This window comes from Pelecanus crispus, chromosome 3 (assembly GCF_030463565.1).
Source record: "Pelecanus crispus isolate bPelCri1 chromosome 3, bPelCri1.pri, whole genome shotgun sequence".
Taxonomy (NCBI): domain Eukaryota; kingdom Metazoa; phylum Chordata; class Aves; order Pelecaniformes; family Pelecanidae; genus Pelecanus; species Pelecanus crispus.
In genome coordinates this window covers 120,224,840-120,296,928 of record NC_134645.1, presented here as the reverse complement: position 1 = coordinate 120,296,928, position 72,089 = coordinate 120,224,840, and positions in this window count along the sequence as shown.

Below are 72,089 nucleotides of genomic sequence, written 5' to 3'. Positions count from 1 at the left end.
TTCCTGATACAAGCCAGGATGCTGTTGGTCTTCTTGGCCACCTGGGCACACTGCTGGCTCATGTTCAGCCGGCTGTCTACCAACACCCCCAGGTCCTTTTCAGCCAGGCAGCTTTCCAGCCACTCTTCCCCAAGCCTGTAGCGCTGCATATGGCCCTCAGGTAATTCCTGTCTCGGGGATGCTCTGAATTACTCCAACCTATAATGGGGCCCTAGAAGTCAAAAAGTTCAAACTAATATTGTCAAGCACAGGGACATCGCAAGCCTTCTCTCTTCAGCAGTACAGCCATGCTTGTGACACATAGCCTGTCCCAGTACTGACTGCTGTGTGGGAATCCCTAACTGGGAATGAAATGGTTTTCCTTTCTGCCTTTGTTGTTGAAGCAGTGTGTGGGTGTAACAGACAGAAAAGTCTCACCCTAGGACTTGTGTGGGTCTTCTGTGGATTAATGTTGTATCAGCACAGAGTGCAAAAAATTAAATTAGTTGGTTTGGGGGCAGAAATCCTGTTTTCACTTCTTTGTTGAATGATTATATCAGGCTCCTATTGTATGAATTTAGAAACAGCTAGGTGGAAGATTGCCTGGGGCCAGAAGGAGATTTGCATTTCTTTTGCCACTGGACTTCACACAACCACTGTCAGCACAAAGCTAAGCAAGACAACATCATCCCTTACACCTCCTGTCATTCACAGAGCATCATAGATTCTGCTGAAATCAACCAGAGACCACATATGGGCGTTTTTATTCCAGAGAACATTACAGTAAAATATGTATTTCTTTGCAAAATTGCTATGTTTCATAAGAAACATACTATGTTTTAGAAAAAAAGATTAATTTTGTTGATTTTTAAAAATTATTTAAATGGTAAAATTGAATTATTTTAGGATATTTTCATTCTGTTTGGTTTTGTATTTATTTTTTAGATATTAAAACGTTACTTTTACAAGTTGTAGATTTTACAAACATTGATATTCATTTTAAAACACAAAGAGAAATCACATGGAATCATGTAACAAAACCCAAAATGTTATAAACTTACTAAAATAAAAAATATTTCCTTTTCCATGTCATATGGGAAGACTCAGTTAAGACTATAGGTTTCTTATCCAAAACGTTGTCTTTTCAGAGAATAGAAATTTGTATTCTCTTGATTCAACACTAAATACACTAAATAGAGGTTTTCATGACACCTAATTTAGCTTATTAATTCAATTTTCTTGTTTCAAATATATTTAGAAAATTCAAACTCTTACCACCTCCCTAAAGCATTTATTTTACCCTGTGCCCTTCCTACTGAGCAATAAATGTACCATTCAATTTCCTTCATCCAGTCCATCATCCTCACTATTTCTTCATTGCCTTCTCACTAGTATTATTCCTGGGTACCACTGACACAACATGAAATGATGTTCAAATAATAAAAAAGGCTGAATTATGAAGATCTGAAATGTAATCTAGTATTTTTAAATGTTTAATAATTTTTTTTTCTCGTTTTCTATCAGAACTTTCATCAAAGCTAAGGCCATTGGGCAAGAATAAATGTAGTTTAAATCACCTTTTTTCCAAAATTAATTGTGTTTTAATGATAACTTTCCTCTCTTCTCTAACCTAATATAAACTTTGTTGATTTTTCAAGGCTACGTGAACTTGAAATGAATATTCAAACAACAGAAGGAGTTCAAAAGAGAGAATCCCTCCTACGAAGCAATAAAATAAACAGATGCTGACCATTTTTTAACATCTGTCTTTTCTATGGCTGCCTCATTGGATGTTGAGATGCTTTGTGGATTCTGAGAAGAGCTGTCAGGTAGAGGACAGTTTTATTTGCAACAACTTTCAAGGTCAAAACTTTTGTATAGTTCTACATTAGAACTAACCCAAAATTGTAGATGCATATTTGTGAAGCAAAAGTGTGTTTCAATACGAGTTTCCATAATGAAGAGCTCAGATTTCCAGCCTTTTGGGTTTTATGACTTGGCACTGGTGGTACATTGATGTTGCTGTGTTGAACACAGATAAGGAGCTCATTTTAATTTCTGATATTTGGGGTAATATTTAAGCATTCATTCTTTGATTGTCAAGAGACAGTATTCTTCTTTTAAACTGTACGATATTTAATGTCCATTTAAATTACATTATCCTTTGGCATTCACCTAACTTCCAACTAAGTATTACATTCGGGAGAGAGGAACCTAGAATGAGAGATAGCACATTTTATATCTCCCAGACAAAGTCTATGATTCTTATTCATGTTGTCAGGTCTAATGTAATTGCCCTCTTTTCAAGGCTTATTACTATTATTCCTCTACTGCTGACTTTGACTTTCTGTCATATACAATACAATCTTTGGCTTTACAAAAGAAAACAAAAATCCATTCACTGGAAAGACTGATATTTACATTTTGGGAAACTGCAGACATTTACAATGCATTCATTTTTATTAGCTTCTTATTGATCTGAGTGTTCAGCAGAAACTTTGCCAAAGAGGAGAAACCTAACACAAGGCTCTTAGTTTCATGCAATCCAAATTTCCTTTCAGTCCTTTTCATTGCCATCCAACCTCAGGTAATGTGCCCTGAATTTCTAATGGTCAACTGACATAAGCCTGAGTGCTTGTGAAGACTTCCAGATGACTGTTGAGATGTATGTTGTTGTGTGTTGATACATTAAGAAGCTCTCCAGATTTTGACTGTATAGGAAATCAAGAGATCAAATTCATTGCCACTGACATTAGACAGTTTAAAGATGTGCCTACAGTGGCATTTTGACATATTGACAATAGGTGTCTCACCCTCAGTAAAAGAGAAAGAGGTACTACCAGAGTCTGGTGCAAATTTAAATATCCTGATACACATTTAGCTATTTTCACTCTCTGTACAGAGAACCTTAAGCATCTAGGCTCCTAAACTAATCTTTGGTTAAGTCTAAAATGGGGGTAACAGTAGATTGTTCCTAAAGCTTTCTGAGATTTAGTGACTCAGTGCAGCTTCACACACTGGGCAAGAAACTGAACTTCCTGACAGGAAGAATGAGTCTCAAGTAAGCCTGAAGTCACTTCCATCTCAGTCTTCAGCAATGCTTTTATCCTTTTAGAAACTTGTCACTGACTTCAGAATTGTCCTCTCTTCATGTATCTTACTAGACATGGGAGATCTGGGTTCTGGCTGGAGAAGTGTCGCCTGTGGAATTAAAACCTGGTTTAACTACTAGGTTATTCTACTATTGTACCAGCATTTTGGAATCTAACCAATGATGCTGGCATTTGTTCCTTGCACTACATGCACGACTACCAGAACAGGTCCCTCCAGGGGCACAGGTTGAATGTGGATTTCTCTCCTCCAAACTCTAGTCTATACCGGAATATAGGCAGTATTCTTCTCTCTCTAGTCAACATATGTACATAGTATATCATTTTAGGTACACAGACAATTTTAAGAGTGATAAAACAGGGATCCAAAACATGTAGACAGTTATGAAGAGAGAAGACCAACAGCAGAGGTCTGGCCTTGGATTCAAAGACTCTTTGTACTAAAATATATAGTCTCTCTTGTCAACATTGTCCTCTTACAACATGGATATTTATCCTGCCAACCCTTGGATTAACCTTAAGTCTTGTAGAACAAAATGTTTTGACCTCAGGCTCATTCTCTTAGGTTACATTTTGTCCTGCAGAAATTCTTCAGTCTGCCTGCTTTGTTCACCCTTTTAACCACATGCAGTGTTAGTCTTGTTGTCTGGTTTGTCTCTTCCTCCTCTCCATGGTTGCCCCTGCTCCTCTGTAGCCTTTTTCTCAGGAGAGCTTACAGCTGAATATTGGATCAATGAAGCTTACCTACAGCCAATGATCAGTGTTAGAAATTACTTGTGAATCTACTCATGTCAGCTTCCTCCTCTTTTGATACTTGCTATTACTGCTATTATGATTACTTCTTGTTGTTATGTTGGTTTTAATTTAGTATTTTTTCCTAAAAAGTCTGTAATAGTGCAATAGAGAAGACAATATGCTAACTGTAGGCAAGAGTAAAAAAACAAATCTGCCTCTCTGAAGTCAGTTAACATAGCAACATGAGGACAGCTATGCTTGGTCAGACTGAGACCACCTAGCCCAGCAATTGAAGCCTGAAAAAATGTGCAAGAACAGAGCAAATATCTAGTGGTTCCTCAGAGTGTATGTTTCGCTCTCCACTAGTTTGCATCTCACAGACTTCTTCAGGCAGAGGTGATGTTTTCGTAGTTTTAAGCGTTGGGAGTTTGTAGAGGTACTGCAATCAGAGTTCTGTGAAATCAACTGACCAAAACGTCATTGCAAAACATACAGATTTAACACTGTTAAGTAATTAATGATTTTATTGTTTTAAAGTTTTACTTCTGCTTTACTATTTACCTGAAAACCCAGAAGAACTCAAAGAATTTTTTAAATTTTTTTCAATTTTTCTTTCAATAATTCACTTTGGGATTCAAAATAATTTTCCAATTGAACATTACTTTTTTTTTCTTGGGAAGATTTCTTTATACTTAAAAGCATATTAAAGTGGCACAAAATTTTAAAAAATCCATTACAAGTCAAATGACGTGTTATTTAACTCTGAGTTTGGATTTTTTTTTGCAGTTATTCTCAAGTCTTGGATCAAGACCCTTCAGTAAATAATGAACAACTATTTGCAAAAGGTCTTTTCACACTGAAAAATGATTTGTCAATCTAATAACTTTTCTTTATTTTACACCATGTTTGCATGACTAATTTTAACATGCATCCCACCCGTAATAAGCACCTACATTATGTTGTGGATAACCTTACTGGTTTTAGCATTCACCAAACATAGCAGCTTTTTCCTCTGCTTGGATAAGTTTGGATTATGGATTTCAAGGGGAAAGCAATATTTTCCTCAATCTTAAGAAGCAAAATTTTCCTTGTGGTAACAGTTCTGGATAGAAATGGTTTCTCCCTTCTTCTAGTGTCTTTGTTCAGAGAATGTGGTAGGAAATAACAATTCAATTTTGTCATTTCCAACTCTGTTGCATCTTTCATTATGTACCAATGAGCCCAAATCCCTGTAATTCACCTCGATCACTGCACTGTTCTGAACTTCTCAATCACTCCATTTTTTTCTCCACAACCTAGTTCCCTGCCCTTTTCTTCTTCTTTTTAAATTGCTTCTTTTGTGCATTCATTTCTATCATGTTTTTCCTTCCCAGGTGCTGCACTTTTGCTTTTTTTCTCTCTCCCCTCTAGGCAGTGCCATTCAATTTCAGGGAGGCCAAATATAATTTTCAAAGAACCTTAGTTGCTTTAGAAATTGGCAGTCTTGTACAATCCACTTAAACATTTAAGGGAAGACACAAGGGTGTGACAAGAAAGGGAACAAGGCAAGGATAAAGACACCTTGTATGGTATCCACCAACTTGGCTGTAGCTTTGGGCTTTTGAAATGACATGTTTGTGTTTGATTTGTTTGGCAATATCTGTTTGTTTGATCTGTCAAGGAAATAGTAGAACAATATTTATGTGCTAGTAATTACAGTATTCTCCTTCCCTACCCTCTCCAGTAGCATAACTATAGTTTATAGTCTGTCAGTATTTCCATTACGAAGTCCATTTTTCAGAGGTCAATAACTCAGCCATTTAAGAATGCATCAGCTCAAAACCTGATATACAAGTTGTCAAAGACTCTTAGTTCACTTTTTATCCCCATGATGGGAGATATTTGTGGGGTTTTTTTTTTTGTAATTTATGAGATTTTTTTTTTCATTTTTGAACTAAAACTTGGCTTTGCCTCTGAAACTGAAATGTTGCAGATAAATTGTCACTAATATGGGCTAAAACTTTCAAGATTTTTTTAAAGTAGAACTAAACAGCCAAAATATCCAGATGAAAAGCACAGTTACCAAGCAGTCAGTGCAGACAGTTTTTATCCTATTTTAGACTGCAGAGTATGTTAGCCTTAGCTGCTGTCCCACTGGTAAATAGCATGCTATGAATTTTCTAAGAAGAGCATGTTATGCACAAAACAAGGAAAATGAAAGGGCTTCCCTTCTCAACTTAGGGCATTTGGTGTGATTCCATCCAAGTGCTGGACTTGTGCCTGTCTGTGCCACTGGAAATTTAATTCCGTGCAGTAAACACAAGTGAAGATGCTTCTGTCAAATTTTCATCCACAGCAACTCTTTTCAATTGCATTAGGGACCCACGAAGGCGTGAACTCAAGTGGAAACATCACTGATGCTTAAGCTGTCTTACTGCAGTGAGGGTGTACTTCATGATATAAGGATTTATTTCTACCATATCTGGAGTGACAAATGGAGCTAGCAGTGTGGTCACTGGTTTTAGTCACTTTTCCTATGGGATGGTTAAGGACTCTCTGAAAGTTGGACTCCCTTGAATAAGTACACATTTTTATGCCAAAGTATTTTCAAGCACAAGGTGGGGACAAGGGGATATAGCACAGAAGCAGTGAAAGATGTTTTGGTTTCTGTCATAGTTTAACCCCAGCCAGCAACTCAGCACCACGCAGCCGCTCGCTCACTCCCCCTGCCCTGGTGGGATGGGGGAGAGAATTGCAAGAGTAAGAGTGAGAAAAATGCCTGCCTTAAGATAAGAACAGTTTAATAATTGAAATAAAATAAATTAAAATAGTAGTAGTAATAATAACAATATCATAATAATAGTAATAGTAATATACAAAGCAAGTGGTGCACAATGCAATTGCTCACAATCTGCCAACTGATACCAAGCCAGTCCCCGAGCAGCAATCGCTGCTCCCCAGCTAATTTCCCCCAGCTTATAGACTGAGCATGAGGTCATATGGTATGGAATAGCCCTTTGGTCAGTTTGCATCAACTCTTCTGGCTGTGCCCCCTCCCACTTTCTTGTGCACCTGGCAGAGCATGGGAAGCTGAAAAGTCCTTGACTAGCATAAGCAGTACTTAGCAACAACTAAAACATCAGTGTGTTATCAACATTCTTCTCCTACTAAATCCAAGACACAGCACTATGCCAGCTACTAGGAAGAAAATGAACTCTATCCCAGCCAAAATCAGACAGTTTCTCTGTGCTGACAAATAAAAAATTGAATGCAAACATACAGGCTTCTGTTTCCAAGAAGCAATAGCATTGGCTGTAGTGTTATGACAAGGGGAAGAGGAGGGGTGACTCTTCCAGTCTTCCAAGCAAGGACAAAGTCTTTGATCCACTTGAAGGGCCCAGATGGAGTCCCTTTTCCCACTAACCCACACCACAGTGTGACAGTGAAAGACAAACAGGCACAGACAAGGAGAAAACTGACTGAATATATTATTGTGTTCTGTCACAAAATTGTCCTCAGCAATTTAATGCATATGTATACTGTATTTCTTATTATAAAGATGATATTAAACAATAATAAACTATGTAGTACAATGAAACCATTAAACAGAAGGTGCTTATTTTGCATTCACTATTGCTTCCAGAAGAATAAACTGAAAAAGCAACTCCTGGAAGAAAAAGAAAACTGAAGGAAAAGCAACTCCTTGATAAATGAATAATCAGAACAGCAAGAAGTGCAAATAAACAGTGACTGCATTTGTTCTCACTAACTGCTAAGAAAAAGCTCATGTTTAATTCATAACCAGTATACAGAAGTCACATCTATTCTTCTTTACCAAAAATTAGAATAGTTATACAAACAATGCAAGGCACTGTATTTTTTTCCCAACTGATTTTAACTATTTTACTTAGCCATGAAGTTGCACATGCACCGAAACACAGTCAGCTAGAGGAAGGCCAACAAGCATCAGAAATAGCGTGCATCTGCTTTCCTGAGCCAACCTGAACACTTTCTATTCTGCCCTTTCTCATTGCAGTAATGTGCTGCTATAAAAGAGCTATAGGACTTCAGGCAGCTGGCTACCTTCCTCAAAGCCCATCTGCGTATTTTGGCATAGAATATATTAACACACTATCAGCCAGCCTCACCCTTTGAGATATGCTGTAACTCACAGAAGAGATGGAGGTATTGCAGTGTATGTGAGCTATATGTGATATTGTGCAACACACAATGATGCATTACAGTTTACCAAACCTTTGAAACCCCCATAGCAAAAGTAGACTATCACTGCCAGATGTGATTTAGCCTTCATACGGTTTAATTTGAAAAACACTGTATAAATGTGTATTCATATTTACTCATGGTTCTCATAAAATTCAACTATAAATAATCTCTTAGAAAAAAAAAAGACTCAACATAAATGGCTTCAATTTTTTCAGCACTTTGTTGGATAAATGCTTTACCTTTTTTACCACAGAGTCGTCAAAGGAAAATGTTAGTAAAACCAATAAAACATTTATTTTTACTAAATGCTAATGGGAAAATATCCTAATTATCTCAAGTACTATTGCATTTCACATAAAACCTATAGATTGTATCACAGAATGCAAACTGCCATAGTTCAGTTGGAAAATCCCAGTGACATGTCAGAGTAAATTTTCAAACCAGAAAATATTCCTTTTGTACTTTGACGGAGTTAATTCGTGTCAAAGCATTGTGGGCAGGAAGTTCCACTCTGAATAGGGTTTTATTAGTCTTTATAGTTCATATTCATGCTGTGCAGAATATATAATTGTGGAAAGTATGAGCATCCTCTGAAACTGCTAACCAAAACTATTTTCCACTTAGAATAAATTAATCTCAGCATTAGTATCTGAAAATGTATGTATCTAATCTAGGGAGTTGTTTAGCCTTTTCCTGTACCCAGTGGACAGAAATAGAAATCCCAGTGTTCTTCATTTTAGCTGCATAATACCCTTCCTTTACGAAAGAGTGTATTTTTCTCAAGTGGTAACTGACTTCTCAACTAACCAGAGAGCTTAGACTAGGTGCTTAACTGTAAGACGGGTAAAGGTGAAATTAATCACAAGTGTCTAATTAGCTTGGTTTGTATTAACTTCATTCTTCTCATCACTACCTGGAAAAAACTTGAGCAAACCTGTTCCCCACATTAGTTCCACAACACAGACTAGTAGCTAATGTATTACTACTTCATCACTTTCATGCCACCGTCATCACTCATGCAGATTAATAGCTATATCCTTATAGTTCAAAGCTTGTTGTACATGTCCAATGGCATTATCTCCCATGTATCCCACATCTTAGACTTACTTTGCCTGTGCAAATGATCAATTTGCTTGATGTGGCCAGGAAGCAGTATGTTACTCTACACGTGCAAATGAACACAACTTTGAATATAATGAGTCTAACATGTCCAGGATACACTGGACTCACTGAATACACATGATTTGCACATGCACAGTCCAGGTCATATGTGCTGCTTTTGGCTGGGATAGAGATAATTTTCTTCATACTGGCTAGTATGGGGCTATATTTTGGATTTGTGCTCGAAACAATGTTGATAATACAGAGATGTTTTCGTTATTGCTGAGCAGTGCTTGCACAGAGTCAAGGCCTTTTCTGCTTCTCACACCACCTCACCAGTGAGTAGGCTGGGGGTGCACAAGAACCTGGGAGAGAACACAGCCAGGACAGCTGTGTCCCCTCCCAGTTGTGTGACCCCAACTGACCAAAGGGATATTCCATACCATATGACATCATGCTCAGCATATAAAGCTGGGGGAAGAAGAAGGAAGGGGGGGCACAATTGGAGTGATGGCATTTGTCTTCCCAAGTAACCGTTACGTGTGGTGGAGCCCCACTTTCCTGGAGATGGCTGAACACCTGCTTGCCGATGGGAAGTAGTGAATGAATTCCTTGTTTTGTTTTGTTTGTGTGCATGGCTTTTGCTTTACGTATTACACTGCCTGTATCTCAGCCCATGAGTTTTGTTACTTTTACTCTTTTGATTCTCTCCCCCATCCCATCCTGGGGGAGTGAGCGGCTGGGTGGTGTTTAGCTGCCTGTCAGGTTAAACCCTGACATCATATGACATTTCCAGGTATCCAGCCCAGACTGTCAGAAAGTAATCTAAGAGGTTCTAGTACCAAGATGATACAGCAGTGGATTTTATACCTCTAACAGTGGTATTAACCAGAAGAAAGGAGAGGGCTGGCAGTTCCATTCATGTACAGGTTCATTACCTATATTGTCTTGCTCAAAAAGAATTGGCTTAAAACCAGTTTAGGGTGTATTGATTAATGCTGCTACTCAAATATGGGGCAAATTTTCAAAAACAGGCTTGAATAATATTTATTTCAACACAAACAGCCCTGTGTGACACAAAATTAAATAATTCATAAAAAACAAGGTTCATCAAGCTGAAGGCTATGTCTCTGAGCATGGCTAAAGATGCTTACAAAATCACATGAAAAACAGAGCAATCAGACGGTGAAACTTCACCAATATGCCTTCCCACCTTCCAGCAAGTCGTGCTGAGTGATCTCATCAGTCAGAGGCAGTACCCTTATCTTTAAATGGACATTTCATGGTCAAATCATGACACAGCAGATGTCATAGAGGGTTGCTTTCTGCACACAGTATTCCTCTAGAGTGTTTGTTTCCACACTTTGCAAAATATGTAAGTAGCAGTAAATGAGAGACAGTTTGATAGTGAAAACTCTACCTGGGGAGAGAACGCAAGAGCACATCTTGACTTCAGGGAGCATTTTCTGATTTATGGTGTGTAAAACATTGCCCCTGGGAGAATGAGAACATCCATTTCTGTAAATTCACATAAAACTTAGTGATGCCATCCTAAGTTACAATAGTTTCAAACTTCCCCAGACAGAGGAAGGTTTGTATGAACAAGGGTTCTGACCTTTGGGCTATTGGGAAAAAGAAAGAGGGTTATTCCAGATTTTTGAGCAGAGGAGAGATGAAGGAGTGTGTTTTAGTAGCTGAGCAATACCTAACACTAAGATTAAAGCTTACAAAACAGTAGAAACTTCTTGTATAAATCTGTCAGTCCGTTTTCAGCTTGTAATGCATTGTGTCTGCAGTTTCAGCAGTCAAGATCTGCTTTATGCATCAGCCAAGGAAAAGCTTTAGAGTGTTTTTGTGGTTAGATTCCAAATACAAATTCTTGCTCTTATACTGACGTGCAAAGTCCTGGTCAAGATTCTGAACCCATTGTACTCAAATCTATAAAAACACACATCAAGACCTTTCCTGCGCCAAGGACGTTACGAAACTCTTTGCTGTTGAGACATAGGTTGTATTTCAAGGCTACTATAAGCAACAACATTCTTTCAAATTAACTGGTTTATGTCTGACTCTATTCTGTGCTGTGCAGAAATTGTCCTCCTACCTTGGGGGCTGGCTGTTCCTTTGAAAACATAGCGGATGCAATAGAAAGCACATCTGCATTTTCTAAAATGGTCAATAATTGCAGTCCACTGCTGCTGGGAATGGTAAGTAACTTGCGCCCAGTATTGAAATATGGGTGCCTGCAATATAAATTGAAGTGAGGTAGCAGGACAAAGTCCAAAGGAGAGCCACTGCCTTCCACGATCATTGCTGCTTCTTCAGATCCTTCCTGAAAGCTCCTTTTTTATCCTCAACCCTATTAAAAATTGTTTGCATGGTGTGTGGTGACTGCCACTTCTCATGCTATACGTCATGATCTTATCGTTGCCTTTTGTCCTAACAGTGGTTTCCTAGATCTCTCAAGGCTCAAGCTGCCAACTCTGTGATGAGGGCAGTCCTTTTGTTATGAGCTTGTACAGCACCCTAGCACAGCAGGGTCCTGATTCCTGTTCTGGCTCAACAAAGTTACTGACACAATACTAAAACCTTTCACGCTGGTCCAGATGGACTTGGAAGGATGCAGAGCAAGCCTGGTCACACAGAGCAAACAACTTAAAGCTGTGGTTTTGTCCCTCACTTCTTTCACATGCATGTCAGCTGCACATTCAAATTCTGTGCCAAGGTCTCCCTAAGCCTATAAGATTGCCTTACTTCTTCTGCATATAACTGAGCGGCAGGCCCTGAGAAATGTTCATGTCCTCCTTTTGCACATCTACCTCATACATTAACAGAGTTATCCCAGAAGGTATTCATATTACATAAATTTCTATGGCAGCACTTACCACGTCAAACTTTATTGACACGTGCAAAAAGGCCTATGACTTCAATTTATGTGTAAGGCTCTTCTACTTGTGCTTACTTTGTAAAGATATAAATGACAATGTGATAAGCAGGAGAAGATCAGTGCTTTAAAGGTGCAGGGCAAAAGGAGTCTTACTGGAGAATCAGCAACACTGCATTTCACTGAATGGATTAATATATATAATAAATGTATATTTATTTCTATACTAAAATAAGTTGTCATATCCAGTTTTTACATACCTTTCAGTGTAACAGAATTCTTGCACAGATTTCTCCAACACTCATGATGATGATACTGATTCCCATTTTGCAGAAGGTCAGGTTTAAATGTTAAATGGTTGTCCTTCAGAAAAAAAACACAAAACCAATCAGTAGTTTTCCTTGAACGACCTGGAGGAAAGAAGCTTTTGTAGTAATAATTATGTATGTCTTTATATTTGCATAATGTTTTGTAACTGTACAATACTTAGCACATTAAGAAAACATGCACTAAATAATAATAATAATAATACAGGAGCTGGAAAAATCAATGTGAACCAAAGCTCAATTAAACAAATAAACTTTCATTAAAAATCTTACTTCTAAAAAAGTACATAGAGATGGGATCAAAGCTGAAAATGAAACCACTTCAATTTCATTTCAAATAGACTTGCTAATGAAGTGCACATACTTCAAATGATTACTACATGTTGTGCAAAGTTACGTAAAAATCATCTAGTGCAAACACTTGTGTTTGATACTTGCATCTTATTTTCCTGGAATAATCATCCAGCTTTATGGCCTTTCACATATTGTATTTTTGTCTTTCTGTCACTGAGATTTGGCTAGACTAGAATAATTACTCTTCAGGTATCATTTCTTGTTTTCAAAATGCACTAATCAGTGTTTGTGAGTCACAAGAAGCTACAAAATCTACATTTTGCAAATTAGTTATGAATAATAGAATAGAAGATCAGGAACTCTACAGTTTTCAGTTTTGTGTTCCTTCATTTGATGTCATTAATAACAGTAGTAGTCTTTCCCTTAATGATTATGATGGTCTTTTGTACTAAGAACCATCTTCTCTGTTCTTATGCCTCTGATCTCCCTGATGAGGCAATGAATTTTTTTCTTTTTTTTTAATTTTTTGTGGCTTACTGTACTGATCATGCCATCATTGTCTTCTTTCTAAACCTTTTATTCTTCATTTAAAATTCTGATATTTTGTATTCAAACTCAAACCACTACCGCTGTTTATTTTTCTGAACTTCCCTCCCCAGGGTACTTATCCACTCCTCACTGTCAAAAACCAATATCCACTGAAGTCAATGAAAAAAGAACAAAATCTGCAGATTTCCAAGACCTGTCTTACCTTACAGAGTAAAGTACCTTATTGATGTTGAACACATAAATGATAGTCAGAGTGTGCTTTTAGCCATGTGGGAATCAATGGCAACTTTCAATAGTCTCCAGTTCATTTAGGATTTCAGAAACAGTATTTGTCTCTCTTTGTCTAATATAGTTGCTGCATTTCAAACACCTGAGGACATTGGAAGACATGTTTCCCACCTCATTATATAGACAAAATACCTGGCTTTGCTCAAGGTCAGATCAGAGTTGTATTGCCAAAAATATTTGACTGAAGATAGAGTCTGCAGGTTTGCTACACAGTCCCAATCAGGGACAGGGATCTCTGGATGGAAAGAGGAGCTGTCCTCAAACCTATCCACAGGCAATATGGTTTGTAAGCAGAGGAGACAGCAATGCCAAGGAGCAAGAGGACTGGAGATGATTTTTAACAGTTACTATCTAATTATGACTAATTATGGCATCCATTTTTTACTAAAGCAGACCAAACCACTTCAAATGTAGCTCTGGTCGATAAGGTATTCTATGGTATTTACCAGCTGAGAACATTATACTTCTTTCAGGAAAAAAAAAAATGTATAGATGTCTATATTTGTTTAATATGTAATTGTAAAACATCCCAGTCTTGACTACAGGCTGTGGTTGCTACTGCAGCAGAGATATCCCACTCTAATCATAATCACTATGCCACTGGCAGCAGATGAATGCAGAACTACAAGCTTCAGTTCCTTGTTGATTACCAGACTTTCAGTTCATTGCTTCCTCTTCTAGAAAACACTGAGATGCACAACCAGAATATTATTATTCTGCAGTGAATAAGCAGATTTATTATGCAGAGCATGAATGTACTTTAGATTTTTGCTACTGCTCAGCAAACATCTTGTAGGGCTCTACAACTGGATATTAGAGAAAATGTTAAGTCAGCTCTTAGGAAACAGACTGGAGAGTATTTACAGACTTACAGAGTTTGGTTTACCAAGTGCTTTGCAACTGTTAATAACAAATATGTTATGAAGACCATTCAAAAATTGCCAGTTGCCTTAAAGTAGTACCTTTGCTGTACTCAGATCCAATTTTTCAACATAACATTTTTGGTAACTTGTCTTCCCCCACATACCCAGAAATATGAACCTTTGAGAGAAATACTCATGCCTTAGGTAACTTTATCTACAGAAGAACATGGTAGATATACCCTAGCCAGAATAACTGAGAATAATAAAAAGCATTCAGCAGCACAGGATGTTACAGGGGACCCTGAGTATTGACCCAGGTTTCTAAGCTATCTTAAAACTCACATCACTTCATTTTTATTGCAATTATTAGCAGTGCTCACCGCAGAAAAACTAGTTCAGATATGTTTATGCTAGGTACAGCCACAGCACTGACTGCAGTACAAACCCATCCCGAGCACTATATTATAAAATCTACCTGTAGAGCTTTGTACCTGCCATGACAGCTGGTTCTGCTCATTGCAGTGGGCAACTCTGGACTGCAATGTTGTTAGTATCTGCAAACATATTCTATTTAATCACACATAAAGGGTAAATAGGGAACTCTTACTGATGCCAAGATAACCATATCTTCTTCTAGTAAATAAGAAACAGCCACAGTCTGTTCTTCCTTATTTTCCAGCCGTACTGTTAAATAATTATGTGATCCTATCCAACAAGATGGATCAGTCTGGAGGGGAAGATACAGCTGATCGAATTAACAAGAAACCAGCTCACAGCTCAAATGTGACCTTTGTTGAGATTGTATGACCCCAAAAAAGCTGTTGTCACAACAAAGTATGTTTGATGTGAGTGCATCAAGTGTTTGGTCCAGAAGTAACCTCAGCTTGCACAGAAACTATTTCTTTATCCCCTTCCCCTCCCTCCCTGAAATATGTTTATTGGACCTGCCTTTTAATTTCTTTTAGCACAGTTTACTGTCAGTCACTACAGAGTCTGCAGTCATTTTGGAGGTATCTTCTTAAATGTTTTATACAATGCTGCATTTGAATAGCATTCAAATTTGTTCAATTATGTACATTAGGAGGCGTATTTGCCTTTCTTGTCTTTAAAATTCCAAGAATGTTGCCAAAACATGTCACTTTGAAGCTTTGTAATATAACCTTCCTAAGTGACTGCATTTGAAAAATATGTATAAGATTGATGTTGATGATTTATTCCTGACTCTGAGCCAGCCATAGCCATGAGGATGCTTTAATGTCAATCATCCTCTGCTTCCCTTGACCTTTAGGCACAGCGTCCACGTGAGCTGGGAGTTCTCTGTTCTTTCCTTAATGGGGCTGCCTAGCAGCAAATCTGCTTATCCACAGCTGCACTGCCAATGCACAAGGACGAACCCTGATTGTTCTCCTGCCCCATTGCTGACATTCTCTTTTGCAGGTAAGAAACAAACCAGAAACTATAAATTGCTTGTTAAATTACAAAAAAAAATCATTAAATGCATAAAAGCACACGTAGTTAAATAAATTATAGCTTGGAATCAATTTGTGCGAGAGCAAAATGGCAAATTAAGGATTGCAGAGTATTTGGAACCACTTACAGAACAATTACTGTGCTCTAGTACCACTGAACAAAGGAAATTATTTTATATTTCCTGTAAGAATTCTCAGCCACTGCACTGCAGGAACAACTTTGAGTATTGCTAACACATAACAGCCCCTAATGCTTCCACAAATGAAATCCTGTAAAAGGCTACTATCATTAATCATTAGTTGTAAAATGCTATCAAGCAATTTAACCTACAGAACCAGCCCATTGTAGCAACCACAGTATAGTTCAATCTCTGTAATAATGCATATTCAATTATCTAGCTCATCTTCTTCTGTCTTTATTATAATTGATAGTCACAAACTGCTTAACTGCAGCTCTCCATAAAAAAAAAAAAAAAAAAAGAAGAAAATTAAAAGATTGGCATGTGATCATTCCTACCCATAGGGCATATAAAAAGGTCAATATGTAATCTATATTTTTCAAATCAACTTTGGTTTCGAAACTGTTCTTAATGCACTGCAACAGAACAAGTCTGTATCCTTCAGTCCCTACCAAATGTGGCAGACACACGGATGTCCACAAAGATGTTGGTAGTATTACATTAAACAGTAACAGAGCATGGGTGCAGGCACCAGAGCTAGCTGCCAACACCACCACATTGTTGGGGTGGCCTCAGTGCCCCTCTGGCCAGGACCACCTGTTCTTCCCCAAGCAATGCTTGGGAATGGATCAGGGTTAGCACAAGCCAGGAAAAAATCCCCATAGACAGTTTGCATTCAACAGCCCTGTTTCATAGCCTAAATGTGCCCAGACCATTCCACAAAGCTACTCCTAATACTGTTTGGTGTACTGGTCAGTACAGATGTAGCTGCAATGCATCCATACAAAGCTTGTGCATTCAGGAGCAAGGTCAGTGCTTTAAAAAGCATGAGCCTAACTTAGAAATGTGAAGATATGGGTTAGCATGGTCCTGACTTCTTCATATGCTTCAGATTTTATAACAGTAATTAGCCAATCTGGAGGTAAGCCTGAGACTTCCACTTCTGGACAACACTACTTCCAGATAACTTCTTGAAGTATCAAATCACTACCAATGTGCTTCTAACCTGACAGAAAAACAAAACACCAAACCAACATGAATTTGACTAGTATGGTTTCATGGATCTTTCTTTCTAAATTCCCAACAACATAGAATGAGAGCATTTTATCTGGACATAGGAATATAAGAATGTAAAATACAGAGGACAACACTGAAGATATGTCCAACTGAGAATCCTTGTACATCAGCATTTTAGGGATGCCTGGAGAGAGAATATAGAATGAGTGTATTTTTTCCATCAGCTTACCTTTCAGCTTCTAGCAACCACCAGTTTAGGGATTTCCTGAGTTGGAGATGACACACAGATTGTTGTCTGATGAATTTCTGCTCTATGAGTTTGTTCAAAGCTTTTCTATAATCCATTATACTTCCAACTTCCATAAAATCCCATGGCTATCCCAGACAATTCAATCCTGCCTTATGTGAAAAGTGTGTAAGGGATGAATGACTATGTTACAAATAAGGATTGGGAAAGAAATAATACATTAATTCAAAACCTTTTCAGCATTTCATGAACACTTGTCAGTGCTGTGGCATTTTAAAAATAAACAGATGACCAAAACTTTCTAACTTTATAGCTTGATTTTTACAGCTTTTAGACCCCTTTATGCTCTGAATACTTAGGGTTAAGGATATAATAGTATTTGTCTTTTTTTTCACCTTTACCATATACCTATAACAACATCAGTATTTTCAACATGTCAGGAAAATATATTAACTATACTGACAACATTAATGTTATCATCTTGTTCCATTTGTTGATGTAAACTTTTGATGGCACTCTCATGAAGAATTTCCCTTTGGGGGATGTGCTGTATGTATTTGATTTATTTTTTATGGTATGTTTTCCAATATTGAAAGAGATGTGATTTCTTTTTTATAATCCAGCAGAACACAACAATGGATTCATGATATGTTTGTTGATCAGTTATGCAAAGAGCGAATTTTATCTTTGGATAATTTGCTAATTTGTAAGCTATTTTCCTTTCTCATATTTTTGATGTAGTGGCATTTTACTGAAAGAAATAGATTGTAAAAGAAAAAAAAAAAAAAAAACAAGCCCAACAAGTGTAGTCGAAATAGAAAACAGAATTATTTTTCTGTTGACCTAATACAGTGAAAAAGGTTACATTGGGAAAATCAACTCTCAGAACAGTCTGACATCACAAGGATGTCCCTGGAGACTAAAGGTTGCAAAATGTGCTTTCTAAAATGTTGCAGGGAAGTTTGCTAGATTTTGGCTGGTGAATTTTCCTCTCAATGTCCAGGTTAGATAGAGCTTAACAGAGACCTCTCCAGAAGTTATGCACTTCAGAAAGAGGATACGTATTTCCTGGACTGTTATTCCTAATGATAATGAAGTGCCAGTGCTTGATGGAAAACTGAATATGGATATCAGGAAAAGTGACCTGCCCTGAAAAGGTAGTTTCACCACTCAGTTTATCCTTTCCAGGCACTCAGATCAATTTAGTTTGATAAATTTTAGTTTGATAGGGGGAAAGCAAGACAAGGTGTGGCAGAAAGTATTCTAAGAGACATGTCTATGGCAGGTGAGATGAGTTACCTTCTGAATGTGTACATCTTTACTGAAGATAAAGAAAATATAGCTGACTGGAGAAATAGACTTTGTAAATAAAATTGTCAAGAGATTACCTTTGGCTCTGAAGCAACCTGATGTGGATGGTTTACATTGATATCACTAAACTCTCTTACCTTCTCAACAGGTTGGCTGAACTGACTAACCCCCAGACCATCCTAACCCCCAGACCGTGCTGGAGGATTAGCCATGGACGAGGCACTGAGCAGCCTACTTTGACCAGTGAATTAGACCAGACAACCTCCAGAGGCACCTTCCAATCTGAATCATTCTATGAGCCTATGATTGTCTGGGAGACTACTAGGTGACATGGACCCCAGACCTGCCAGTGCCCATAGTAATAGTTTAATACAAGGGATTGCATTGCATCAACCTCAGGCTCTTTGTGTGGTGTAGATCTACCTACAAACTACATATAGAACAGGGGAACAAAAAAGTTAAAAAATGAAAAACTGATCCTTTCTTGGTTATATTTTCTGTTTCAGTAAATTAATATTTTCTGATCAAATCTATTGTCCTGAAATTTCTGAACATCCCTAGCAATAGAGCAATTTCCTTATTCTTTGGTATTGTGACAATTTCCCTGACAAATGGGGAAGCTGTGACTCAGGCTTCTGAGGTATAATTGGCAAAAGATATATTATTAATAAAAAAGTCTATAATCATTGATGTACTCCTGCAAGTTCAAATTAATATTGCAGTGCTAATATTGCAGTGCTGTGACTCATACTACATTATGTTGTATAGCTAGGGCTTGCAGTATGCCATCTTAAAACAAACCAAAAAACAACTATAAAAATAGGTGGAAAAAAAATCAAAAATGTATCATACATCCAATTTTGTGAGTCTGAAGGTACAGAGGCTTGTTCTTGATCTCATCCAAGACAGCTTGAAGTTCAAAGTTGAGCCAAATATCACTGCAGGAGTAACTGTCTTCACAATTATTGTAGACACAGATAGAGCTTATGACTGACAGTTTGCTAGGAAGTGCAATAAACATACATTGCTTTCTACAGAAGTTGTGTATGAAAACAAGTCATGGTTCTGCTCCAGTTAAAAGCATTTTTTTCCCCTGAAGTTATAAGTGTAACTTCAACACATGTGGCCATATCCAGAACACCCAGCATGCTTAAGCTTTGATAGCAGTACATCCCTGGCAGGGTGAATATGCAAGAGCCATAGCAAGGCTCTCAGGATTTCAGATGGCTTTTTGCAGCACACAGAAGCTGTGGTTCTTCATATGTGAACTGATTAATCGAGGGCTGTATATATGAACGCAGTCACACAGCTGACACCAGTCTAGACATCTCCATTATTTTTTGTAGTATAATGATATAACCCAAAATGAAGCTCCTCAGCACACCAAGCTTAGGGTGGAACTCAGACTTTTGTAACAAATGGAAAGCAATGCAGTAATGAGGTGTATAGGGTTTATCTGAGATTGACATCAGTACAGAAAGATATTATGGGAAACGTGGGTTCTAAGGCAGAGTTTGAGAGGGGTATGGGATTTGTTCAGAGAAAAAGAAGAAAATGTAAAGATGATCATAGGCTATCTTGCTAGTTTGAATTATTTATAAAATACTGTGTTCCTAGGTAGGCGCCACAATTGTTATCTGCTGGCTACTGTTATAGATAACTTCAAATTTTTAAGTAACTTATTAACATGAGACTGAGTAAGTTTTATTCTTAAAGCATTCCTGAACTTTGGGGATATTTTTTATCAAACCTTTATTGAAAAAGATAGAGCCACCAAGATGGTCAGGGGCCCAAGCATTTTGCGTGTAAGGGGAGGCTGAGGGAATTGGGTTTATTCAATGTAGAGTAGACATGGCTTTGGGAGACGTAACAGCAGATTATCAGCAACTTTGAGGGGGTTATGGAGCCAGACTGTTTACAGTGGTCTATGGCAAGAGATCAAGAGACAACTTCTCATGCGTTGAACCAGGAGAGGTTCAGACTGGATATAAGGAAAAAAAAATTTCCCACAAGGACAGTCAAGCATCAGTACTAAAAAGATTGTGCATCTTTAGAGGTTTTCAAGACCCAGCTGCATAAATACCTGAAGAATTTAGTCTGGTCTGATCCTGCTTTGAGCAGGAGGTTGGACTAGAGACCTACTGAGGTCCCCGACAACCTGAATTATCCTATGTTCCTATGACCTTGAACATCAATTTCCAGAAAAGTGTATTATAAGCCAAAAAAAATTTAAGAAGGTATTGTAATATTCTTGGCATTCTTAAGTTCAAAAATGTACAATATTTGAAAAACTAAATTTCTAAATGCATTTCCACCAGAAAGACATTGCATTCTTTTTTTTCCCAAGAAATATCTTAGCAGTTGAAATTATCTTCCTGCTGAGAACATCCTGAAAACTCCACAGCACATCACTTTATTAGAGAGAGTGTGGATATGCTTTCCATTTCTTAGCACTTGACTGCGTCACACCATAAGAAAATCCTTAATTCTCCAATGCGGAAGGGATTTTTAAAGAGAAGACATTCAGTGAAATGAGCTGACAGTGATTTCACTAATTAGATCTGAAAAGAATCTCATTGAGAATGCAAAAATATCTTAAAAAATCCAATCCTGCAGCTGGGGTCGCTGTGGGTGTTGATGGGCTTTTTTTGGTTTGTTTTAAATGAGTGTTCTTTTATGAAGCATTAAAACAAGAGCTTTGACCAGGTTTAGGATAGAAACATTCCTCTTGAATTACTTAATCTTTAGTTTATAGAAGGCTGGAGAGAACTTCTAGGTTCTGCTGCACAAACAGAGCAAATGAACCAGCAACTGTTTTATTTTCTCTACATAACAACACAGATAGGAAAACACTCTTTGACAGAAGAAAGCAAAAAATACACACTGGGGTGGGGAAAAGGATGATTAGGGTCCAAGCATAATAAATCCTCAAGGCAAATGGATGTCCTTACTAGAAAAAATAATGGAACAGCAACTCAGGTAAATGATAGATGAATTGCAAAATGTAAGTTCTAAATGAAAAGAAATCTGAGGCATAAGGAAAAAAAAAAGCATTAAATATTTTTAATTATACCATTGTGAGACAGAAGTAGAAACACTGTGTGTAATAACCATGTAGCTTGTACCTGGGTTTATTGGCTTTGTGTGGCAAGGTTTTGGTCGCAGGGGGGCTACAGGGGTGACTTCTGTGAGAAGCTGCTAGAACCTTCCCTGATGTCCAATAGAGCCAACACCAGAACAGTTCCAAGACAGACCCACCGCTGGCCAAGGCCGAGCCCATCAGTGACAGTGGTAGCATCTCTGGGATAACATAGTTAAGAGTTGTTGCAGGGGAAGAACAAGGGGACACAAGCTGCAGCTGGAGTGAGGAGTGAGAATATGTGAGAGAAACGACTCTGCAGACACAAAGGTCGGTGAAGAAGGAGGGGCAGGAGGTGCTCCAGGCACCGCAGCAGAGATTCCCCTGCAGCCCCTGGTGAACACCATGGTGAAGCAGGCTGTGCCTCTGCAGCCCGTGGAGGCCCATGGTGGAGCAGATATCCATCTGCAGCCCATGGAGAACCCCACGCCAGAGCAGGTGGATGTGCCTGTAAGGAGGCTGTGACCCCGTGGGAAGCCCAGGCTGGAGCAGGCTCCTGGCAGGACCTGTGGCCCCGTGGAGAGAGAGGAGCCCAGGCTGGAGCAGGTTTGCGGGCAGGAGTTGTGACCCCGTGGGGGACCCATGCTGGAGCAGTCTGCTCCTGAAGGACTGCACCCCATGGAAGGGACCCACGCTGGAGCAGTTTGTGAAGAACTGCAGCCTGTGGGAAGGACCCATGTTGGAGAAGTTCATGGAGGACTGTCTCCCCTGGGAGGGACCCTATGCTGGAGCAGGGGAAGAGTGTGAGGAGTCCTCCCCCTGAGGAGGAAGGAGCAGCAGAGACAACGTGTGATGAACTGACCGCAACCCCCATTCCCCATACCCCTGTGTTGCTCGAGGGGAAGAGGTAGAGAGAGAAAAACCAGGTTCTCTGTAGTATTTAAGATGTGAGCACGTAAAGTGTTTCTACAGTGGTATAAGTTGCTGTTTTCTTCTCTATTCCTTTTCTAAAATAACTACTAATCTGTTTGCTGTGTTGAATCTTAATGAGCATTAAGCTGATGTTTTCACAAAATTGTTATAAACTTACATCTTGTCTGTTAGTGCCAATATTCAGCTTAGAGACCAACATTGTGCATGTTAAAAAAAAAATCCTTAACTTTTTACAGGTGAATAACTTTTCCATTGAACTTGCCCCCACTTTGCGTCTCTTACAATGGCTGCTCAACAGCGGTGATTGTAAAGAAGCAGAGCAATTTCTTTATGCCAGGTTTCATCTCAGGATGTATTGCTAAGTTATATTCCTCAGACATGTACAAGTAATATGCAAGCAAAGTCAGAGAACAGGTTAACAGAGAAGTGCTAAAACATATTTTTAACAGCCACAAGGTTTGAAAGTCAGATGATAGACTTCAGAAGGTTGCAAGGTAGTAAAATCAAAACCTTGCTTAAATCTGCTATCATCAGGGAGTACTGCAGAATGGAAAGTGCTGTGATTATCCTTAAGAACAGTATTGGCAATAATCCAGAATTACAAACTAGTAAGTTTTACTTCAGCATTGGGCAACTTGAAGGGGAAATGGAAGTTGTGTTTGAGAGTACATAGATGAACATATGATGCTGACAACCTTCCATTGCTTTCCATAAAGGAAACCCACACCTCTCTAAACTATTTGAATTTTTCAAGCAAGCCAGCAAAACTGAATTAAAAGGAAGCCAGATGATAGGAATTATAAGCTTTTAAAGCTTTTATAATATATAAACTCACTATTCCTGGCATTAGGAAATTGCCCGGTATTTTACCAGAATTAATAAAAGGTCAAAAATTTAGAAACAGTTACATGAGAGGGAATAAAAACCAGATCTGTGTTGGCTTTTGCTCTTACCTAACTTAGCACATAAAGCTAAGACTTTAATTTAGTCACCTGCAGTCCCTCTCTAGTCAACAGAAAGAAATATGTACATTCAGATAATGAGTTACCATATCCTAAACCAAACCTCTGACAGGTCAGAAGAATTGCTCTCTGGAAGTAAATGTCTCTCATTATTGATGGTAGATGGAGTTCAAAGGACCTATTTAGATCAGTTAACTAAATTTTACGTAATCAAAGGAAGCGAGATGAATCCCTCTCTGTATTGATTCAGAGAAACCACTGTGTAGTACCACTAACATTGTACTATATTTGCATTACACTAGCCTCAAATATTGGATACAGTTAATGATCTTCTTTTTGTGTTAAACCTACAAAACCCACAAAAAACTATCTTGTCTGAGAGGTACAATTACTAAATGAAACATTTTTATTTCTTCAGCTGGAGATTTGATTACTGGATCCACATGACTAGCATCTCTGACTATCAGGGCATCCTTTCTGGGATAGACTGTCCTTAGCCTTGTATGACAGAAAGGAAATCAGGTGGAAAAAATATCCATCCTGAGCTATGTGACCTTTGGGGAACTTCAGGGCTTTACGCAATCACCATATTCTCTGCCTCGATGAGTTATATGCTCACCTGTGCTTCTGTGTCAGGGATGTTTCTCTCCAGTTGCTGATTCAGTTTATAAATTATATAACTAAATCAATGGTTCCCATTACTTGTAATGTGAGCTATTGACTTTTCCTTTACCTCAGATGATTCAAGTGAAGGGATTCCCATAGGGACATTGTAGAAGAGGGGAAAAAAAAAAAAAAAAAAAAGTAGAAAAAACAGCAAAACAGATATGAAACCAAGCAGGGTGAAAAGAAAGTGTCTTACAGCTTTTCCAGACCAGAGATAATGCATATTGTACACTAAAAAATTTTGGGGAACAATAACATACTTTGGTGTTATGAAATGATATTTGTGTCATGAAATTATATGTTTTTACTGATCACACAGTACTGGAAGTAACAGAGGATGAAATGTAAAGTGATGTGTTTCTGGCATTTTTATGATCTGTCATTCATGACATAGAAGTCTCAGAAAATCATCATCAATGCTTATCACCAAGCTGTCTTTTGTATTGTTTGTGAAGACCTTCTGGATGTGCTCTTTTCACATCATACCTTTTACAAGAACGAATTTTATGTGGAGCCCATACATTTAGTCTGAATATATTTGTGTTCTCTTCTTATTATTTAAAAGTCACTACTAAAGACCCCTCTTAAAATCAAAGATTTATTGATTTTTGTCTAAGCAGAATGCAGAAGCACCACTAATCTGAGACCAGCAAAGTGCCAAATGTCAAAAAAGAACATGAAGAGATGACCACATAGCTGCCTACATGCACAGGTGTGCACATTGCCAGATTCGCTGCTCTGTGCCATGGGGAACATGAAAGGACCAGCTTATCGCTCTTTGCAGGGCCAGCTTCAAATTCCTGCTCTGAAGGAGGTAAAGCAGGCACTTCAGCTCACACAATCTGCATCCACCTCTCCCAGGGCAGAATAAAGACTGTGAATTTGGGGGACTGTTCTTGAAGGGTTATTTAGTGTCAACTACATAAGCAGACCCTGGAGACTAGATACCATTCTCTCCTTCACTAATGCACAGCTTACTGTGAGCTGCAGTCATCTTTCTTCTTGTTTTTTCTCCCTCTAGGTCTGTGAAATTTGTAGAGTTATGCAGCTTCTGGAGAGAAGAGTATCCCCTCCCCATCCTATCCTAGCCTGAGGCCATTCCAAATTTCACAATGTACCTAACTCAATCTGTCAATAGTATCAAAGTCTAGAAGACAAGAAACATTTCAGATTCAATCTTCATCTGTTTCCGACTGGCTGCTTTCATTGTCCCTCTCCTTACTGGATATTTGGGCACTTAGAGCTGCCCCAAGCTCCCTGGTCAACACACAGAAAACTCAGTTTGGTGAACTGCTTGCTGAGAGTTTGTTACCTAAAAGCTGGTTACTTGGCAAGATACAATTTACTTTCTTTTTGGTTTGGGTATTTATACATTTGAAAACAGGCAGCTATAAACCATCTTTAGGTAGATATTCATAGAATCATAGAATCATAGAATCATCTAGGTTGGAAAAGACCTTTAAGATCATCCAGTCCAACCATTAACCTACACTACCAAGCCCACTCTAGACTAATCAAGGGTAGACCAGACTAAACCATATCCCGAAGTGCCACATCTACCCGTTTTTTAAACACCTCCAGGGATGGTGACTCCACCACCTCTCTGGGCAGCCTCTTCCAATGCCTGACCACCCTTTCCGTAAAGAAATTTTTCCTAATTTCCAGTCTAAACCTCCCCTGGCGCAGCTTAAGCCCATTTCCTCTTGTCCTATCGCTAGCTACTTGGGAGAAGAGACCAACACCCACCTCACTACAACCTCCTTTCAGGTAGTTGTAGAGAGCGATAAGGTCTCCCCTCAGCCTCCTCTTCTCCAGGCTAAACAACCCCAGTTCCCTCAGCCGCTCCTCATAAGACTTGTTCTCCAGACCCTTCACCAGCTTCGTTGCCCGCCTCTGAACACGCTCCAGCACCTCAATGTCTTTCTTGTATTGAGGGGCCCAAAACTGGACACAGTATTCCAGGTGCGGCCTCACCAGCGCCGAGTACAGGGGGACAATCACCTCCCTGCTCCTGCTGGCCACAGCATTCCTGATACAAGCCAGGATGCTGTTGGCCTTCTTGGCCACCTGGGCACACTGCTGGCTCATGTTCAGCCGGCTATCTACTAACACCCCCAGGTCCTTTTCGGCCAGGCAGCTTTCCAGCCACTCCTCCCCAAGCCTGTAGCGTTGCATGGGGTTGTTGTGACCGAAGTGCAGGACCCGGCACTTGGCCTTGTTGAACCTCATCCAGTTGGCCACGGCCCATCGATCCAGTCTGTCCAGGTCCCTCTGCACGGCCATCCTACCCTCAAGCAGATCGACACTCCCACCCAATTTGGTGTCGTCTGCAAACTTACTGAGGGTGCACTCGATCCCCTCATCCAGATCATTGATAAAGATATTGAACAAGACTGGCCCTAAAACAGAGCCCTGGGGAACACCGCTCGTGACCGGCCGCCAACTGGACTTAACACCATTTATCACTACTCTCTGGGCTCGGCCACCCAACCAGTTCTTTACCCAGCGAAGAAGTAGTCAATAGTTCACACTGACAGGGTTATTAATGTGCTTCAAATAGTCTTTCACTAATATTGATAGGAGAATAGAAGAGTCCCTCTAGCGCCTTTTGGCAGCAAGCCAGATGGCAATGACTTGCTTAGAGTTGTAAATTTCTTAAACAAATGTTCCAAAAAAACCCAATTGTTGCTTACCAGCAAACAAGGCTCTGTTACTACACGGTGTTTAGAGTTTAAAAATAAAACTGTATAAAATCTATGTAATGCATATTGTAATTTAGTTAGCAGGTGTTTTTCACTGGGTAATTTTAAATGGAATTATCCATAAGTAGATGCATTTCTAGTGCTTTCCAGTGAAGACTGGATTTTGATCTAAGCTGATTATGTTTTTTCATCATTAGCCTGGAACAAATCAAAAAATCTTTACTGATAAGGTCTGTGAGATAAAGAGAGTTGTAAATAATACAAAAGACAGAATTACCATTTCATAGTCCATTTTCAAAAGAGCCAAGTATAAGGTCATATATGAAGGCACTTATAACTTAGACTTTGCCAGCAGCATGGATTTATTTCTCTTGGTAAGGCCTGGGTGAGCTTTAACCAATTGCCAATGATGGGATCAAAAGAGCTAATAGAGTCTTGCAAGTCTAAGCAGGAAAATATGAAGTGGAAGTAGCTAGTATTGCATCCCTCTGTTTCAGCTCAGACACAGCTATGATTGAAGTACTTGCTTTACATCTTATATCTGCAATTCAAGCAGGAAGTTGATAAATTTGAGAAGGTTCACAAAAGAGTCATTCATATACATGATTAATGAGAAATTTAGCATCATTGACATGTAAAAGTTCCAAGAGAGGAATCAGAAATATCATTATGTAGGAGTCACCCTTCCAGAAAGTACCTAGTGAAACCTGATGAAGGTGCTTGGCTGAAGCTGGGTAAATTCAGGCATAATATTTTAGTGGTGAGGCTATTTAACCAAGTTAGTAGGAGACACAGAGGACTTATTTTACTGAAAATTAAGATAAAACTGGATGTGGTTTTCTAGATATGTTCCATTTCAATCACAGCTCTTTGATTTTTAAACAGGTATGCAGACTGTGAGAGGTGATGATCAACGTATTTCCCCTATGTGTCTAAAATCTATGAACAATCCTGCTCTCACTTTCTGGAGTGGGGAGAGGAATCTTCTCAAAAAGAAAGAAAAAAATAAGGTAGAGACAATGGCAGAGGAGTAAAATATTTTTTAAAACTCTTTCTGTTCCATACACATAGTTTATGTATTTCCTTGCAGAAATCATCAGACAGGTTCTTTTAGAGGCTCACTTCATTTCAAGCTGAATCGTGTTCTGCATACTGAAGCTATTTGATCCCAAGCCTCCCACATCCATAGAGAGCATCTGAGCTGCTGAACCACTGTACCTCTGTCAGTGTGACCTTCCCTTCCCAGTAGTACAGATACTGCTGGGTTGGGAAGGAACGTTTACACAGCCCCAGGGTTAAATGGTGCCTTATGAGCTGATAGCCTAGCAAAGTACTTAACAAAAGCAGAAAAGCAGAGACTACTGGAGAAAAATCCCGGAAGAATTAATACCCTATGCTGACACTTCACATAAATTAGGAAATGGGAAAGCTTGGCTGAACCTCTGCTTCAGCTGTCCACAGCAATGATTTTAAGTCAAGATTTCCAGCTACCAGGAGGACACTAGCAAGTACCAGCAGGCTGGACATGTTGTTTTTGTGGGCTGCATTTGCTCTGAGGATACATATGGTATCAGACCAAGAGAGTTATGGAACTGCTGCTCTGAGGCTTTCACTTGAACAGAAATTCCCATGAGCTACATGTCTGTAAAGAAAAGTTGAGTTTTCTAGCACCCAGCTGGTAGAAAGAGGCATTTCTTGGCTATCTCAGCTATCTTTTGGCAAAGTCCTATGCCTAATTGCTAGAAGTAGGTGTTTTTGACAATTGCCCCCAAATGCCTAAATGCTGATTTAAACATGAGAGCTATTGGTTTCTACATCCAAGGATGCCGATATGTTATACCAAAGAGCATGATGCACACTTCTTGGCAGAATCCTTTTCCACCAGGGAATCTCTTCCCTTCTTTGGAAGCTAAGGAGCTATGGTATGACCTTTTTAGGTTTGAACTTAATTTCCCTTCAAGATGGACATCGGCCTTGATAAGTTGCCTAAGTAAAACTTATTTTCATCTTTCACTTTCCTTACTGAAATGAGCAACTTGCTTTCAGAAAGTCACCTGCTCCTTGGCACCTATCTCAAATACAAATGAGTAAACCAGAGCTGACATTCCTCTTGCTTTGAACAGTGTATGCCATGGATTTTTACTTTGATTGAAATTTCTGAGTAACAAAGCCTTAAAGCTCAAACCAAGCTCACCAAAACTTATCAGACATCTGTGCATTTCTACATACAAGGTGCTTATTTTACCGTTATTCCTCATAATCAGTAACAAGCAGAATATCAGAAAAATCAGAGGTAAAAAGAATGCATTTCTGGTTGGCATGATTGCACCCAATAACTAACAACTTCACCCAAATTAGTTTACTGCTTCCTCTTTTTAATGCTGGAGCTTCTTTTGTCTCTGCCCTTCATGTTCATTTTGATTGCTGTCTGGAACATTTGCAACATTCAGGATTGGTTTCTGATTATGGCAATTTGATTTTCCCTATGCTTGGCTAATTGCATCTCTCATTTCTCACAGATCATTATGAGAACAGATGACAACAGAAATCAGTTCCTTCAGAAAAAATATTTTTGCAGTCCCAGGACTCCAACCTCATGAAAATCTTCAGCAAATTGTTGCATCCTTTTTTCAGAACAATTAAATAAAAATACATTTATTTAATTGTAAATTCTGTCTAAAAGGGAAATTTTCAAGAACACCCTACTGACTTAGGAACACGTCCCACTAAAAGCATATGTGATTGTGGAGAGATGTACAAACACCCTAAAATTGAAGCAATTGCTGTTCTGAAGAGGAAAGCTCTTGTGAATCCAGTATTTACTTAGAGTGCTCCTTTCTACAGTCCCCTAAATCCAAGGCCATAATTTTGGTCTCTTCAAATCACCATGAACTAACATCGCCAACAGAGGCTACCTGGCCACCTCATTGGCCTCTCACTGCATCAGTACAACTATTTTCATGGCCTCATGGTAAACCAAACTGGGTAAGTGATCCAGACTAAATGTTGCTCACTTGTTTGGGCTGGGTGGGTTTTTTTGGTTAGTTGGGGGCTTTAATTTTTTTCCCAAGGTCACCTCTTCACAGCAGTGCTCTTGTACAACTTGAGTGACAGAGAAACTATAAAAACTCTTGGTATAAAAACAAAGTTTCTAAACTGGTGGATAACAAATACAACCTTGATAACACAGCTCTAATTCCATAACAACCAGAACTGTCTTGCTGAGCCTATAGCAAATCACTTAAACTATAGCAGAGTGTGGTCTTAACTTTTTGTCTGATTTAGTGTGGATCAGATTTTCTCTGGTAATACCTTCTCTTGAATCTCACTAAGTGGGCATGCACTGGGTCTAAATATCATCTCCTATACTTAAATGGAGACCAAATGCAAAAGAGCATGTATCTTTTGTCATCTACCATGGGCCCAATCGTGTAGAGTTATTAGCTGTGGTAATACCACTAAAAGATGTTGTATTTTCTGTGTGACTGTGAACTCACACCAACTGGAGATATTCAACACTTCTTAAAGGTGATATTCAGAAAATAGTTTTTCCATATCTCTTCTCATACTTACATAGCTTCTTTCCTTCCATAAGACTATCTACATAGTCTTCAATTAGCTATTTCCAAATACAGATAAAAGAAATATAATTGAAAAAGGAGCTAAATATCATACAGGCAGTTATATAGAAAAATGTCTAGCATGTGGAAAATTTGTCGAGGATAGGGATAGAGTGAATCTTGTATGTCTGTGCTACCCCAAAACCATTAACCTGGCATTTAGGACTCCCCTCCAGTCAATCAGGCACACTATTAAAGACCATTTGGGTCTGACAATGCAGAAATCAGATTCAAACCAATAAATTCAAATGGACCATGACAGAACAATCAAGTCCAGAAGCAGCATAAATACATGCAGAGCTGTTCCTAAGCTGGTGGGTGAAAGCATTCATTTCATTTCCAGTTTCATACTGGTTTTCATGCATCCAGGATACCATTACACAGAGCTACATGCACCTTTGCATATAAACTAAGAGGATTTCTGACAAATCACTGCCTAGATCCACGATTTTAGCAAATTGGGAGATGCTGGTGAAGTGTTACCATACATCTGTAACAATTAGTGCATCCATTTGCTTTATACACTGCAGTCCTTCAAGATTTCAGCCTGAGAATGTTAGTTTTGAGTGAGTTGTTTTCCCCCTTTGCCTTGAAGTTGCTTGAGGTACAATTTGTTTTGTCTGTCTTCTTTTAGTGCCTGAAATGTATAAAAAGATACAGTCTGTAATATATAAAGAAACATGGCTGGTAAGGTCAGGCATAGATATGTATCATCTAAAGTTGAGTAGGTGTATCCCATCTTTAAGGTGAGTTTTGGATAAGCTATCAACCTTGGTCCAACTTACCTTCCTCAGAAATCTGCTGGAGCCATATCATTAAATTCTGTGGAAGAAGCATTAAGCCAGAAATGGAATTTATGGGAAAATTTATCCTTGTTATAGAGACGCAATTGAAACTTGGAGACTATCAGATGTAGGGCAATCTGCATTCTACTGAATGTAGTTACTTTGCCATAAGGGAGACTTGAAGGATGCAATAGTCTGTGCTTGTCTTTAGCGAAATATTCATATGAAGGGTCTAGATCCATCAAAAGAACAAAAGGTGTTGCAGTTGCATAAAAAATGGCATTATTCTCAATATATTAAACCAGAGAAAGGATCTTCCGTATAAAAAGACAAGTTCTGTAATACAAAGCTCAAAGAAACTTTACAGTCCACAGTAAAATCTCCCATTCATCTATTTGCAGGGAGACCATCGTTTAATACACGTTATTGACTGTATTCTTAGTTTTACATTGTGCAGCTGAACATATTTATTTTTTTGCCATGCTGTCTAACGCTCCGTGCTGCAGGATATTGGAGTCCAGTGGACCATGCAATTAGAATGCCAGGGCAATGGTAACTGATGCAATTTAGATATGAAATTTTGCATGGAATAACAAAACAATGTGCACTAGTTACGCTCCATTGCAAAATCCATCACTAGCGGAAGCATTCTTTCATGAAACAAGATAAAAAAATAAGAAAAAAATAGAAAAGTAGAACAAAACAAAGTGCTGTGCCTGTAATACCATATTGTTATCTAACAGTACCTGCTAATGAGAATGTAAAAATATAATCCCTTTCTAAAACGATTCAGCCGCCTCTAACATTAACTACTGACACAATTACAGACATGCATATGCTGTGCTTACCAAGTACTTCTTTTCAAACATTACCAGCTGAGAGAAATGCATCATACTCTAACCATATTCTATTTTTTCAGGTTCACATAGGTCCTCCTCTTGAATTCATGTTTATTGCTGCCTTCAGTAAAGTTTCCTAAGTCCAGCAGACCAGAGTGAAGCTCTTCTAGATTGTGCCACTATCTAGTAATCAAACATGAGATTCTTGATATGATTGTCCAGCTAACCAGCTAACCAGATTTTGTATGCATAGTTTTCACTGGATATTGACTTCAGAGGCCAAGATTGCACTGAAGAAAGATTAAGGACTAAATCAGGTTGTCTCATTAAATTTAAGGTAGGAAGACAGGATCTCCTCTGAGGCATTCAAAGACATGTACTCTTCTCTGTTTATTATACTGGAAATATAGGCTCATGTTAAATGCCTAATTAGACCCTGTATTACATTATTTAGAAGTTTTAGTTCCACAGTTTACAGAAGCCATGAGTTTTCTGCATCTAAAAATGAACTGCATCATTTTGCATGTATGACTTCTAATACTGACTTTGTTGACTGTCACCAGGACTGTCCATCCATCCCTTCCCTTTATAATCAGTAAAAGAAAATTTCCTGACTGAATTATTATACTTTATAGAATAAATAATTTTCAAACTTTAATATTTTAACAAAACCAGGAGGAAATGCTGTAAAGGTTCCAGTACTATACCATACAGCAGGATCTCAATTTTAATCTCTATTAGGAACTACCCATGTCCATACAAAGGGTCTTTTGATTTCAGGCTGGAAAAAACAAACTAACTGGCATGTCCAATTACACAGGCTTTTGCAAAATCAGCTCTTTAACAGTAAAGTTCTTAGTAGGCCAAGGAAATGCAACTTTTTTTTGTAACCCTTATGATAAATATCCTTCAGGCATATCCCTTAACAAAAGCACCTGTCAGTCGCTGCAGAATTTAAATTCAATTTCTCTGGTCATTAGAGATAGATTTGAAAAGCCAGATGTCAAGGCAGGTGCCACACTGCATTTGACAGCAAGTTAATGGCCCTTGAAATTCAGAAGCAGTATGTCAGCCCTAACAGCTCCCTTTGCAACCAACTCCCCATCTTCCAGGCTTATGCCTTCCTCTGGGTTTCCACTACTTTTATTAAGATCAACAACTGAATGTGAGAATGATGTTGTTTTTCTGTTTAGATGAGCTAACATATCATGTTATATCATTTTAATGTTCATCATCTCTGGGACTTCATGCCTGTGAAGCTTTAGTTCTATGGGTGTTTTTTCAAACACAGAAAAATTGTGTCTATGCACTGCAAATAAACCACACGCATTATTAAATGTAGTTGTGCTGCTTCTGTTCCTGGTCTTTAAAATATTTTGTTTAAGCCAGATTTGTATGGCCTTCTATCCTTTCTGTCTTATGAGATGGAGAGGATTCTTTGGAAGATTAAAGAGGGAAAGCTAAATTTACATTGCAGAATGCTGGACCAAATGTTGGCTTTGACTCACAATATGCAGTTGCAGGTGCAGTTTGGCTTCTTAGCTTTTAAAACATCAGTCTGTGTAAAAGAATCATCCTCTTTTCAGACTCCGTCAAGTGCCTTATCAGACAGCAGCAGTGTTTTATAGCAAGCAGTTGAAAGACATGGCACACACACTGCAGGGAATGAAAAGGATTTTAAAAAATGAGGCAGGGTGTTTTGAATGCTGTGCAGAGTCATCACTTGCAGTGACATTCCCTGCGTATTTGAACACAGAATACTCCTGCATGTAGGATCATAGAATAAATCAGACCTTAGTAGCAAAAAACAATCCTCAGCAAGTAAAAAAGTTCAACTATCTACTGTTGTTTCGTTACCTGAGCATTTATTTTTTCCATTTAGGGTGATGATTACTGAAATTTGGCCAGCTTTAGTATCAGCTAGAAAAGTTTGACTTGGTACATCTGTCACACTAACTACGTTTTAGAGATGACCATAACATAAATGTTTAACCAAATCTGTGGGACATTCAGAAATGTCTGCCGCAACAAGCAATGTCTGTGTCCCAGATGTAGGACTTGTAGACTGTGCCCTGCAACACATTCAGTCAGACTTTCTGCAGGTTCTTTCTGATGGGATCAATGTCTTCTCCAGCCACTGCCACCCATTCTTTTTCCTTTCATTATATCAGATTTAGCAATCGTGTGAGCATGTGATGAGTCAGATTGTCTTGCGTGTTCAGTGGCTTTGGCTAGCCTAAGGGCTGCCTGTAGGAGATGTGTACAGTTCCTTTCTCCTGGCTCATTAACACCAGCAGAATGAAATTAGCTGTTGGCCCACTCACCAAAAAATGCTTGGCCCCATTGTTTCCATTCCTTTGAAGAGAAGGCTCCTGCAATTTATCTACCAGTACATTGATTGTGAAAAGAATAGCAATATATAAACTAAGCTGCTAAGGGGGAGGATATAATGCAAGGGGCGGGGGGGGGCGGGGAACAAAACAACTGAAAGAAAACAATCAGTGTTTTGATAGAATTCTGGACATTTTTCTAATTCTTAGGAATGTTCAGAAGATATTCCAAGTTCTTGGAACTTGTTCTTTTACCATTTCAGACCACCTTCGAAGAATGTCAGTTGTATTTTAAAATGGAAACAGATGTAAAATACCCCAATGCATGTCAAGTCCCAGTGGCTGTCACATGGCATTAACCAGTGAGGCCATCTCTCCGAGAGCACCCCTCTCCAGGGGCTACAGGAGCACCCAGCTGGCCAAGAGGCACAAGGGAGTCCTAGGCATGCCTAGGCAACCTCCAGCACACATCAGATTTTCATCTAATTACATCTTGGCAATCATCCCTGTGGAAAACAGTTTATGTAAACATGTCTTATACAATTCTGTCATGTAGTAAAGACCTGGAAGGTATATTTTAATCAATTGACCTGGACTAGAGCACACACAAAGGGCTGAGGCTGGGCAATCTGTATCCACGCTGTAAATACTGGCCCACATCAGTAATCCCCACAGTAGAGCCTCCAGGGAGAAAGGGTGCTGCGCAACCTGTGCTTGTCAGCAAAGCCACGCTGAACTGTGCAGCAGGGCTCAGACTTCAAAAAACTTACTCCATAGAAAATTGCAGCTACCTTTTATTCTACATCACAGCAGCAATGTGAAAAAAATAATATACATTGAAATTTAATTAAAAAGTATAATATATATTAAAATATTCATTACAAGTTAAAAAACTGAATTATTATTCAGATCTGGGGGGGGGGGGGATGACATCAAAAACTGGTCCCATTTTGGTGGTTTCAAATTTGAATGGAAACTCTTTAAAAGTGGAAATAATTTCCTTCATATATTTAAAACACTTTCCCCTTCAAGATTTGGACAAAGTGAACATGCTCCCATAATAAGTTTACATTTTTACAAGCTACATTTTCTGACTAAAACAGTACATTTGAATATGTTTTTCCAGCTCCACTGTTATATTTTTAGCTACAGGATGAATCAAAATGACAGTCATAGACTTTCATTGACATTGAAAGTTTATATAATTTTCCTTAAAGCCTACTCAGAAGTCAGGTGAGAGGAGGTTCATTAAAAAAATATTCCATGATGGTGGAATATTTCTGCTCAGTAAGACAGAAATAAAAAGCGGCCATAACAAAGGGTTTTTCCCATCCCACAACACATTCCCCCTGCAACACTACTTTCTGTGTAAAAAAATACATATAGTGGTTTGTCACCTATTAAAGGATTTTGTAGATTAACAACTTCTTCTCCCACAAGGTGGCAAACAGACCAGTTCCATATCTAGTCCACATGTGACAGAAAGGATTGTGCAATTCTCTTCTTTGGCAATTTACAGATTTCCGAATGTGTCTTCCTGGCTGCTATCTGAAAGACGCAGAAGAGCTCATTCTAGTGAGACAGGTCATTTTGGAAACATTAGTCTCAGTTCTATTCCAAGTTCAATAACACATTATGTTTCAGTCTGGTATGTTTCCAGCAATAAAAATACCAACTGAACTTTTTACCAATGATAATAATCAAACCAGGTCTGGTGGCTGTTGCTGTAGAAAAGCCCAATTGCTGCCTCGTCTGGGTGAGACAGAATTATCCCACACTAAATCTATTTTGGCAGCTACATTAGGGTACAGTTTCTTGATAACAGGGGAAATTCTGGAGATTTATTTTTACTTACACACAGACAGAATTATAAGTTCTTCCCCCTTTGCCTGCCCTCCCCTGCTTCCTAATTCCTCCCAAAGCCATATTTCATGTATTGAAAAAAAGTAAAGAAAAAATTAATTCAGCTACCACCATCCTTTAAAGAGTGTGTGATCAAGCCACAACGTAGTTTCCCAGAATTTCTGTAGTGGCTTCACAAACTGACCCTTGCAAAAGAACAGCAGCAGAAAAAACAAAACAAAACAAAACAAAACAAAAAACAACAACAACAACAAACCACTAAAAAAAGAGCAACATAATTGCATAATCCTTCCTGGAGTATGCTAGAAAAAACAAAAAAAACTAGCACAAAGAGGCTGATCTAGGGACCCACAGAGAATTCACATCACACCACAGCCACCCATGAGACTTGCTCCTGTTACTAATGGGTCTATAATAGTGTCAGCTTTCAGCAAGAAAGCGTAGTTTTATAAGTGTTACCGAAGCAAGGATGGCCATCCAGGATAACATTGCTATTAGTTGTGTTACAGTAGCTCTTGTTGACTTCCACTTACATTTTCAGATGAGGACACACAGAGATGTTATTGTCTGCAGGCATTTAAAGTGTTACATTTCCTTTGGAATTTGGTAAGGAGGTGTCCTCCGACCTTGAAGACCTGGATTTAAGTGACACACTGTATGCTATATAGAGGCAACACATACTAGTAAATTAATCATGGTGGGTGGCAAGCCCAAGTGATGGAACTTGATCATCCATATTCTGAAGCTGCTGGAGCAGCCTTGTCGCATGTTTGGCTCATGTCACGAAACACCATCCCAAACAATTCTTAGACATAGTTTGGAAATTAACACTTGTCAGGAAAAATTCCCAGAGGTAGTCTGGATGGAGCCATATGCCTCTGAGGCTAGAAGATCTAAATAGTCTGTATGTGGTCAAACTGTGCCAGCTCACTTCCACGCTAAGAACAGGCCCTGACACTGTTATTTTACTAGTACAGATGCAGCCAAAGAGAAATACTAATAAAATTAGTCTGAAAATACTTGGTTCAAATTGCTATCACTCAGTTAACCATAAAAATCATAGTCACTTGAAAAGAAGGAAAAGAAATGGTCAAAGGGTAAACTCTGCTTGCTGCCAAATGTCTTCTTCATCTGAACATTACTCACTGCAGGAGTGCTAAGAAAACTGGGGCATTTATGCTAGCATAAAAAAAGAATTAGGAAACAGATAGCAAACAGAGAAATTCTCACGATGACTGTTGGAAAAATTATTCATTCCCTAACAGTGATCAGTATGCAAACGGAGCTTATTCTCTGCATTTATATTTAAACAAGCACCTGCTCCAATGCGACTCTTTACCCCTTACTCTAGGATAACACTAAAATTAAACTGCGTTCACCAAAGTATCCAAATGACTGGAGAGAGCAGACAGTACAAGCAATACCTGTACATCAGGGCTCCCTGTCTTAAGAAAGCCCCAAACACACTCTCTTACATTAAACCATTGATTCATTAGAGTGAAGTCAAATGCATTTCTCGAACTTTAGGGATTACTTCTAATGTTATATGATATTTTTTTCCACACCAAAAGAATGACCCGCTCTGGCAGTCCATTCGCTGAGTGCTACCAGTCTTTATTGATTGACAGTTTTAAGAAACTGGAGCTGAGGGAAGGGAAAGCCAATCTGAATACACCTGTCTGAAAACGAATGCGGTACTCTGAGTTACAGAACCCTTCTCAGAAAATTTCAGGTATAGGAAAACACCTGCATACACCAAACATTTGATTTGGGCCCCCATTTGGTTACGCAAGCTTTGAGAGTCCACACATCATCATATGTCTAGCTTTAACACAGCACTTTCTGCCACTAATTAAAAGCTTTCAAAGTCTGGTTCAGTATTATTCTGTATTTATCCAAGACAGGGCTGGCTATTGTTGTTCTGTGATTTAGCTACCTTGGAGGTGTCTTTTAAAAAATTATCCTACATTTACATGATTTAAAAATGCATTACAATGATTTAAAAGAACTGTGGAGTGTTGTGAAAAAGGTCTAAAATACTAAATTGGTATAAGAGGTTATAATTCTTTCTGTAATACATACTAACTTGTGAAGCTGAAATAACTCTTTCTGTAATACACTGTAAACTTGTGAAATTGAGGGAACAAAATCCAGAGTTTTCACTTAGAATCCATCCTGGAAAACAGGTCTTGATGTATCTTCTAATACTGGATCTTTTAATACAAGATCTATACTGGATACCTTTTTTATACTGTCTATATCTTTTAAGCTAAATTTGTCCTGTCCCTTCATCCAGAGTTAAATTAAAGAAGGTGTCCAGCTCTGAATCCCCTGAAGTTGATGGTTTGTTGTCATAAGGGAAGGGACATGCCTCCACAGATCACTGACTCCCACTAATAGGTTTCTTCTAACCACATTGCAGAAGCTAGAGGAGATTATTAAACTGCAGATCTAAGTGAAATATTCTCAGTCAGTATTTCTCTAAGTATCTACATGACCATAATGAGACTTCAGCATCTCAACATCTAATTTCAAGGCACTTTACTGCTAATATATTCCCCAGCCCTTACCTACCCTGCAGTCTTTCCAGTTCTGTCCCTCCTAGACATGCAACATACAATGTAGTGTCCGTTCATTTCCTTTTTTAACCTTGCGGCCCAAACCCTTCTCACTTATAGGACCATGTAGTAGCTCCATTGTAATTAATCTCTGGTCATGTCACATCTGTATTCATTCACATATGTGAAAGGCAAAGGTCGGCCTATGTCTTAGGGCAACCAGTATTAAATGGAGTACTCTGTCCAGAGCCTACCACTCAGTGTGAAAAAATGCAGCAGACTCAGGGCTCATATGATAATCTCAACAGTTTCTTTAGTAATTCCACCAGCCAATAAAAAAGTGATATAAATGTTCAATCTTCATATCATAGGACGAATTAATATTTGTTCAGACTTTCAGTTCAAGTGCTATCTTTGTAGCAGCCCTTGGCACCAGTCCTCATTAGTCTCAGTGAGTATATTATCTTTCTTAATTAGAAACTCTTGAACTTTTTAGTCATGGGAATTGAAGGGTAACAAAAGAAGAAGAAATACTGTGCGATTAATTTTAATTACAGATTCACATGCTCTTGGCTGGAATAGGAAACTGGAAGTTACGGTCTTAGTCTAGCATTAGATAGGTAGTCATGTCTGTATACGATTCAGGAAACAAAACTAGCCTAGGATAAACATGACAGAAACATTTCAGACTGTAAGGGAATGGGTATTTAATCACCCAGTGGGACTATGAATGATACAGACTTTTCTAAAATGACTGGGAATCTTTCTGTCAGTGTGCAGAGCTTTAGCAAGGAACTGAATCCCACACCTGTGAGGTTATTGGGGGGCCAAGAGGAGAAATGCTCCAAATATAGAAGTTCTGGTGAAATTTTGGACACCTTATAGTGAACAGCATAACTCACCTTGACATCAGCTGGTTCATGGACCATGCCGTGCTCAGTGCAGCAGAAAAAATTTGGCTCCTACTGAGGGAGAGGGGTTTGCCTTTGCCTTCCTTGGCTCTACCTACCAACACTTACTCCCTGTAGTCTCCTAACAAAAATGATGGATTTGGACGTTTAGCCATGAACGCTTATAGTAAAAGTTGGGATGCAAAGATATAATTATCTTATTAATGTCCCCTACCTCCCCAATGGCCCATTAACTCTTTTAACACAGTGTGCAAAGAAATTGAGCTATTCAGATAGCCAAAACTATGAACTTTTGCTACAAATGCTAGTGATGTAAATCATACCAAAATATAAATACAAATAGATTGCTCAGCTATAATTACAACTTTTGCAGATACTTTTTCTTGATCTGATGTGTATGCATCAGTTTGTCCTAAATTTATTCCTCCTTACTTTAGGCAATGTTTATTCCACCTAGCTGAAGGTCAGAGTCCATCTCACCTAACTCCAATCATCTAAAAATTAGATATTTGCAAGTCTCAGTAATTCCACTGAACTTTCTCCAAGATCTTAACACATAGAAAGACACCTTCAGAGTGTAATTCATCCTACCAATGTTAAGGGTCCAAGATAAGAGGCAGTGCCCTCTGGAGATATCTCTGTCATTTTCTTGGCAGCAGAGGAAGCTAAGCCTCCTTACATGGTCTGGGCTCATCATGTAGATGGTTAGGGCTCGCTGCACTGTTGGCTTTTACAACACTTCCAGTAATGGAAGTATGGGAATATACAGCTGGAAGGAGGAAGAAGCATGTACATCTCTCAGATCAATTTTAGGTGTCATGTAGCCATGTGATTATTTTCTCTGTGTTTTTCAGGGCATGTCCCATAGTCCAACCTTGACATAATCCAAAATGGGCTGTGTAACACAGCTGTTGGGACACAAGAATGGATGTACACAGCAGTTGTGAACAGAGCACCCAAAACTGCCCAAGAAGGTGCTTGCCCAGAACTGATCATGTTAAAGAGGAAGGCATCATTAGCCCATTGAACAGTAACTGGGAAACTGCAGACTTTGGAAACAAAGGAATCAGCTTGAAAAGGAGAACAAAGGCATGAAAATCTGTAACAGCAGGAAAGACGGCAGGATAAAGCGAGCAATGCAGGCACAGAGCAACAGTGAACACACACTTTGGTGTTGCCAGAAGTTACCCCATGGCATCAGCACACTGCCCAGGCCGGTCTGAGCATCCTCCCCTGGGACACCACAGGGAGTTGGTACCCAGATAGTGATGGACAGGCAGGGGCAGCGAGCAGGGACCCACAAGTGCACATGTGCAACCTCAGGGATGGTGACCAGGGGCCCCAGGGGCCATCTCACAGGAGTTTCTCCCCCATGTGAGCATCAGGGTTGGCAGGGAGCAACATGAGCTCTCATAGCACTGGAGCACCTCCACCTCCCACAGGAGAGGGGGTGCAAGTAGGGACTGCACCCCTCAGAGAGGTGCACGTGCCTGAAACCCACACAGCCTGTGGGAGGATGTGTGTGTGTGATTAAAAATTTTTTAAAAAAATTAGTTATAGCATGAGATTTCAAAATCTGCAGGTGTTCATTAACATTTTGTAAGTGTCTAGTGTGGTGTTTTTTCTGTTGTATTGTAAATGTATAGTTCACTGGTTGCTGTTGATTAGGTGTTTTTTATAAATAAATAAACTATTTTGATCATGATTTGGTTTAACCAAATGAACTGAGTAGTTTTTCCCTACATTGTTATTACCAGGTGACATTAAGTTGCCATTAGTTGGAGGTCACTCGTGTCTATTTGCAACTCTGGTCCTCAGGAAGGAGGAGGTTCCCTCTCTTTCCAGCATGCAGAGTAGTGGTATAATTTTGAAGACCAGATGTTCAGACTCTGCTTGTCAGTTTGTCAACTCTTTGTTGTCTGATTTTAACTTCTCCCTAAATACAGGAAGGCTATTTATTAATTTTTTTCTAGTGACACCTAAAACTTAATAATAATGTCAGTATATCATATGGTTATGATGATTTCATTAAGATTAAGACAGCCAGAAATAGTCTTTTTGACATTTATTTTAAAAGCCAAGAAGTTCTATCAGAAAAAACAGAGAAAAAAAAATTATTCTGTGCTAAATCTACCTTAAATTTTGGTCCACTTAATGTCTTTCATCAATTTCTATTGTCTTAGTTTAACAAATGGATTCATAAATAATGCAATCTACATCAATTGCACTTATTTGCAATTAGATTTTTTTTTCGGTACTCTGTTTTATGAATATTTGATAAACTGTGTAACCTTGATGGAAGGAGTGCAATTTAGAAGGCCATAATGAATATTTAGAAAGTCTTGCTTTGTGATCTCAACTTCTGATTTTAAATTAACATCCAGTAAATCTTTCTGCACAATGCTTGGCTCAGCAAGTCTAATATTTTCCTGATCTAGAAATACATGGATAATTTCAAGAGATGTTTTCTACTTCAAAGGAACTAGGTGCTTTTTTTAAGCTTCTAATAATTATGACATAAAATTTTAGAGGAAAGAAAGCCTAAAAGTTCATATTTTAGGGTACGTGTTGAAAAAATAAAAAATAAAAAAGTTAATTCTAAAATATATATTTAGGATGTGTGATGCTAAAAAAGAAATATTATATATGCCAGAAGCTATTAGAATAGAAAGAGTGACTCACTGACAGCCTTTTCTTCTTGAGGGACAGGAACAACTAGCCAAAAGTTTTGTTGAATCTTCTCCAGTTTGCTACAGTAACTTTATTTTAAATACACTGTCACGGGGGGGGGGGGGGGGAATACTAACCCACCATCAAGGATTTGCAACATTCCCATTTCCCAGTCATTTAAAATACAGTAAAGAGAAACTGTGAGATGATTGTCAAAAAAGAAAAATACATAAGGCATATTCTTTTAGCAATAAGAAAAAACTTGCAATCCAGTAGGCATTATTCAATCAAACTAAGGCTTATACTTCTGAAATGTGAAGGAGATAGAGGAGAACAGAAGCTCAAAATTGGGTAAATCTCTTCCTGGAGGCAATTACATAGAGTGCTGTGACACTTGGAAGTCTCTCCGGAAAGTGCTATGGATCAGTACCTTGACATTAAAAAAAAAAGGTGCAATGCGGGACTGTGAGATCTTAGATATCCCTCCCTCCACCTTCAGAATTAGCTCTGAAACTGCTGGAAGATTTGTGCTGGACACATAGGAAATTTTAAAAATATGCCACATTTCAGAGCCTACAGACACCTACAGTTCAGGCACCTGGAAGAAACTGGAGATGGGAATCTAGCTAAAGCACCAAATAAACCAAATAAATACTTCCTTCAGTGAAAGGGTAACACTGATTTTGTTCACGTTACCACCATGGAAACTGATTCAGTGCAGAATAAAACAGAAGCGATTCGTGGTGACCTCACTGGCAGTGGCACGTCGTCCGCCTGCAGGCAAAATGTGTTCCCTCTCCTGCCAACTGTGGTGTTGCCCTGAGCACAGATCTTGGTGTCCTGTAAGCAGCTGCTCACAAACTGCCTAAGTATTAGATAGTAGCAATTGCCTTCCTCCACATCAACAGGACTGAAGGGAAGAAAGACAACGTCAGTCTGAATGAAGCTGCTGTTCAAAAGCGAAAGAGCTAGCAGGTGGCCATTTCTGACTTACTCATAGGAAAGATGAATCTCTCCTGCAGAAAGTTGATTTGCCGGCAGAAAATTTGTATTTTGCAAAAAGATACTGGAAACTGATGTAGGAGAAAGCTAATAGTCAGCTGTAATAACAGCTCCCTTCAGCAGAACAGAGTGGGGAGCAGGGATGGGACTCTACCGTGCACTGGGGGAGTCTGGTTTCCCCTATAATCTCCATCCCCATGATCAGGCTGAAATTTTCTGGCTACAGGGGCAGCTGTGGTGCTATCTGACAAGAGTACACTTCACCACCACACTCCTAATGTCCCTTCTTTAGCAGAGTCCCCCAAAACTGGTATCGTATCTGTAAGCACCACTGTTCATAGCAGAATGCCTGAATTCTGGTGTGGGCAACAAACCAAAGCAAGAATTTGATTCCTGACAGACCTTCTTTTATATTAGAATAATGCACAAATACCAGTACAGCTGGTTATTAAATTACTTGAGTTTGGTGTTTGATTATAAAATAGTTTTGAGCTTGTTGGCATTTTATCTGCTATTCTTATCAAAGTTGACATGAGAAAATATTTATCTTAGCTATGTGAATGGAAATTATCTTGTGGAATATGAACATTACTGCTTAATACATGGGTTTCAATGTCTTCCTAAGCAAGCTATTACTTTGTTTATCTTTCATTTGAGAGTCAGGATAAAGCATAAACAGAAATAAGCTTGTTTCCCTGAAGCTGGAACTGTTTTTAAGAATGTTCTGACTGCAAAGATGGAAACAAGACTTCAAGTATTTTCATTGTAACTGTCTTCAACTAGTCTTTGATCAAAAAAAAAAAAAAAAATAGATCTGGCTGAATGCTATTATATATACCTCTTTCAAATGGAAAATTTTCCATGAGGAAAGAAATGGTTATTCAAAGAACAAAGAGAAATAGTTGATCCCACAAAGCAATCATGCACAGAAGGTGCTTTAAAAGAGAAAGAGCAAGTTGTTAAAGCTCAAGTTGAAAAAGTTGAGAGCTGTGATTCATAGGTCCCGGGTTACCACTCATTTTGACTTCGAGTCTATGCACGCAGCTGCTGACTTACACTGCTGTTGTTGCAGAGTGTTGTGAATGATGAAGTCTCTGCTGCTGCATGTTTGGAACGGGAATTTTTACCTCTTTGTTCTGCTTTTTAAAGATAAAACACTGTTAACAAGGTAACCAAATCAGACCACCAGGGAAAACATAAACAGAGACTTCATTCATTTCCAGCCTTCCTGTAGTTAAATAAGATGTTGGCCTTGCATGTACAGAGTTTACATTTCCAATGTAATTTTGTATTCCCTGAAAAGTCTGAAGGGGGTATTACCCTCTGACTTTTATTTCAAGGAAAATACTCAGCTTTCAAAAGGGACTGTCTTGCAAGGACAGGTTGTCTAACTGGCAAGGTGTGTGAACAAGCCCCCTTTTTTTCTGGTCTCAGTATATGTATACATATCAGATATATAACAGTGTATAAAAGAATAGTGTCTGAAACATTTGTTTTTTGTAAAAATGAAACAGCATTCCAGCTAACTGATTAAAGCCCTGTGGACTTTTTTTTTTCAAAAATATAACTAAACAGTTTATATGATTATAAGCTGTAAATTCTGATCAAAAAATTCTCCCTCTTGTGGCTAAGATTACATTAGTTATTGAAGAATCAGGTAACCATTTTCGGTTAGCTGCTTCTTTTACTGGAAAAATACTAAAGGGAAAGAAAACAAATAAATACTTCTAAGTTACTTCCTTAGAAGCTCTAACTATATTCCAATAGGACATTAAAAATGATTGGCATAATTCAAAGAAACAAATAAAATCAGAACTGAAGAAATAAATAGTGCAGACAATTTAACTTAGTTCTGCAAACAGGCAGTGTCTCTTAGGTTTTTTACTTCTGTTGCAGTCTGGAAAAACTGGCATTAGCATCAATAGGGATGAAACTATGAAGTTTTGTGGCTATGAAGACACAAAGAAGTTAATGGCAATACCTCTTTGATTTTAATAGCATCAGAACATTATTTTAGGTCTTCAAGCCAAGGCACACTGATCAGGTATACGATGCTATGACTGCAGCTTGCAGAACCAGGTTTGTCTGAGCCAGCTTGGACCAGCTTAGCATCAGTTAATTTGCAGGAGCTCAAAGAAGACAAGATGGGCTTTACGCCCTGATCTGCTTTCAGTACACCCACAACTGGGCTTCTACCTGTGTCTGATCTAGTCACTTCAGTTATGGAGCTCTCTAACCCACACAGAGACACCAGAGACAGTAGCATCTCCAGAATCCCGAGCAGAACAGCTGGTTCAGCCCATGCTGCCGCCACGTGACCTGTGCCACTCACCAAGCACAGTGCTCTGCAAGCCTCCCTGTTTTTCTCACACCCTGTGCCACCAAGTTGGCATGAGTGGCACTAGCTCATCGATCTGTCGCAGAAGCTTATTGTGCTGTCACAGCTATCAACTCCTGAACAGCCTGGGAGCGACAATGAATATAATACCTTTGATGTGCTAAGACTTTCTTATGGAGGTGGCAAATGTCAATACAATTTTATCTAATATTCCCTCTGAAGACAGCAGTGTGATTCCCACTGGTTTCAATCAGTACATCTGCACCACTGGACAAGCGCTCTTTGTAAGATGGCCATGGACCTTAGTTATAAAGAACAAGAGACTTACTAGAAAAGTCCATACATTCTCACAGCCCATACATCCAGTTTCCTTCCAAAACAAATCAGGACACACTGTTGGATGGTGACACTCAGGTCTCATCCTCACAGACAGTTGGAATTGTGCCAGGTTGCAAAGCTAGGTACCAGAGCCGATGGAAATGCAATGAGGCATATCTGCCCAACCTTACTGACACAGCCAAAGGGTTCATGACATTGCTTACAGTAAGAACTATAATTTCTGGACAAAGGCTTGCAGCATAGAGGTGAATTTCATTCTTTGTTATTACAGTTTTCATGTATCATGGTCAACCACTGTTATTTTTTGTCACTTTAGCACTAAGAGTCAATAGGATGCTGGATGGGTCAACTGGACATTAATCAGGTAAGTTAAGAAAATGACAAGACTAATAGTTACCTAGAAATTGCTTGGAACTAAAGCAAGTGCACAGAACTTTATGATGGCATAAAATTACTGTAAGATTTACTTTGTATGTAAGTTCCTGTAGGGCACGAACAGACTGGAAACAGCAGCAAAAGCAATACAGAGAGGACCAGCCAGTAATGTAAGTCATGCTGACAGGGCTAATGCAATAACACTTTTCACACTGTACAAACATTTGGAATACAAATGGTCTATTCCCTTCCTTTAAGCACAGCATGTTTTGCTCTACAAGTATCTTGAGCTTTGGTTTAGCAGAACATTCAGCTATGTGCTTGCCTCTAAGCACATGGCTAAATTGTGCTTGCCACATCCTGGATTTACTATATTGCAGGTCTGGAAATTCATGGTGTTTGACAATGAAACAGAAAGCTTCCCTTTGCCCTTTAGAAGGCTACCATTCATCGATCAGTCAAGAAAGTTTCACATTTTCATTTTTGCACTGATTGAGAATGATGCACTTCTAGGGAAAAAAAAAAAAACAAACCAAACCCTAGGTGTTAGGAATGAGCCACTCAAAGTCAATCATGTACCAAGCTTATAGTAGCATGATAGGTTGACAAAAACTATTTCAAATTGGTGAATGTAATACTCCTCTGCTTTGGTCTGTGCAGAGGAGGTTTCAGCTTGCCAGTGTGGTCCAATCAAAAATAGCAAAATCTATGCATAAATGTACAGACCAAAGTGGAGCAGAAAATATAAAAGGCAAAATGTTTCCTGATCTAATATACACCAAAAAGGAATAAAGAAAAATTAAAATCATAATCTGAACAAGGCCTAGAAACTGGCTCTGAGAAAAGAGGGGGGTGGGATTTGAGGGCTAGCCTTGACTGAAAAGATCCTGTAGCAGTGTACTCATTTTACTAAAATGCTGTCTCTTGCCTCATTCACAGTGGGTTCAACAGAAAAGGGACTTTGCATTTTTTTCCTATTTAACATCAAAGAATCATCCTGAACAACTGAAACAGGCCCTAAGTTCTTGGTTTTTGGTTAAGCACTTAGAACAAAAGTAATAATTTTAAAGGCCTCTGACTATGTTCTTGTTCCCTATCCTTGCCTGCCTCTGAACTGACTGCACAATACCTCTGCATTTAAGTTTATAATCAATAGATTTATATTTAAAATACCTTTGCCCTCCCTAGTCTCATTGCATTTTAATATTTTAAAGCCATTATATTGACCGTGGTGAAATCTCTCATCATAAAATACTCATTACTTTAAATACATGTATTTCATTTAGCATTTTAGAGTATCCTCCATCTCTTGATTTTTCACCAGTATCTTTTTCATTATCTGCATCCCTTTCCCTGCAGGCTACTGTGTAACCTTCTAAAATACATTTGAAGAACAAGAACATCCTAGGTTTTGATTTCACTCCCTTCATTGAAGGTAGAGTCATTAGATGTACAGTTTCTCCTTCACTAAGATTATGAAGCACTTCACCAGTAAAACTAACATTATGACTAAATGTTACATTCTATGCCATCCTGTTACTCTGTGTCACAAATCTTGTCTTCTTTTAAACATCCATGAATCTCTTGCTAAACCTCATTGAAAATAATGACAGGTCAGGATTCCATACTATTTGTCTGCCTTCTAAGATTTGTACTTTCTAAAACTTCCCTAATCAAATATGCTACATAATGCAGTTCAGGATCCCAATTCATGCAAGATTTAAAAGTAGTCGTTGCTCTAGAAAAAGCTGTCTTTTCTATTGGGACTCTCAATACCTGGAACCTACTGATCAGGTCTCTGAGATGTAGCAGAGGTCACTAAGCAAGACACGTTTAGCATGTGAAAGTAAAGCTAATACTGGTTTTCTTAATCTGGGTTACCAAAGTAGATTAGATTTGAAGACTGAGACTGCAGTTCCACATGATTCTTTTCTTTCCCCACAGCTCTTCTCATTTTGAAGTGCTAATCGAATGGTAAACCCTTTCAAGTATTTTTCCGCTGGGAGAAGGAATGTTTCATGTACCATAAACAGTATGCCTATCCCTAAATTAATCTTCTAGCCTCTTCCTTTGTTATTTTTAAAGAGACAACATCATAATTGCAGGCATGCTTTTTAGCTTTTAAGGGTTTTGACTTGAGTATGAGATGTACAGTCTGGGAAGTTTTAATCAGTGAAAACAAAGTTGAGGGAATCAAATCACGTTCATAAATATTGACAGAGAAAGCACACGTTATTAGACTAGAACTTGACCTTAACCTTAAAAAGAAATTTTTGACAAATTTCTGTGTGAAAGCTGAATATCATCCAAGTAGACCTTAGCATAGTGGGTGACCTGGTGTTACACCACAGGCAACAATTATGTATTACAGACCAGGCTGGCAGACTTCCTTGTTTTTCACTTTCAACAGAAAATTATTCATTTATTCCAATGAAAATTCTTTGATTTAAACTTTCCAACCAATCTTAAGGGTTTATCATGTTGAATCTGTCTAGACTATCCTAAATGTTATTGCTGGGGCAATGGGCATGATTATTATTCCCATGTATCCTGAAGTTATTTTTTAAATGTTTTCAGTAAGACGGGTCATCATTTCTGGAACAACATCAGGAACTGCATTGTCTTCTTTGGCGTTCTCACAGGCTCTCTGGCAGTGCTGGAACTGGAGCAGAAGTTTAATTGATGGCCCACTCATATTTTTGACAGATGCAGTTCATTTGATACATTAACAGATATTTTGGGTTTGGTAGTCTATTTAAGGCAGTTGCTATTAAATTGGCATAATTTATCACTGATTGTCACACAGTGTTATCTACAGTCTGGAAATATGCCCTGGCTTCAGAATTAAAGCTAAGAGCTACAAGGTAACAGCTGACCTTTTGACACTGCCTTTAGCTTAAGACTTATTCTAAAGACATTTCCACCATTAAAATGCCAGTTCATCTCCACTGTTGCCACCATTAAAATGCCAGTTCATCTCCACTGTTGCAGCAAGATGATGAGTGTTGGAATGGGATTCCTTCTGCCTAACTGAGCTACCTGAATTTAGACATCTAGTAAAATCCAGTCATCAGGTTCTCTCTAAAGCTACTACATATAGCCCAGAAACTCCAGAGAACATTCCACCACTTGCCAATGCACTTATTCTTGCTGGTATACTGAGTTACCTTGTGGAGATACATGCATAGCTTAGACTGAACACCTAACTTTAACGCAACTGTTTTATGTGAGATTAATCACCTCCTTAATGCTGAGACGTGTCTTCCTGAACTTCAAATGCTATGGCCAAAAATTAGAGATATAGGAGATGGTTCTATAAAGATACTTGCATGTTGTGCTGCAGTACCTCATTTTCCATTGCCTTTCCCTCAAACAGAATCTACACGCTTGATGGACACTTTTGGCTTTTATTTTGTTTGTTTGTTTGTTTGTTTAAGTAGCTAATTAAAAGTAGACCTCATCAGCCAGAAGATGGAGCTTACAGAAAGCAGAATGCTGAAGCTTGCAAGAAGGTGCAATATTAGCCTGGCCATTAGATCTGATGAGCCCATGAAAACTCAAGCTTTTCATGCTGTAAGATCAGCAATGGTTGGCATTACAGCATCATACACACCTGGGTTTTCATTTTTTTCCATTCATATTCTCCAAAGAAACATTTCTAATTTCCTCTCCCCTGCTCTTTTTCTCCTCTTAGAAACAAATATCAAATCAGGTCATTTGACTGGAATTTATTTCAGTCTGTCTTCTCCAAAGCAAGTGAGATTAGTGTTCATGTATGTACAAGCTAGATGCCTTTGAATGCACTGAACAAACAGAGCAGGCTGACATAGCCCACTCAGATACTTGTGAAAAGTGACTGATGGTGTTAAAAAACACATTTATCATCCACTAGTCCTGTTATTTAAATGGTCTTTGCTCTTTCATATGAAGCAGATTGAACAAGATTGCACAATAGAAAAATTAGACATCTCCTGCAAGGCCTGCAAACAGAGTACAGGAGGAAGAGGGCTCTGTAATTGCAGTGCTGAATCAGGGGCTCAGCAAATTTAAATTCCAGAAAATATGCAGATGAATGCAAGTGAGTTCACACAAACTGGGTGCAATGTAATTTTACCAAGTGGTTCTCTCTGTAGAGACCTTTTGAGAAGGCTGTGATATTATCTATTTCACAGGGACAATAAATATCCAACAATACTTCCATTTTTAAGCTCATGTGTGCTCTGAAAATTCCTGACCATACCCTTCCTTCCCTCCATCATCTCAACATACAGTGTATTAGTTGTGTGTTAGTGACTGTGCCCTACCCCTGACACAAATGTGTGTCAGGGTCTGTCAAAAACCAGCAGCTGTCCTAAAAGCAAAGTATTGGTACTTAAATTTAAGGCTTCATGAAAGACTCTGCTAAGCAGAGAGCTAACAGACATTTGAAACACATGTTAAAATAGCTCCTGCCTTCTACTCCTCAAACCTGCCCTTCTCTGCATCTTCAACCAAAAGTTTCAGCAGGCTGCTTGCACCTTTCTGTGGAGCTAGGATGTGTGCATGGGAGCAAACCACTGTATGACAGTCCTGCTCCACACAGGTGTGTTATGTCGAGAACAAGCTTCTGCCAACATGCCAGGCAGCACATGGAGAAACACCTCCAGCGCCCTCCATGCATATAACCCCAGTATACAAGCTGTGCCTGCCACCAGCCTCCCATTCCTGTATTTCTTGCTGGAGTTCCCAATGTGCTTGGCACAGCATACCTGCTCCTGTCCCTGACCTTCCCCTGTACCCCTGGACTCTAGAAATGAAACGTCCACACGTCCCCTGGTCCCTGGGGCACCCTGCCTTCCCTGCACCAGGATCAAGTGTTGGTGGCTCACTGCAACTAGGATATGATTCTGGAAGTGTCCCCATGTTATTTTCTGCCACTTCTTTTCTTCCTATTCCTTCCTTTCCTTTGGGAAAACTGAGATGCCAAAAGTTCAGCATAAACAAAATAATCTTGTTCTACAGCAAACAGTCAACCAGTAAATGCCATCAAGTATGTCAGTTTGGCATGTACATCTTTCATTGCCAGTAAGAACAAATATGACTATTTGAGAATGACTTTGCATCAGGCCTGGAAAAATGCTAAGCAAAACAGCTATAGAGAAAAAGGAATGGAGAAAACCCTGTGCTCCCTTTCTCTGAATCACCAATAAAGTATGCCAAATTATAGCATTCACTGCAGTATTAAGTGCAGGGCCAAAGGATCGAACAAGAGGGTATCTTCCCAAACATCTTTCTGGGAAGGGCCTCTAATAGTTGTACACACATCCAAGGCTGGCTGACTGCTGCTTCTCCTGCCTGAGAGGGATGCTTATGGAAACTAAAAGAGGCCGAAGTATGGGGAATAAGGGATGTTCAGAGTGAGAGAGTCTGTTAAGCACCAAAATATTTCCCTGCAGTTCTGCGGGAATGGACCAAAATGGCACAGATTGCCTTTGATATACATCTAGGCAGGGAGCTAAAAGGAGCACATGTAGTGGAGATTTCAGATACTTCTGTCAGGAAGGAGAAAATTAAGAATACAAAACCTGTACTCTGCTACCCACTAACCAGTGCTCTATGACAATTATTTCAGTTAAAGTCTCTGCTCTTTCCTGTCCCTGGCAAACAGATTATATCAGCAAAGAAAATAATGAAGAGGAAAAGAGAATGTATAAATACTTGCCATAAATTGTATATTGCTTTTTTCTATACAGAAATATCTGGCATTTTAATTGCTTCTGTGAGGAGCAGAAGTCTCAATAAAGGTTGCAGGTTTGCAAAATCTTAACAACCAGTAAATGCATTAAATTTTTCAGCCTAACTTGGACTGTGCTCTTTAGGCTATATATTGGCCAATAATGTGCACGGAATGGAGAAGAAGCACCTTGTACTGACCAGAGGGACACTGGAGAGTCATAGTCTAGAAAAGCGTTGCTAGAAATTTCATCTCCTGACAGACAGGGAAAGAAGCCAAAACAAACTGAAACTAATGTTCTTGCATGAGCTGAGAGAGCTGTCTTCTGAGAAGATAGGGTATGCTTTTATTAAATGGTGCTCAGAGCTGTGGATCAGTAGTAAGTGTTGTAGCTGAAACCATGATGTAATTATCTACCCAAAATATAATTATGTAAGACAGTCCCATTTTGCAGTGGGATATAGCATCTTCTACTAGGCCATAGCTGGATTTCAATGTCAAACTAAGACTTTGAACCCATTGTCTGCACGGGGATTTCCTCATGTCAAGAGATGTTTAGGCTCCCAGCACAGCCACTGTAGTCTACAGATGTATTCATCCAACCCAAGATAAGGGTGAGATTCGGTTGCCTAAACATAGATGAACAGTGTCACTTCAGACACTGCAAGGGTATCCAAGGCATCCAATCTCCCATAAGTCTTGTGCATTTCTGCCAGCAGCAGACATTTTGGAAGCCCAAAGACATCTTAAACAACAGTAGGTGCCTGAATTTAGGCAGCTTTCTTATTTAGGATGAGCTGGACAGAATTCCAGACTCCACTAACTACTCAACACTAGCTCATGTGCAAGCACCTACATGTAAATACCTGAAGTCAGATACATTATTCTGAAGCTAAATCCCATCACAATTTTAGATCAGATCAAAAACCAGATGTCATAGCAAGAACTGCACCTTAGATTCAGTTTTAAATATGTTGAGGTCAACAGAAGCTGTGGCTATTGAGCCTTCTTGCTGAAATGCCCTTTTCATTTTGATTGACTTAACCTGCCTCCATGGCTTGCTAGGAGTGGAGCTGAGCTTTGGGGCTGACACTTGACCTTGAACACCAGCAAGGAGAGTGATGTTTTTGCTGCTTCCATAGCTTTCATAACACAGTACCTGAGAATCCCAGAGTTCATTTTTTAACAACATTGTCTTCAGAGGCACCCTGCAAGAGAGCAATGCTGTTGTTTTTGCTATTATTTCCATTTTAGAGAAAAGTGGGCTGCTGAGAGGCCATATTTTTAAAGTATCACTGTCACTATAGACTCACATAGCCCAAGTGAGATTTTTAAAGCACCTCAGACTCTAATTTCAGCTGAAAAATTAGACACTTTGTGTCTAAGTGCTTCTGAAAATCCCACTAGGGTCCCATTTGCTGGTTCATTGCCTAACTAGCTTGTAAATTCTGCTGTGGCTTGTTCAAGGTGACACACAGCTTTTGGATGCTACTTCTCATCTCGTTCTCTCCTCAGCTTGCTTTGATTTTGGTCACTAATCTTTTTCCTTCCTGACCCCAATCCCAAACTCACTTCTAAGGCCACCCGGCATGAGTGCACCACAGTGGGATGGGGTTCAGCTGGTCAGTTCATCTGCTTTTTAGCTCTGCATACAGCAAAACCCAAGGGGCTCTTGCTCATAGCCCTGCACTCACCTTGCATTTTTGCTATTTAAAATCTTCCCATGGTCTTAGTACTGTGCTGTGGGTTGTTTATATTTAAGTTTGCTCTGGGTTGTTTATATTTAAGTTAGCCACCTAAATGCATCCACTGAAACAGATACCACTGTCTTTCTAGGTAGCTGCTCTACCACAGCTTCACAGGAAAGCTAAGGAAAAAAGTGAGTTTATTAATATCTAGGATAAACCTTTGCTGCAAATACCTGCAGCCAATTCCTGTTTTCTTCTACCAGCAGGAGACATGGAAAATAATCTATCATTGTTTCCTTCGTGACCACTTTTTCCAGACATGGAAACTGTGAAGAACATCTTTTTCTCTAAAGAAAATAAATCAATTTCCTCATAGTTTAGATTTGTTAAAGGGTTTGTAAGACTTTTATGTCCTCTGTAGTCTTCGATTTGTCAATACCTTTTTTAAGTGGATTTCTCTGTAACTAGCAAAGTTGCTGTTATTTGACACATCCCCCATTTAAAATGGGGATGAATTTAAAATAATGTAGTTAAATTGGGGGTGCAGTTATAATTGAGTAAAAAAGTTTTCTAAGATACTCTTATTTTGATAAAATTCAAGTTAGGAAAATGTTTGAGCTATTAATCAATAAACTACTTTTATCTAAAATTATAATATTAAATTGAAGAAGTGAACAGATCCTTTTATTTTCAGACTAATTCAGTTTCCTTTATGACACAGTGACATGTACATTTGAGAACATGTAATAGAAGATGGCACTAATAAATAAGAAATGGTTTCATCCACCAATTAGATAACAGTTTCTTCCAGGTTATCTCAGGAGAGGTTGGCCTGTTGCCTGTAAGCTACTTCTCAAACACCTTGTACGCCTACGACAATATATACAGAATGATGAAGCTTTCAGAAAAGAGATCTGTTCTGAATGTCAGAAGTGAGTAATTTCCTAGGTATCTTGTATGATTTTCCAAAGCTATAAAGCAGTATTCAGGAGAATTAGCTTATAGCTCTGCTGCAATTTCCCTAGTTAGTAAATTCAAGCTCTATCTCTGCATTTAAATATATTTTATAATAGGAAGTGAACTTTGCAATTCATCATCCCTCTCTCTCTTTATATGAGTTTAAAATTCAGATTCTGATCTTGGGCAATGTAGATAAACAACAACAAAATCAAAAGTAAAAGAGGATTTTGTACCTTTGGCAAGAATCATTGTACCCTTAGAAGAATTATCCAACAAACAAAGAAAAAAAACTTGTTGTTTATAAATCGTTTAGAAATCACAATGCAATTGTCATATCCAAAAGTGATAAACCATACAAATGACAAATGTCCATTGAGAAACTACTAAGGCCAGTGCACCCACAACAACAATACACTAGCTGGAGAAAAAAGCATATCCAAAAAAGTGGTGGCTTGAAGGACTTGAAAAAGTTTGTAGAGGTGTGATTCAGATAGTTTTTGCCACTGTATCAGTAATGTTGACTTGCTCTCTTTGCAACTGCATGTGAGACAAGGATCAGAGAGTTTTAAATGTGATTTTCTTGTAAAAAAAATTAAACCCCCAAAAAGTCAGAGACAAAACATGGGGTTTTATTTTTTATGGAAACAAGTTTCAGAACAAAATATCTGATCAAAAGGGAAAATGAAACAAAACTTTCTGTGTTTTGAAAAAAAAAAAAGAAAAAACCAAGACAAGTCTTGTTTAATATCTTTATCAACGATCTAGATGAGGGGATTGAATGCACCCTCAGTAAGTTTGCAGATGACATCAAGCTGGGTGGGAGTGTTGATCTGCTGGAGGGTAGGATGGCCCTGCAGAGGGACCTGGACAGGCTGGATCAACGGGCCAAGGCCAACTGTGTGAGGTTCAACAAGGCCAAGTGCCGGGTCCTGCACTTCGGTCACAACAACCCCATGCAACGCTACAGGCTTGGGGAAGAGTGGCTGGAAAGCTGCCTGGCAGAAAAGGACCTGGGGGTGTTGGTTGACAGCCGGCTGAACATGAGCCAGCAGTGTGCCCAGGTGGCCAAGAAGGCCAACAGCATCCTGGCTTGTGTCAGGAATAGTGTGGCCAGCAGGAGCAGGGAAGTGATTGTCCCCCGGTACTCGGCGCTGGTGAGGCCGCACCTGGAATACTGTGTCCGGTTTTGGGCTCCTCAATACAAGAAAGACATTGAGTTGCTGGAGCATGTCCAAAGAAGGGCAATGAAGCTGGTGAAAGGTCTAGAGAACAAGTCTTATGAGGAGCGGCTGAGGGAACTGGGGTTGTTTAGCCTGGAGAAGAGGAAGCTGAGGGGAGACCCTATGGCTCTCTACAACTACCTGAAAGGTGGTGGTAGCGAGGTCGGTATTGGTCTCTTCTCCCACGTAGTTAGTGATAGGATGAGAGGAAATGGGTTTAAGCTGCACCAGGGGAGGTTTAGGTTGGAAATTAGGAAACATTTCTTTACGGAAAGGGTAGTCAAGCATTGTAACAGGCTGTCCAGAGAGGTGGTGGGGTTTCCTATGGAAACAAGCTTTATGCAAACCTGTTTGTCTGCCAACCCTTCACCTCACCTCCCCAGAATGAATTCTGAACAAGTTACTGTAGATCTCATATGCCACCCCATGCCTACTACAAGGCTTATCAATAACTAAGCACTACTAGGTGGTGTGGCAAGACCCATTAAAGCCTGACATCATGTCGCTGCCATGTAGTAGGCACATAAACAATAGATATAGTCCTAATTTCACTTTTATATACGCTCCCAAAATGCTATGAGATTTTTGCAAGTACAAAGTTCATAGTATTGCTGTTAATATACAGCTCAGTGGATCCCAATGGGCAGTTTAGTCAGTATCTGGAAGCTACAGAATATGGCCAAAAAATTGTTGAACCTGAAAAATACTCTTCAGTTTATGTAAATCATATAGCTCCAGTAACTCTAAAGAATTTACAAACTTACGTTGTCACATTTGTCAACCAGCTGATCCATAAGGCTTACCCATAAGCTGTATACATCCTCTAAAGAGTAAAAGACGGTGGTTGATGTGCAGAGAAATGCATGAAGCAGTTAATAACTTCTGTTCCTTGACAGTTGTTTTCTTCTTATACACAACATCCAAATAGATAGCAATATAAGGGTTTTATTTTCTCCAGGATTTTCCACACAAACATGAGAAAGATTTATGTTACGTTTGCTATTCAGACCGTCTGACAGTTCTTCAGCATGCCAGCTAAACCCAGCTCATACAGCTCATTCAGTGAGCATTAATATTCATTAAAAGCAATAATGAAGTGATATTGCCCTGATTCAGAGCACTGACAGGAGGCTGGTGGCAACAGTCAAAGCTGGGCCAGAATGCCATGTTGTTCTTAATTCAAGCATGCATGTGCACCAGCCCATGGCTCGTTAGGTCCTGCTGTTAATCTAGGGCTATCCAACCAAGAACAATGAAGTAAGGGTGAAGTTCCACTTCAGTCCTCATGCCTTTGCACTATAACACAAAGTTGTGGCTTGCTGTGGACTAGGTAAGCTGCTTCATTGGTACACTGGGGCCAAAGTTTTAAAATGTCAATGCTTAAACATATATTTGAATTATAAATAAATAACCTAATACTCTGTGGTGGTTTTGCATCAAGCAGCTCCAAAGAAGTCAAAGGACATCTAAAGATTTGTTGGTATATTTTGTCATCCAAAACTAGAAACTGTCTTTCCAGCCATTTCACACAACTGGAGTTAGCAGAGGACCTGAAAAGGCCCAAACAGAATTTTTCTATTCAAAGCTGAAAATGAAAGGCAGTTAGGATGACCAATGTTGATTTTATGAAAGAATTTATTACTTACCATGGGCAATCAGAGACCCAAGGGGGGATAACCAGCATTTAATACTTTTATCAAGCAACCAATGCCAAGAGCAAGAGTTTCTGGTTCAAGCGTGAAGGTGGCTTACACCTCAGTTATGTGCACGATACACATAGTTTGCTTAACAGATGCATCCTATTCCTTCTCTTGAAGGTTTCCATCCTTCCTGATTGTGAAGAAGCTTCTGAGAGACCCCACACTGACTGGTGCTGGCTTGCCTCGCTGCACAGGGCTGTCAGCTGTGGCAGTCAGCACATGCTCCATGAATAGCTGAAACTGCTGAGGACCAGTGCCCGCAGTCAGAGCCCCAGCTATCGCTCAGCATAATAAACCCAGATTAGCCAAAGGATGAGATGCTTCCTGCATGACTCTGACCGATCACTATGGCTATGTTTAAAAGAATACATTAAACAGTGCAAGGGAATGTTCCCAAGCAGAGGAACTTGACTCTCCATGGTTAAGTGGTTAGAATGACCCTAACTGTCATTTAAGTCTCCCAGACAGCCCCTGGACGTGCTTTGTAAATCAGCATGGGCTGGTGGCCACTCCCAGTAGTCACTTTTGCTGTAAGCACCCTATCCTGAAAGGTAAAAGAGCTGAACAGCGATAAGGCAGGCAGTATTCTGGTCGCTGGCATCCATGCCAGAGAACAGCCCTGCCTAGACATAACACCAAGTATAGATGTTGTTACTGGCACCCAGGAGGGCAGGCATAGGTCCTTGGATCTTGGCAAGCAAGGTTCAGCCTTGAGCTGGGCCCACAAACCCCTTGTTGCACACCAGGGGAGAGTTATCAGCCTACAATATTGCCACATCACCCATTTCCCAGCAAAGCCTCTTGGACGGCAAGCTAGAAATCATTTCTCTGTAAGGGCGTCCTTAATTTCTGCAGAAAATAGTTTAAGGTTAGCTAGGCCAGTCAGTGACAGCAAAGCTCTGTGCTTTGGAGATTAAGTCACAGGTTCCAGTCCCAGCTCACGAGCACGTTTGTTTATTTTATTCACTGGCTGTTTAACATTTGATACATAAACACTGCTTGGGACAAGAACAAGAATCCACAACTCACCCTTTTTAGGCAAATTTCTTGATAACAGTATTAAAGACTTGTGCTTGTTCTTGTGTTTTCTGTCCAGTCCAGTGGCTCTTCAGTTCTTTGCTGCACATCAAAAAGGCTTCAAGGAAAAGGGGAGATGTCCGACAGATGTTAAGTTCATCTCTAGTTTGGATAGTTTCCTGATGATTTTTTTTTAACTTCTTCAGCGTAAAGAGCTCAGGGGGGGTTGTTACCTGTCCCTAGGGTGAATTACCCCTAACATCTGATCCAGGTGGACTACGAATTAGGTGATTTCTCCTTCTCTATTCTGTTAATTAATCAGCTAGTCTCATAAAGGTAGTTGATGCTTTTGTGCTCATTCCCCCATATACACCGTAAGTATATCCTGAATACCTTGGATTGAGTCTTTCAAGGAACTAGGTAGCAAAGCAAATTAAAGGATCCCAATCTGGACTCAGGTAAGACATGGAGTTGCAGGAAGGAGCATTTGCAGGGCAGAACTTTAGGCACCTTTGCAATTTCATCAGTGATAACAAGACATTTGCAGACCTGAGGATTTCAGATTTGCCCTCCTCAGCTGACATCCTAAATTCTAAATACATTCCTTTTAAAAATTCAATTGAGAAGTCTATATGCTTCAGTGATCCCATGTTTCTCTGTCTCAGGTTTTCTTGTTGCATATAGCTAGCACCATTTCCCTGCTTATGGGTGGAGTTTTAAGAACAGCTACTGAAAACTAGGACGTATTTGTGCTGTTAAAGATATCCTTGGATGTAGCTTTCTTCAAGATTGCTGAAGCCTGACTCTTGCTGCTGCTAAGTTAGATCAATATCAGTAGAGACCCAATGGGAAACTGAGAATGAAGTTGTCTTTCAACCAGGAAGGCTAGAAAATAAAGCAAAGGACAAAAAAGAATGAAGAAGACCAAAGTGAAGGAAGAAGTGAGAGGGACAGCTTTGTCCTTCAGAGCCCTAGAAGCTCATATCCACGGCAATAGCTCATTATTGTAATGCATGATTTGAATAGATGGTAAGAAATAGTTTCCAGCAAAACTTACCTTTGTATGGTGCTGCTTAAAGTGGGGTCCTTAATTTCAGTTGGAGGTATAAACACTTATTTCAGTGATTGCATTGGAATGACAAATTGAAAGAAATGCAAGATTCATAAACCACAATGTGTATGTTGGGGAAGTTTAGGCTCAACTGAGAAAACAAAGGTATCAACCCTCCACAAGAGATCACCCTCTCAATATCTCAGTCCTTTGTGCTGTCAAGATGCTGAAAGGGTTTGAAAGCAAATTCCTGCAACTCATTCTGGTTGGGTGACCAAAGAAAGATAGCCTGCATAGAAAGTAGATTTTACTATTTCTCATTAAAGGACTTGTAATGAAGAGTAAGGATTGGGTCCTACATTTGAAAAACAAAGTTGAGAAATGTCTCCCTTGTGAAAAGCACCCTGTAAGAATGGTGCTTTGAAGAAAAAAAAAAAATCTTCTGAACTAAAATTTGGACCTGTCAGTCCAGTCCTGATCTAATCTGAAGTTAGACCAATATTTTGTAAAATTAAGATCTACGCTTCTCTGAGTTATACTACTTCTAGGATTCTTTCCCCTTTTTAAGTAATGAAGGCTGGAAGACAGTCCATCTGATTTAAGCTATTTTACTGGGAATTTCTGCCATATTTTGAGCATGTTCCAAGTGGCAGTTGAGATATAAATAGCAGAATAAACAAACAGCTGCGCAAGCAAAGTTGAAAAGTCAGAGACCAACGAGATTATCAGTTGTTCCTGCAGTACTTCCAGCCTGCCCACATACCAAATGTGATATCATGTGACAAACAAATTCTTTATTGCCAGCAGCTGGATTTGGGGTTTCTTCATCCCCCACTTATTAATTCTGAAGAATTTGTTCAGTATTTTCATTCTGGAAATAGAGAAAATTATATTAAAGACACCAACAATGCAAGTCCGATGGTTTTGGTCAAAAATCCTAGGTTATGTGTTGCATTTCACTGGGTTTTTATGGTGCCTTTATAAACATAAAGGCAGCTATATATTTAGTAATTAAATTCCAGAGGTAAAATAAAATGTTCCTCCCACTCTAAACTTACTCTTATTCAAGGCTCTGAAGCGGGAAGATGTTTTTTATCCAATATTTGTGTGCAAATAATATTTATGATAAAATAATGATCAGGCATAAGACTCTCTGTATATCATATTTGATTATGAATACTACTCATTTGGCACTTCTTCCTGACTATAAGTACAAAGAAATAGACAATCCTGCATAATGAAAACAACTAGAATAATGAGAGTGTTGTTAGAACACCAGCCTTTAATGCTCTCTACAAATACAAATAAGTTAAAATGTATTTACTGATTGCTGAATAAATACCTGTCTTCGCTGCTTTTTGATTTGAGGTTATGTCCTCCAGTTCACAGCATAATTTCTTTTTTTAATTAAACTGAGTCAAAGACTTTTTTTTGATGGGCTTTAGTGCATGTGACCAAAATGTTTAGATCTGCAACATGTTCCAGAGCTCTGGTGCAGAAGATGATTTATGATTCTTGCCTACAAGGACCAAAATCTCTGCTGAAAGTACTGTGAAGAATTGCATTCACTTTAATGCCTTGAAATTAAGCAAAAAATTGAGCTTCTTTCATTTGTTTTATTGTCAGTTTCAATAGCGTAGTAGCAACATTTGAATGTATTGCATTGGTATTCTGTCACTAATGTGCAAAGGAGGTTAAAGTGTGTTTTACAGACTCACTGCCCAGAAGTCATTTTTAAGCTAGTCTGAAATTCTTCTTCCTATTTAGACATTATTTATGTGTTTTGACTTATTTATTTCAGTGGGAACAACAATTTGTCCTTTAAAGTGCCAGTCCTTTTTAGAGCCCTTGCAATTAATTTTCAAACTTGGACGTAGGTCTGCTCTGTTTCAGGTTATCATGTCAACAGTGAAGTGACTCCTTTTAAAACCCTGATCTTTCATTGTTGTTTTCTTGAGTGATGGTTGTGTTTGTGAATCCTGTAAATGTGATTGCAGTCTGAAATTGGAGACAGTTAATCTAGGAACACTTATTCTGCTACCATTTAACCACAGTCTCATGAGCTGAGCGGAAAGTATGTGATGCCCAAAACATTTACTATATCGGACAAGAAATTGGAGCCTTTTGAGCTCTTTCCAAGTACTTGTGATGTTTGACCTATCCATTAGTCATATCTGGTCTATGATCTCTGGAGTATCTTTTATAGGAGGTGAGCTAAGAGCCGCAAAAGATGGATAGTCAGCTAAAACACTTAAAGGTATACAACATATCAAAACAAGATGGACTTGCTCTATATTAATAAAGTAATACACTAATATGCCAATTACCAGTCTCAAGGTACTGTAGAGGGGAAACTGGTATCATCATTCCCATCTGGCAAATAATGAGATCCAACTTGCCAAGGTCACCCATGCAGCATGTGGCAGAGGTAAGAATAAAGCAAAGGTCTAAGATAACACTGCTTGTGATAAGCCAACAACAGCCTCTGTAACAAACGCCTTACTATCTAAATAGATAAGGCATGGGAGGAGGAGAGAAGCAGAGAAGTGCAGACAAAGGAGAAGCAGACGTGAAATGACTTCCCCAAAGAAATTCAGTGACCAAACCAGACTCAGAGTTTTTGCACCCACCTTTGGAGTTGTGTTCACTTTCATAGGACTTTCATGGTGTAGTGGGGGGGGCTGTTTTTTCTTGAATGATCCAGTTAACATTTATGGCACTAAATATCCGGACACTAGATATTTTAGAGGACTCTCCTCAGATAGTATTAGGCAAGGGCTGGAAGAGGTCACCATTAATTTCTTTAAGGTCCTGTAGGTGTCATTATTTATACCCCATCTCCCTGTGCTAATTACCATCCCCATTTCATTGTCAAGAACATTCCTCTGTCTTTAGACAACACTGCCAGATGCCATTGGCCAGTTAAGTTCTCAGTTCAGTATCCTTCAGATTTCTCCATGCCCCTTTTCTTATGTAGAAATACCTTTATACAACTGCAAAACTCCCTTCAAAGCTTTTCTTTGCCAGAACGCTTTACAGTGGTTAAGAAACTGCTATTCTGAAGTCTTATTGCACAAGTAATTGTATGATTACTTATCTTCTGCCTGTATCTAGCTGTGGTCTTTAGATTTATAAGCACTTAATACAGGGCAATCCAGGTTAAGCAAAAGGGTATCCATGCACTATTGAAATAAGAATATGCATTTGTTTGTTTTTTTCTCTTTTTAAATCTGTTTAACCTAGAACATGATCCTTGCATGCAGTCAGTTAGACATGAGAAGAGATTTATGTCAAAAACATCGACTTTCAAAGTTCTTCCTCAGCTTTTGCTGGGCAGTATATGTCACTGAGAAATGAAAAAAAAAACAAACAAAAAACCTTCAAGAATAGCTAGTTTTCCTTAGTAACAAAAATTTTGCAGAAAAAAGCAGTATGGACTTGCTCAGACTTGTCAGGAGAGTATTCTTTTCTCAGTGTAGGAATGGTAAGATTAACAGGAAATGGGGAATACTGGTGGGATGTTACTCCTGGTACTGGTACTAGCAATTGGTAGAATTAAGAAGAAATGCAGTTCTCTTGAATGTTTTTAAATTATTTCAAATATTTTTATGCCTTTTATATATCAATGTGCACTGTGGGGTTTTTATTCCATTTGCAGCAGCCAAGATAATCTATCTTCAAGATGCTGATTCTTATCATAGTAGCGTATGTTCCAGGACTCTTGCTTTGTAGCCATGGATTAGGTTAAAATTTGCAAATGCAAATTATTTTGTTCTTCAATGTATAATCTGGGTCCTAAATACTGAAGAAAAAAAAAACAAAAAACAAAACAAAAAAAAAACCCACTTTGACCTCTTAGTATAAAAATAAGAATATAAAAAAGAAAATTACTGTGGACCTCTTTCTCTAATGAAATGATTACTGTTATCAGGCAGAGAAATATTTCTAGCAGTGTGGATGGCTCCTGACTCTCTGATAGGTCAAGTCCATTTATAGAAGTTTCCTTTAGTTTAAGACAGGTACAACAGTATGGAGAATCTGACACCTAGTGTAGACTTTTAATGTTTCATGTAGAAGTAGAGCAAAAATCTAAGATTTGCTTACGGAAATATTTTCTCATCTTCCACAATTTAAGATATTTATTACTGTGATTTTTTTATTTTTGTCTATTCCACCTGAATGTCTGAAGCTTACATACCTGTATGGGAGACAAACTTGATAATGTACCTCATTAAAAAAATAAAGATAAACTTTTTGCTCAAAACAGAGGCATGTCTTATCTGAGAAAGGGAGCTTAGCACTCTTTCTTCTCAACCTTTAATGTCATAACATTCACAGTAATGAGCCACTTTACATAAGGCTTTGATTACATTGGGTGAGAAGGGGATGTAATGGTTGATGTGAATATCACTACACTGAGCTCTTCAGCTATTATCTCTTCCCATCAAATGCAAATCACTAACCATAGTATGATTTTCTGTCTCTCTTTTTCTGTATATTGCAGACAGTTTAAGGAATCAGAATTTTAGATTTTATTTGCTTTCACTAATCTCATGACATAAATTCAGCTCAGCTTAAATCAAGCACTCAAGCTGAGCATCCTGTTTTGCATGCTGATCTGCCACTTGTCAGCAACAAGCTGAATGGAAAACAAAGCCAGTATCTCGATATTTGAACACCCATTATTGTAAGTAATTGCAGTAGTACCATAAAGCCACTTGCAGCTTGAATATATGTTGAAGGTATGCATGCTGTGCCTCTAGAGTGCTTATGCTGCTACTTGAAGACAAATGAAAGACAGAACACATCAACGCAACAAACAAGAAGGAGAGAATAAATGAGATATAAAACCCTTACAGTCACATAAATATTTAAATGTCACCTATAACTAGAATTGTCAATAACTAGATTAATACAACCAGCAACAGCATTTCCAGAAAGAAACTCTGATAAATTTAAGGGGAAAATGTCACTCTGTTTCTTGTCACTGGCTCAAGCTAATCTGAAGTCCCAAGATGAAATGTAATCTAAAGAATTACATCTTCTCATTTCATAAGATAACAGGCCATTTTGTATGACTATAAATTGGTCTCAGTTGACTTGAAAATTGCTCCAGGCCACCATGAAGTGTTTGAAGGTGATAATACAAAATACACAAATTTTGTGACATCTGCTTCTTAATTTGATTGTTTTGCATAGCTCATTTTTCTAACATGATCTTTTCAGTTCTCCTCAAAACACAATGTACTTTTGCAGGTTATAGCACCTACTCCACAACAGTTAAGTCAAAGAGGTCACTCAGTTCTTTTATTATATTTCAAATAAGGAACAATCTTTAGGGAAATAAGGAAGCATATATAAAATAGGCTCTCTTCCCCATCTGTCTGAATAAGTGCAATTCAAAAGTAAAAAAGTGCTAATAAAATAGGAGAATGAAACTTTTTAAAAAAAAGAGCATTGGAAAGTTGTAGAATAGAGAATGATAGCTTTGTTTTTTAAAGTCAGCGAGGGGCTTGAGTGTTTAAAGTGTATAATGTGAAATGAGCCAGACGAAAAAAATATTTATCATTGGCTAGCACAGACTGAATTCTAAATGGAAAGCAATTTTCAATTAACTGGTCATGCTACACTTACCTGAGGTTATGTTGCATAATCAATCATGGAGAAATGTTATTTGCCTACTCTTTATGAGCCAGATGGTTCTAATGTTCATTTTAAAACTAAAATACTATTTAAAAAGGGAGGGTGGGCAGTGGCAAAACTTGCCTCCCACTGCAAAAATGAATAGCAGAAGTCAGTTGACACTGCTGATGCATAATTTCAAAATATTTTGAAGAGATGGATTATAGCTGGTGGCATCTAATATCAGATAAAATATGTATTATTTTCAATACAAGAAGTATTATGCTTCTAAACTAATTCCATGGCTACTTTTATAATCAAAACTCTTCAGCTCTTGTTACATTACTGGAGGCTGTGAAAGTGGAAACAGGTAATTAAATGGTATGTAAAGGGATGCACGTAGATGGTCTGGTGTTCCTTCTTCCTATGGTGAAAGATGGCCAACAGTCCCCTAAACTAGCATTTATATGACATCATTTGGTGTCATTCGTTATGCAGCTTGAAGTGGTTTCTCTCCCAGGGGAACCAAATTTGCACTCCTGTTCCACCTAGACCCCCCTTTGCAATGCAGCTGCAAGGCCCTCCAGCACCAGGCTCTCTGTGCACCTGGACTTGCATTAGAAATGGCAAGGCAGTCAGGGACAGCGGTACATAAATCTGCTTTGCAGCACCTATTACACATGGTGCATGGCTGAGACCAGTCATGGGCGCAGACACCATCACTAGTAAAGGTGCAATGTGGCTGCACTGTTCTAGGACTGTCATAAATCACACCAGTCCAAACCCTGATCTTTCTGTCACTGCACTGCACCATGAACAAATAAATGTAGATGTACTCATACAGACATATATGTAGCTGCAGACACAGTATTACACATACAGTGTACCACAGCCACAGTAAATGCCTGACTCTGTGCCTCCTGGAGAAACCTACTCTAGCATGATAGAATCAAGATTTTTCAGAAGGGATCCATGATTTTGGATTCCTCTTGAACATAACATGAGTGACTATGCTAAGCTCACTCCTTCCCAAATTCAAAGATAAAGTCCCTACAGCACTGGGGTCAATGGCAAATTTCCCTTTATCTCTGAAGCCGTGTATCAGACCTGATTTCTTTACAGTCTCTCAAGCTTCTTTACTGTCCACCTTCAGAATTTCTGCCTATTGCCTGCGTTTCACTAGCCAAATAAATGCTTGGGATGAACTGTTGTTGTTTTCAACTTGCCTGTAAAGCACTAAAGAGCACAGAATGTAATTAGTTCTGACTTTATAGTTTCTCAGTGCAAAGAGGTTTTGTCTCTGAAAAAAATCACGAGGATCTTTTGTAATACAAACAAATATCAATAATGCTCATGTCTTGGAATAACCTACTTTACCTGCACTGAAGCATTCAGTTAAAAAATGATATGTGCATGAGGAAATGGGAGATAATGTTCAGGATAATTGAAAACATTCTTAACATTTAGCTTGTTTCAAGAAATAAAGTAAATAGATAATGGTATTAATTAGATTTAATAAAAACTTATATAAATTTACAAGGGATGATTTTTGTAAAATATCAAAGGGGAATTCTATTTTCCACAAAATCAAATATTCCAAATAACTTGAAAGGAACTGCCCTTGTGCTTAATAGTAAGCATGTGCATAAAGATCTGAGGAACAATTGCATAGTGGGAGACATTATTTGCAGAAGGCAGCAAAAACATTATTTTAAATACAACCACTGAATTGCCATAGAATTTCAAAGCACTTTATAAAAGCTAGTTAATTATATTTCATGTCTACTGAACTCTTAATCAGAGGAACTCAGCATCTTTTGTAGTAATTAATTTTATCTCCTGAGACCACAGCGAGGTAGGAAAATATTACTGCCACCTCTCAGTGTTTGAAAGAAGTCAAAAGAAGTGCCTTTTTTTAGTGATGCTACAAGTTACCCACCGCCTCCAGCCCCCACCTCAAGCAGCACACTGAATGCAACAGACTTGCTGCATGCTTTTTGCAGGTGCTTGAATTGTTTTTCAAACAGTGACACATAAGAAAGCCACAAATAACACCTGGCACTCGTGACTTTGAATCCCTGAGCTAACTAGTAAAAGCACATTTTCACTAAAGATTGTTAATTAACAATTTAAGACACTTCTACACCTTCTTTTGTAGCATCTTTACTGAAACCAGTTTCAGACACTTTTCAGTTGTGTGTTAGCTGAGTGTGCATTAACACCAAGGTCAACAGAAGGGTGGTGCTAACAGAGGCAAGATGTGTTACAAAGGGAACTGAATCCTGTGAAACAGAAAAAGCAATTTCCCAAGTGCTAATGGGAGAAGGCTATGGCTGCATCCCAACACATCCTATGGTTAAAGCCCTCCTGCTAACAAATGTCTGGCTAATTAAATAAGATACACTAAGTTTACTGACATGGTTATTATGCATCAGGTACCATTTATCTCAAAACTTACGCAAGGTTTTCAAAATACTGGTGAAGGTGTAGTTGGCATACAAGCAGTACAGGATGCACACATGAACTGCACAGTGTGTTGAGTTGTGCTGGAACACCTTTTGTGATACAATAGAAATAAGCATTTTCTTCTTAACCTTGCCTACATGTACCAAAGGCATGAGTTGTACACATCAATAGTGTTGCTTACTTGCTTACTGTGTATTATTCTTCAGCTAGTGGGTAACATGATAGTAATGTGTACCATGTAACTTACAGGAAATGTGCCTAGTGCATCAAATCACACAACAGCAGGAGAAATGTATCATCTGCTAGAATCTGTTCAGTCAGGACTTAAGGATTGCTTTACAGAAACCAACTTGATGAGACTACCAAAATGTTTCATTCCCCATTTGTCCTTCTCTGCAGTTCTCTATGGCTACCACTAAGAAATGCCAGCAACATTTGGGAGATGAAAGGAAAACTAGTTTCTACATTCTTGATATTCCTGAAAACACTGGTCAATCACTTGCTTATCTTCTGCTGTTAGCTGTCACCACAGCTCCTCCCAGGTAACTTCTTAGGGAAAAGGCAGAAAATCTGACTTGACTCACCTCATAAAATAGCAGGTCCTTATCTTCTGGCTGCTCTCTAAGGTCACAGACAGGAAATATTTGATAAGAGTTAGCCAGTAATCCTCTCAGGGATAAGGATTCCCTCCTGGGACTGGATACTGCAGGGGTTTCAGTGGCAGAAGAGGATCTCATCTGCTTTCCCTCCCCCATTTTTCTGTCTTCCAAGAATGGAGTCATAAAAATAGTTTTGGATGCTTACAAAAACCCTTTGAACATTGCTGGGAGCCAATGGCTGATATGACCCAAGACTGTGTGAATAAGAGAGAGATGCTTCTCAGGGTAGTGATGTAAATCAAATCCCTTTAGAAAATAGCAGCTTTGGCTTAAGGCCAATGTGTCTGGTGCACAAAGACAGTATCGATGGCCCAGTTAGATGAGGACGATTGTCCAAGGTTGTCACATATCTTTCTCTGCTCTTTTTTTAATCAAACCAACTCTGCACAATAGGTACACTTTTCTTGCAAAAACACATTGAGATCTATTGAGGCATCACTGGTAATGTAAAAGACTTTTTTCTCTTCATTTCCTGAGGTATATAAAGCCATGATAGAAAAGAATACATTATATATAAAAAACTCAAAAAAGGACTTGGAAAAAATGAAGATCTATAAGATTGTTCTGGAACCTGACCCTCACCAAGTTCAGTCCTGGCTCTGCTGCAGAATTGCTTTTAGATTATGAAAGAAAATCTGTATCTCTCTTAAATCCTCCTTTCCCAACTACCACCTGTCAATACCATCAGTATAATATTGTCAATTGACAAAAAACTGTCAATATAAGGTGAAGTGGTTTTGGTCCATTATTTATAACTGCTACCACAATACCTGTGAAAAATAACATACATAATGAACACCATATACATGGACGTTGTGAAATAAGGCCATCATGGACTCAACCAGCTTCATTCTACTTCATTCTACAGTTCATACTAAATCAAGGATTTTCTGAAAACTTTCTGCTATCAAGCCATTTACATGAAATTGAGAGAAATAATTGAAAGGGTGCTTAAGAGTAGAAGCTTATCCTATGTGCATGTACTAAGTCACGTAAATGCACTGATACTCATGCATAAATACATATAAATTTTATGTATATGTACATGTACATGTATAAGTATATGCAAATAAAACATAAGCTATAATAAGTAAAAAAAATCCCTGTATTTTGTGATGCATATAACAGTCAGAATATTCTCATATGCTGCCTTTCTTAAACTCTTTTCTTTCAATTCAAAGAGGAGAAATGGAATTGCATTCCTTTTTCAATTGTAAAACTTACTCAGCACTTTTGGTTCCAGGGATGGAATTGGTACATTGTCAGAGCGGTAATTTAATGCAGGGCCACACACAGAAATTCAGACCAAAAATGCTCTATCAACAATGCAGGATTTCCTCCTCCTGCAGTGTAACTGCAGTTCAATTTATTGAAACCTGAAGGTGATTAACTGGGAAAAGATAAGAAATCGTCTTGTCCTGAGAGTTATTTATAACTGTAAAGTTATAGGGACAAATCCAAAGGGATCTTAAGGACCTAAAACAGCCATTCAGAGGACTGAGCTACCTAGATCCAAAAATACTGCACTGTAGTCACTTGAATTGGAAGTATCTACATCCCCTCTATGGCAATAAGGAAATGTAAGTGTATTGGAAGTCTGCAATAGGCCTAACTGAGGATTCTTTGAACTTCACTAACTGGATGATGGTCCATCTACAACAGAGGTGTTGCCAAGGTCGGAAAGGCATACCCCCAGTATCATGACCACCTCCACAAAGAAGAAAAGATGGGTTATAGTTGTAGGTGACTCCCTTTTGAGGGAAAGAGAGGGTCCCATATGCCAGACAGACCTTCCCCTTAGGGAAGTCTGCTGCCTCCCTGGGGCCCAGGTTAGGGACATCACTAAGAAACTTCCTAGCCTAGTACAGACCTCGGACTATCGCCCATTACTGCTCTTCCATATGGGTGGTGATGAAGCCACAAGTCATAGTCCAAGGGGCAATCAAAAGAGACTTCAGGGCCTTGGGATGGTTGGTAAGGGAATCTTGAGCACAGGTTATTTTTTTCTCTCTCCTCCCAGCTGTGGGCAACGACACTGGAAGAAACAGACAGGACCAGTCTCTTAATACATGGCTCCATGGCTGGTGTCGCCACCACAATTTTACGTTTTCAGTAATAGGATGGCCTACATGGCACCTGGTTTGCTGGCATCAGCGGGGATTCACTTCCTTAAAGGGGAAGAGGGTCTTTGCTCACAAGCTAGTGGCGTTCATTGACAGAGGTTTAAACTAGACTTGAAGAGGAAGGGGGATAATATCAGGCTTGCCCGTGACAAGCTGTGGGATGACACACCAAGGTTAGAAGGGTGGGGGGCCCTCAGCCTGTTGCTCTGAGGTGTGCTGGGTACACTGCAGCACGGTGGAAGTCGTACAGAGATAAGCCAGGGACTCTTGAGGAAATAGAAGCCAACAGGGAAACACCAGTGAAATACCTCAAAGGAACTAAGGAGTGTTCCTCTAAGAAGGTGACATGGCTGACAGCCCAGCTGAAGTGCCTCTACACCAATGCACACAGCATGGGCAACAAACAGGAGGATCTGGAAGCCACCATGCTGCTAGAAAGCTATGACCTTTGCCATTACTGACACTTGGTGGGATGAATCCCATGACTGGAGTGCAGCTATCCATGGCTACAGGCTGTTCAGAAGGGACAACCAAGGAAGGAGGGGCGGAGGCATTGCCCTTTACATGAAGAAATGGATGGAGTGTGAAGAGCTGTCTCTGAAAAATAGCCACAAGCAGGTTGAAAGCTTATGGGTAAGAATTAGAGACCAAGGCAACAAAGGGAACCTTGTGGTTGATGTCTACTACAGGACAGCTGATCAAGAGGAGACTATTGACAAAGCCTTCTTACTCCAGCTACAGGAGGCTTCGTGCTCACAGGCTCTTGTCCTGCTGGGGGACTTCAATCACCCCAACATCTGCTGGAAAAGTAGCATGGCAAGCTGTAGGCAATCCAGGTGATTCCTGGAATGCATTGAGGATAACTTTTTAAGCCAGGTAATAGACAGCCCTACCAGAGGGGATGTGATACTGGACCTGTTGGTCACCAAAACAAGTGAGCTCATCGGTGACGTCAAAACTGGAGGCAGCCTGGGCTGCAGTGATCATGCACTGGTGGAGTTCACGGTCCTGAGGGATATAGGTTAGGGGAAGAGCAAAGTCAGGACCCTGAACTTTAGGAAAGCAAACTTCCAGCTTTTCAAGGAGTTAGTCAATGGGACCCCCTGTGAAACTGCCCTCAGGGACAAGGGAGCAGAACAGAGCTGGCAGATCTTTAAGGATGCTTTCCATAGAGAGCAAGAGTTCCTGATACCCAGGTGTAAGAAATCAGGAAACGAAGGCAAGAAACTGGCATGACTGAGTCAAGACCTGCTAGTCAAACTACAGGGCATGAAGGAAATGAACAGGCAGTGGAAGCAGGGACAGGTATCCTGGGAAGAATATAGGTACGCTGTCCAGTTGTG